Source organism: Glandiceps talaboti, chromosome 10, assembly GCF_964340395.1.
Source record: "Glandiceps talaboti chromosome 10, keGlaTala1.1, whole genome shotgun sequence".
NCBI lineage: Eukaryota > Metazoa > Hemichordata > Enteropneusta > Spengelidae > Glandiceps > Glandiceps talaboti.
Genome location: NC_135558.1, coordinates 25,017,104 through 25,083,287, shown reverse-complemented (window position 1 = coordinate 25,083,287; position 66,184 = coordinate 25,017,104). Strand labels below are relative to the sequence as shown.

Here is a 66,184-nt window from a genome sequence, read left to right as displayed (position 1 = left end):
CTCTAGTATATAGTGCAGTTTAGAATAGTATAGCATAGTAAAGTATAGCATAGTACAGTATAGTATAGTATATAGTACAGAATATAGTATATAGCATAGTATAGTATAGTATAGTATAGTATAGTATAGTATAGTATAATATATAGTACAGTATACAGCATAGTCTAGTATATAGTGCAGTATAGTATAGCATAGTATAGTATAGTATATATTATAGTATAGTCTAGTATAGTATAGCATAATAGAGTATAGCATAGTATAGTATAATATAGTATAGTATAATATAATATATAGTACAGAATATAGTATAGTCTAGTATATAGTAGAGTATAGTATTATATACTTTACCATATAGCATAGTATAGTACAGTATAATATAGTATAGTATAGTATAGTATAGTACAGTAGAGTACAGTACAGTATAGTATAGTATAGTATAATATATAGTACAGTATACAGCATAGTCTAGTATATAGTGCAGTATAGTATAGCATAGTATAGTTTAGTATATACTATAGTATAGTCTAGTATAGTATAGCATAATAGAGTATAGCATAGTATAGTATAATATAGTATAGTATATTATAATATATAGTACAGAATATAGTAGTCTAGTATATAGTAGAGTATAGTATTTTATACTTTACCATATAGTATAGTATAGTACAGTATAATATAGTATAGTATAGTATAGTATAGTACAGTAGAGTGGAGTACAGTATAGTATAGTATAGTACAATGTGCAGTATATAGTATATAGCATAGTATAGTATATAGTGTAGTCTAGTATATAGTATAGTATAGTATATAGTATAGTATAGCATAGTATAGTATAGCAAAGAACAGTATAGTATAGTATATAGTACAGAATATAGTATATAGCATAGTCTATTATATAGCATTGTATAGTATAGAGTATAGTATAATATAGTTTATAATATATAGTATAGTATAATATATAGTACAGTATACAGTATGTAGCATAGTCTAGTATATAGTGCAGTATAGTATAGTATAGTATAGTATATAGTATATAGTATAGTATAGTATAATATAGTATAATATATAGTACAGAATATAGTATAGTCTACTATATAGTATAGTACATTATAGTATTGTATACTATACGATATGATAAAGTATAGTATAGTACAGTATAATATAGTATAGTAGGGTATAGTACAGTAGAGTACAGTACAGTATAGTATAGTATAATACAATGTATAGTATATAGTATATAGCATAGTATAGTATATAGTGTAGTCTAGTATATAGCATAGTATAGTATAGCAAAGTACAGTATAGTATGTAGCATAGTCTAGTATATAGCATTGTATAGTATGGTGTATAGTATAATATAGTTTATAGTATATAGTATAGTATAATATATAGTACAGTATACAGTATATAGCATAGTCTAGTATATAGTAGAGAATAGTATGGTATAGTATAGTATAGTATAGTATAGTGTAGTTTAAAGTACAGTATATAGCATAGTCTAGTATATAGTATAGTATAGAATAGTATAGTATATTAGGATAGAGTATATAGTATAGTGTAGTGTAGTATATAGTATAGTATAGTATAGCATATTATATAGTACAATAGATAGCATAGTCTAGTATATAGTCTAGTATATAGTATATAGCGTAGTCTAGTATAGTGTACAATGTAGTATAGTCTAGTATATAGTACAGTATAGTGTATAGTACAGTATAGTATAGTATAGTATAGTATAGTACATGTATAGTACAGTATAATATAGTATAGTGTAATATAGTATAGTATAGTAATAGATAGTATAGTATATTGTATAGTATAGTATAGCATAGTAAAGTATAGCATAGTACAGTATAGTATAGTATATAGTACAGAATATAGTATATAGTATAGTATAGTACAGTATATAGAATAGTATAGTATAGTGCATAGTATAATATAGTATATAGTATAGTATAATATATAGTACAGTATACAGTAGATAGCATAGTCTAGTTTAAGGTGCAGTATAGTATATAGTAGAGTACAGTACAGTATAGTATAGTATAGTACAATGTATAGTATATAGTATATAGCATAGTATAGTATATAGTGTAGTCTAGTATAGCATAGTATAGTATAGCAAAGTACAGTATAGTATAGTATATAGTACAGAATACAGTATATAGCATAGTCTAGTATGTAGCATTGTATAGTATAGTGTATAGTATAATATAGTTTATAGTATATAGTATAGTATAATATATAGTACAGTATACAGTATATAGCATAGTCTAGTATATAGTAGAGTATAGTATGGTATAGTATAGTATAGTATAGTATAGTGTAGTATATAGTACAGTATATAGCATAGTCTAGTATATAGTATAGGATAGAATAGTAAATTATATTAGAGTAGAGTATATAGTATAGTGTAGTGTAGTGTAGTGTAGTATATAGTATAGTATAGTATAGTATAGTATAGTATAGTATAGTATAGTATATAGTACAATAGATAGTATAGTATAATATATAGTACAGTATACAGTAGATAGCATAGTCTAGTTTAAGGTGCAGTATAGTATATAGTAGAGTACAGTACAGTATAGTATAGTATAGTACAATGTATAGTATATAGTATATAGCATAGTATAGTATATAGTGTAGTCTAGTATATAGCATAGTATAGTATAGCAAAGTACAGTATAGTATAGTATATAGTACAGAATACAGAATATAGCATAGTCTAGTATATAGCATAGTCTAGTATATAGTGCAGTATAGTATAGTATAGTATAGTATAGTACATGTATAGTACAGTATAATATAGTATAGTGTAATATAGTATAGTATAGTAATAGATAGTATAGTATATTGTATAGTATAGTATAGCATAGTAAAGTATAGCATAGTACAGTATAGTATAGTATATAGTACAGAATATAGTATATAGTATAGTATAGTACAGTATATAGAATAGAATAGTATAGTGCATAGTATAATATAGTATATAGTATAGTATAATATATAGTACAGTATACAGTAGATAGCATAGTCTAGTTTAAGGTGCAGTATAGTATATAGTAGAGTACAGTACAGTATAGTATAGTATAGTACAATGTATAGTATATAGTATATAGCATAGTATAGTATATAGTGTAGTCTAGTATATAGCATAGTATAGTATAGCAAAGTACAGTATAGTATAGTATATAGTACAGAATACAGTATATAGCATAGTCTAGTATGTAGCATTGTATAGTATAGTGTATAGTATAATATAGTTTATAGTATATAGTATAGTATAATATATAGTACAGTATACAGTATATAGCATAGTCTAGTATATAGTAGAGTATAGTATGGTATAGTATAGTATAGTATAGTGTAGTTTAAAGTACAGTATATAGCATAGTCTAGTATATAGTATAGTATAGAATAGTATAGTATATTAGGATAGAGTATATAGTATAGTGTAGTGTAGTATATAGTATAGTATAGTATAGCATAGTATATAGTACAATAGATAGCATAGTCTAGTATATAGTACAGTATATAGTATATAGCGTAGTCTAGTATAGTGTACAATGTAGTATAGTCTAGTATATAGTATAGAATAGTATATAGGACAGTATATAGTATATAGCATAGTCTAGTATATAGTGCAGTATAGTATAGTATGGTATAGTATAGTATAGTATATTACATGTATAGTACAGTATAATATAGTATAGTGTAATATAGTATAGTACAGTATTAGATAGTATAGTATAGTGTATAGTATAGTACAGCATAGTAAAGTATAGCATAGTACAGTATAGTATATAGTACAGAATATAGTATATAGCATAGTCTAGTATATAGTATAGTATAGTATAGTACAGTATATAGAATAGTAAAGTATAGTGCATAGTATAATATAGTATATAGTATAGTATAATATATAGTACAGTATACAGTATATAGCATAGTCTAGTATATAGTGCAGTATAGTATAGCATAGTATAGTATAGTATATAGTATATATTATAGTATAGTCTAGTATACTACAATATAATATAGTATAGCATAGTATAATATAATACAGTATAGTATATTATACAGTACAGAATATAGTATAGTCTAGTATATAGTATAGTACAGTATAGTATTGTATACTATACTATACTATATAGTATAGCATAGTATAGTACAGTATAATATAGTATAGTATAGTATTGGATAGTATAGTATATTATAGTGTATAGTATAGTATAGAATATAGTACTAGTTTATAGTAAAGACAAGTATATAGTACAGTATATAGTACAGTATATAGCATAGTCTAGTATATAGTATAGTATAGTATAGAATAGTATAGTGTAGTATATAGTACAGTATATAGCATAGTCTAGTATATAGTATAGTATAGTATAGAATAGTATAGTATAGTGTAGTATATAGTACAGTATATAGCATAGTCTAGTATATAGTATAGTATAGAATAGTATAGTATAGTATATTAGAGTAGAGTATATAGTATAGTATAGTGTAGTGTAGTATATAGTATAGTCTAGTATAGTATAGTCTAGTATAGTACATAGTACAGTCTAGTATAGTATATAGTATAGCATAGTCTAGTTTAGTATATTATAGTATATAGTATATAGCATAGCAAAATACATAGTATATAGCATAGTGTAGTATATAGTTCAGTACGGTATAGTTTAATATATAGTATATAGCATAGTATAATATATAGTATAGTATACTATAGTATATAATATAGTATAGTATATAATATAGTATAATATAGTGTTGTATACTATATAGTACAATATATAGTATATATCATAGTCTACTATATAGTACAGTATAGTATAATATACCATATACTATACAATACTATCCTATGCTATATTATATACCATACACTGTACTATACTATATACTCTACTATATAATATACTATATTATACTATATACTACACTTGCCTATATACTATACAATACAATACTACACTACACTATGCTATATTCAATATACTCTACGATACACTACTATATTATACCATACTATACTATACTAGAATATACTATCCTATACTATTCTATACTACACTATACTATACTATACTAATTTTATATGATACTACACTATGCTATGATATACTATATACCATATACTATACTATATACCATATACTATACTATACTATATAATATACTATATACTATACTTGACTATATACTATATACAATAGTATAGGTATAGAATAATATTATAGTATAGTATTGTACAGTATATAGTATAGTATATTATATAGTACGGTATGCTATAGTATGCTATACTATAACCTACACTATACTATATTCCATATACTAGTATATTATACCATACCATACTATACTATACTATACTATACTATACTATACTATACTATACTATACTATACTATACTATACTATACTATACTATACTATACTATACTATACTATACTACACGACACTATACCATATACTCTACTATACTCTATTACACTATAAAGCAATAAACCACACCCTGGGGATGGTATACCAAGAGGTTTTGACCAGTGAACGAAATATATTGAGTTCACTGGTCAAACCGAGTGGTATACCATTCCCAGGGGTGATTTATCGCTATTATATTATACCAGTATATTGAAACTGTCGGAAACAAGATAAGACGCAACATTTTCTGGTTTCATTTGCGCCCCCCATCCCTGCGCAGACTATAACGTTCATAGACGAACAGTGAGAGAACATCAAAATTTGGACACGTGCCAACTGTGCATTACCGCTCATTTTAGACGCACTAGTTCGATGCCCAGACCAATCAGATCTCTCGATTTGCGCCATCAATATACTGGACTATATACTATACTATATACCACATACTCTACTATACTATAATCTACTATACTATACTATACTATACTAGACTATTCAAGACTATACTAGACTCTATACTATATACGATAGTGTAGGTATAGAATAATATTATAGTATATTATTGTACAGTATATAGTAGAGTATATTATATAGTACTGTATGGTATAGTATGCTATACTATACACTACACTATAATATACACTATACACTATATTCCATATACTCTACTATACTCTAGTATATTATACCATACCATACTATACAATACTATACTATACTATACTTTGCTATGCTATACTATATACCATATACTCTACGTATTGTACGGTTGGTATAGTATGCTATACTATACACTAAACTATACTATATTCCACATACTCTAATATACTCTAGTATATTATACCATACTATACTATACTATACTATTATATACTATAATATACAATACTATACTATGCTATGCCATACTATATACCATATACTATACTTTACTATATACCATACTATATGATATATATAGTATCCTATACTATACTACACTACACTATACTATATACTCTACTATATTATACTATACTATACTATACTATATAATATACTATATTATATTATATACTACACTATACTATTTACTACACTATATAATATACTATATTAAACTTTATAATATAGTAGACTATGTACTATACTATACTACACTATATAACATATACTCTACTATACTATACTATGTATTATTCTATACTATACCAGTATACTATACTATATATTATTTATTTATTTATTTATTTATTTATTTAGGTAAACCAACGGGCATAAAGCCCATTTACAGGCACCTTTAAAAACAAATAAGGAAAAACAAGCACTAAAAAGAAAAAACAAGGGGTAGCAATAACAGAAGTGACATGACATAAAAGGCAAACACAGAAATAAAAACAACAAAACAGGACAAATTATTAAAAACACGCAGCCTGAAGCACACGGAAACAGGACTAAATAAATCTATGTTTGGATTTGCTTTAAAAACGTCATTACAAGTGGTTAAACATCTTAAAATTGGGGAATATTTTCTCAGATTTACTCTGGAGGCACTGATGCGAAAGATATGGTTATTACGTAACTGTCTGCTCTGTACATTAAAACAAACCTTGTACAAAATGGATGGACAATTATAGCATGAATTGACCAGTTTGTAAACAAAAATAGCAAATAAAAACTTTCGCCTCCTCACCAGTGGGGGAAGCTTAAACCTAGCACATAGTGAATCGTAATCTATTGAAGTATATTGCACATTTGATTTAAAACATAAAAATTTAATAAATTTCTGCTGTACACGTTCGATTTTATCAATTTGAGTTACTTGCCATGGTGACCAAATTACACTGCAGTACTCAAGATGGCTTCTAACATGGGTCACATATAAAGATCTTAATGTAGAAATGTTGGAAAAATTGGCACATGTACGTTTGATAAAACCCATCATTCTAAAAGCTTTCCTGACAATACTTAAAAGCTTAAACCTAGCACATAGTGAATCGTAATCTATTGAAGTATATTGCACATTTGATTTAAAACATAAAAATTTAATAAATTTCTGCTGTACACGTTCGATTTTATCAATTTGAGTTACTTGCCATGGTGACCAAATTACACTGCAGTACTCAAGATGGCTTCTAACATGGGTCACATATAAAGATCTTAATGTAGAAATGTTGGAAAAATTGGCACATGTACGTTTGATAAAACCCATCATTCTAAAAGCTTTCCTGACAATACTATCAATATGGGTGCTAAAAGACATCTGTGAAGAAAGTAGAATACCAAGATCTTTGATACTATGAACACGAACAAGGGGACCATCAGCAATACTGTAACTGTATGTAATCAGTTTCTTTTTGTTACTAAATGTAATTACATTACACTTCCCCACATTGAGCTTCAATTTCCATGTATTACACCATTTGTAGACATTGTTAATGTCTGTTTGTTTATACTACATAATGTACTATACTAGACTATATATAATATATAATATATACTATATATTATAGTATAGGTATCGAATAATATAGTATAGTATTGTACAGTATATAGCATACTATACTATATAGTATGGTATATAGTATATGTATATAGTATACTAGTAGTATAGTATAGTATAGCATAGTATAGTATGGTATAGTATAGTATACAGTATAATATAATATAGTATAGTATATACCGGTAGTACAGTATATAGCATAGTCTAGTATATAGTATAGTATAGAATAGTATAGTTTATGGTATATAGCATAGCATAGTATAGTATAGTATAATATAGTATAGTACATTGTACAGTACACTAGTGTAGTATATTATAGTATAGAATAATACAGTATAGTATAGTGCAGAATAGTAAAGTATAGTATACTAGACATCCAATATAACATACTGTATACAGCATAATAAAATACATAGTATATAATATAGTATAATATATAGTAAAGTACATAGCATTATAGCAATATAGCATTATAGTCTGGTATATAGTACAGTATAGTATAGTATAGTTTAGTATAGTATAGTTTAGTATATACATGTAGTATAGTATAGTATACCATATAGTATAGTATAATATAGTATTATAATAGTATACTATATAGTACAGTATATAGTATAGTCTGGTATATAGTATACTATACTATATAGTAGAGTATACTATACTATATACCATATACTATACTATACACTATAATTTACTATATACTATACTATATGATATACTATACTATACTTGTCTTAATACTATACTATACTACACTACACTATACTATATTCCATATACTCTACTCGACTATATTATACCACACTATACTATATTATATTATACTATGCTATGCTATACACCATATACTATACTATACTATACTATACTATACTACACTATACTATATACCATATACTATACTCTACTATACTACATGATACTATATACCATATACTATACATTACTATACTATACTCTACTATACTATACTATACTAGACTATATACTATATACTATAGTATAGGTATAGAATATCATAGTATAGTATTGTACAGTATATAGTATAGTAAATTTCATATTGCATTAATTCTTCGATTTTTTGTCTGTTTTCCAATTCTTTTTTTCTATCATACAAATCTTCTAAACTCTTGACTGCTGTATCAATTTCTTTACGCATGATTGTATATTCAGGGTTGAGTTCGTTCCATTCTTCAATTTTGTTTTCAACCTTACTGATTTCATCTTTATTACCTACAGTGTCTCTTCTGAGGTAGGCTTGATAGTCCCTTAATTGTCCAACCATTGATGGTGTTAAATCTATAGCTTCAACTGCTTCAACTTCATCCACATTTAATGGTAACAACGGACCGATAGTCGCAGCAGCAGTGTTAACAGCAGTATCCTCGAAAAGTCTATTAGCAGCTGCAGTACCAATTTTATTTTTTATTGTACTTTTAGCTAAAAGTTTACCGTTTCTTGTAATCCGTTGGTTTCTTATGTTATCATACAACTCTCCATCCTTTCCTACATATGTATTTAATTGTAATTCAGTTCGATTAACTGGCACACCACTTTTTTTGATAACTGCATCAATAGTATCCAATAATACTTTATTTTTTAATTCAGTTAATTTAGCTCCAGCATCAACGGGATCTGTTGCGGGACCAACGGGGTCAACTGTAGGGTCTGTGAATGATGTTTCCTGCTCCATTAATTCAAAATCTAACGAATCTTGTTCGTAGTCTCTCATTTCCAAGTCTACTCCAGGGTCTCCAGGGTCTCCAAGGTCATCTACATTTTCATCTTCAAAAGGATTAATATCGAAAGGATCAAAGTCAGCCATCTTACTAATACTATAATATTATATAAATAAGTAACATAAAAATATTATCCCAACTATTATTCCCATCGTTGAATATTCATGAACAATTTCATGCTCGCCATGCGCTGCTACCGCTTCGACTGCTGGCGCTGCTACCACTTCTGGTGTTACTGCTGCTTCAGCTGCTTGCTCTGCTACACCTGTTGTCGCATCTAGTCGTTCTACTGGATCATCATGACCTTCCATTTCTTTTAATGCTGATTCTTTTACGTCATTATTTATGTTGTTATAACCGAACTTCATATCTTCTGTCGCTTGTTGTAAGAAATTGTTATAACCCGCCACATTCGTATTCAAATTTATAATAATTTTACTCGGGATTAACCATAAAGAAGGAGAAATGGCTAGATCTAACTTTAACCTCGTTGCATTAATTACATTTTGATAACGTGGTATACTATCATCCTCATTAATGCCTCTCGTCTCATCCTCGAGTAATGAAATCATTTTTTGTCTCGTTTCTTGACCAGCACCACCAGAGTTTGCTATACTTACTCGCGTGTCTGCTTGACTTCCTAACACGCAATATACATAAGATTCGATCGATCGATTTAATCGTCCTAAACCTGCTTGCGTAAAACCTGTGCTGTTTGGTAAAACAAAATAATTATATTGTTTATAATCAGGATTTTGAAATTTATACCAATGACAACTTCTGCGCGCCTCATCTGGAGCATCAGGGTTTTCAACCATTGTATTTTGATATTTATATTGGATATCTTTTATATATGCTTTTTTCCACCACTCATAACCGAAACCTATAACATTGTTTCCTGATGTGTCATATGTGAATCTGAAATCTGTATTATAATCTAATCCGAATTCATCGCATATTCTATGATAAGACGATACATCATATAAATTATCGACTTTATTAAAAGTGTCGGGGTCATCAGGTAGTGGGCAAGAAAGTTCATTCAATATTCTTCTTATAGTAAAGTACACGTGAAATCTAAAAAATGATTCAATCTGTTTTGGAATATCATTATTATACAGATGATCGTGAATACTAACACCGCATCCGGTCGTAGCTAACCAAACAGCAAAATTCAATTGTTGATCCCAGTAATGCATATTTGGACCTTTCAACCATTTGTTGGCACTGTCTGCATTATAATGAATTAATATGTAGTTTTTGAATATATCTCTCAATTTTATATTGAATCGATCAGTTTCACTTACATAAACAACCATGTTGACAAGTATGTTTTGTATATCCACGGACATTATACTATCAAATGGTTGATGTAGTGCATAGTTAGTATTTTGTGCTAAAGTAAATGGTTTTGGAAAGTTAACCGAATGCAGCAAGTGCGGTTCCTGCGGTTCCTGCGACTGCTGCGACTCCAATGATTCTGAAGGTGGCTGTTTTAGTTTTGTTTTTTTCATTAACTTCGAGTATGGTAATCCTAATGACCACATTTTTCAAGTAACTCTATATAAAAAACTATATAAATTTCCATAATTATCTTGAAATATACGTCTGTTCCTAGTATCTTGTATTAATTTAAGAACCCAGTATTCATTCAAATATTTAACTTCTTGATTGTCCTCTGAGTCAGGAAATAAACTTAAGAATTCAATACGTTTAAAAAAAATCTTTTTTTCGACTTCTTTACAAAAAGCTAAAATAATCTGGTATAAATTTTGATCTTTCAAGTTTACCCCTGTATTTATAATTAATACATGCATATTTTTCCTTCTCAAGTTGTTCCATTCTAGCTCTACATTAAAACCAAGGACTTCTTTGTACTTGTTTAAAAATTTTGTGATGTTATGTTCTCCAAACATGATGTACTATACATTATATTCTTTTAATATTTTCAATCGGTTCCCAAGAATTAAATTTATCGTCATATCCTAACCATTTTACCAATGCGTATTCATGGCCTTTAATTTTTTAGCTCTGCTGTCAGCGAAAGCTGAAAGCGTAGCTTTAGGTATAGGTTGTATAGAGTATAGAGAGTAGAGTGAATCATAGGTGTCCGTCAAACTTTTATATTTTCATTATTTTCTCCGAAAGTGACAGTCAGTATTCTTAGATATTTGGTGTGCATGTTCCCTGGGGGGAGGCTATTCAGATTTGTTCATGCCAAGTTGATCTATGCCATTTTCAATTTTTTATGATTTTTTTTCATAAAATGTCATTTTCATCATCTCCGTGAAAACTTATTGTCAGATTGCTTTGATATCTGGTGTGTTGATGCGCAGGGGGTAGCTTACTCAGGTTTGTTAATTTCAAGTCAGCACATCTTCATTTTTATTTTTTATGATTTTTTTTTGTAATTTGAAAAAAAAATGAATATGTTAATGAGCATAATGACCGACGCCATATTGGAAATCAGTCGACGAGACTTAAAGTAAACTGCCACTTTTCAAAAGACACTATTGACGTCAAACAAGCAATGTAATATGTGCTATAGTCATAATTCTACGCATTGGGCGCCCAAATGCATGAAGTGACAAGCGTTTATTCGAAACAGGGTTGTAAACTTAAAATCCAAATTCTGCACCCCTTCTACATAATCAGCCAGTCCGCAACGTCATTATTTGCATACTCTATCCTGATTCGACCAGAAGCTGAAGCTGACCTCATTTGACCGGGCGATTTTCCACAGCAAGTAACAACACAGGATGTTCTTGGTACTCACTAAAATCTCACTTCAGACCCACTATAAAAATGTGATGTTTTCAGATAACATGTAACTTGTGATTAATTCTATATTGTCGTGCAATTTGGAGTGACAGTGAACCAGAATTAAGACAACTTGCGTAAGGAAGGCATGCGGTTGAAGTTATGCAAGAGCAGTCTAACTGCGGACTGTGAATCAACCAAATTTTGTTTATTGGCCGACAGTTCACATGTCAAGTTAAACGACATGAACGTGTCTTGCCATTTCCAAAATGCAAATATTTGGCAAGTAAAAATAATTAAAATAATCACAACTTTAATTTGGCTTCAGACTTTGCATTATGTTTTGCGTATCTTTCCCCGTTTTACATGTAAATCCGAAAAGGTTCTCTCGTCATGTCATCAGTGATCATACCGCACCGCGGGGGGCTGCTTTGAGTACGTACGAGCGAAGTGTAGTGAGGCATGTTGAGGTATTTTGTTGAGAATTATAAATATTGCGAAATGTCAAGTACAAGGTTTAAATACAATGGAATGATGAAAAAAATGGCCGAGTCTGCTGACAGGCGCCGCGCCGGTCACAAGAAACACTGTAAATTCCATCTTTCTTAGTTTCCGTACGGCGACAACCCCAGGTACCCGGATGCACGAGGGACTAACCCGGAAGCAAGTCGTTGTCAGCCATACGTTACAGTGGTAACATCGTCCGAGAAATTGCTGCGTTCAGATCAGAGTGTCATTATTCACAGAATTGTTGTTTTCGAGTGAAAACGCGTCTTGAATTGTATAAATCTAACAAATGAAGACATGTCAAGTTATATTTTGAAAGTTGTATCGCTAGTTTGAGACGATTTTCTCGCGTACTATCGAGGCTTACTTGGACCTTACTCCAGTTCATCGGGAAGTTTAGCCAGTCCGATAATTCTTTCTGGTTTAGTTTACAACACTTTTGATCACGCAGATTTTGTTGTTGTGATGAAAAGAAATTAAAAAAAAAGATCACTTCAACCATTTCGTTGTGTTTTCTTTATGAAAGGTAATAGAACATGAACGAGTGTTACCACTGTAACGTATGGCTGCCAGAATGACTCTCTTTCGGGTACTTGGCGGGGATTGTCGCCGTCCGGAAACTAAGATGGCGATTAATACATTTCTTCCCTATATATATCTACTACAACTTGTACAAGTTGAATGTTGTTGACTTGGTAAATTTGTTAGAAAATTGAAATTCAAATTGCCTCAACATTATTTTAGATCCCTAGTTTATTTCATTCATCATTAAAATTTCCCAGGGTTAAAGCTGTAAGACAATGGAATTATTTATAGCCAACCTCAAAATCCTCCTTTTTTTTCCTTTTTCTTGTGTGCATTTCCCAGTCATTTTTTTTCTGAGATTTTGTGCAATTTTTCATAACAGTAGATTTTTGTTATAAAATGGTGACTATGGTATAAAAGTACAATACATTACCAACTTCTGTGTAAAATGTGTTTTACAGTGAGACATCATATGAACCACTAACCACTTTATTGCATCGCTAAAACAAAACTGCATAGTGAAGAGCTGAAGAACTGAACCACTTCTACGTGTCACCAAAATAAAAAATTAAATTAAAAAAAAAAAACAGCGGAGCTATTCTGACCGATAGGTCGCTTGTTTCTTACGTAATATTTTTTCAATTTTATATTCCTTTGGATGGTGTTTCGATTCCTTAGTCATAATATGCATGCGCTCAATTGATAATTCTTGTTCATAAAACATGCCTTCAATGTCTTCACCTGATAAATCTTCCAGAGTGCAAACAATAACGGGACCAAAGATAATTTGTTTGATTTTGAAAAGTTCACGCGTATAGTTTGGTAGATATCCTTTGGCAAACACGTTCTTGTATTTGGAAATTCTCACGGTATCACCGATATTAAACTTCGGAGTTCCATATTCAACAGTGAGATAAGCACCGTACAAATTATACCAAACGATATTTTCATTCTTTGGTAATGATGCTTCCTTCGGAGTCATGTGGATTGAATTGTGGTAGGTATTGTTATAACCATCCACTAATCGATCTAGTACGTCGATCCAATTTCTAGTTTGTTTATCAGTAAAATATTTATACATACGTGATTTAAGTGTCCTGTTAAAACGCTCGACAACAGATGCCTTTTTATCTGACCATGTACTAAACCACTCAATTTCATGATTTTCAAAGAGATCTTTAACATGCTTATTGTATAATTCCCGTCCTTCATCAAACTGTATTTTATTCGGTTCACGGTCTTTAAAAATTAACTCAAAGGAGTCAGCCATTTCAATACCACGTTTTGACTTGAGTGGTATCGCCCAGGCATACTTCGATAACACATCGATAACAGTCAGGATGTAACGATAATCTTTGTTACCCTGATTCTTACTCTGGTCATTGGGCATAGTATTCATCTCTACAATGTCAGCTTGCCACTGGTCATCAATTCCAGAAACAATTACTTTGCGGTAAGGGAATTTTTTAATCGCTGGTTTGTGCAGAGTGTAAACTTCTTGTTCTTCTAACCATTGTTTCAATTCCTTATATTTTATTTTTTTGTTGTCTGCTTTGATTTTACGCCACAATTTTGTGATGCTGCTGTATGCTAAATCAGAATTATAATACAAGTCTCGCAAATACTGGTCCATAGTATAGTATAGTATATATATATATATTATATTAGTAAACATTATTAGTAAATTTATAAATATATTATTTATTTATTATTTCATTATTTCATTATTTATTATTTCATTATTTATTTTTTTATTTTTTTATTTTTTTATTATTTAACTATTATTTCATTGACTTCGTATCTGAATAACCATTCAGTTTATAATACTTTAAATAACGTTCTAATGGTGGAGTATAATTGGCAGCTTTTTGCATTTTGAGAGACTTCATGAATACTTCCTGAATAAATTCCTGAGGTGCTTGAGAGTAAATATTTGCTTGCGTATATGTTAGTAATTCTTTGAAATTCTTATATTGTACTTTTAATCGTGATACTTTATCCGATAATTTTAAATTTTGGTTGACAACTGTAACAACTATTGGAACAGCTGCTAATAAACTAATAAAAACTGGAATCGCTGGAACAGCAGCTAATGCACCAACTCCTGAAATAATCCCACTAGTAATAAGTATTCCTTTATTAACACGACTTATTAATTTATAAGAACGTCTATACGCACTACATACTCGTGTAAGATAATCGAGTAGGTCTTGTATCATTTTAATATTTGTGGTAACTTGGTCAATCATTTTGTGGTATTACTATATATGTAAACATATAAAATAGTAAACATATAAAATAGTAAACATATTTACTATATTTACTATTATTTTTTGATAATTAAATCGAACAAACGATATAACCAGCTAGAAGAGAATCAGTGTATTATCAGTTTACAAAAGTAACAATATTATTTTTAAGAGGTTTGATAATCAAAGTGGATTTCCAGGTAGAATAGTGTTGATAGTCCCATAAATATTTAAAAGAAGTATAGATTCTAGACCTTTTTTTAACATTAAGTAACCAAGTCCTAGATGATGATATCATATGTTTATTTACAGCATATGTTGAATAAACTAGTTTATGATTTTCGAATTCTATCTCAATTTTATATATTTTGATATAATCATCATTTTTTTTAAAATTATCATTGGATGCTAGAAAATGTTGAATGTGATAACTTCCTGGTAGAATGTGATAACTTTTTCCTCGTTGACTAAAAGTTACTTTATCTGTATTTATTGAATAAAAACTTTCAAGTACAAATAGTCTAACAATTTCTTTACGGTTTAATACAATTATTGCAATTTCTTCTCCTCTTTCTTCTGTTTTAGGTTTTGGAGGAGGAATCGGCTTTAATTTAAACATATTATTTTCATATTCTAAGTAATATTTAACACCTGTGATTGGTTTCTTAAATTTAATATCTCTAAGATCATTGAGAGATAAGCTGCGAGAGTTTAATGTTGTGGTCATTATTATGTTTATATATAATTAATCTATTTAAAATACTTTAAAATCTATAAGAATCATACGTTTCAAAGTTATTGTTTTGATATCTAGAAACTTTAACCCTTGTGTTAATGCATATAACACTTCATTTTCTTGTAATGCTTCTGCTAATTTAGATGACACTTTATTTTCTGTAAAAGTAACATTAATATTCTCGTTCTCAATATGAATTTCAATAGTTAATAATGTACGTCGGTCACACTTTATTGCAAATCAATCTAAAAGAGTATCGTATTCATCCTCAGTATTTAATTTAATACATTTAATAATAATAGTACCACTGGTTACTTTCTTCATATCATCCGTCATCGCATCATTAACAGTAAACATTTTTAGTTTAGCCTCATCATCAATAGGTTTTAAACCTAATGTTTTAAACTGCGCATCATAAAAAAAACTGAATAGTTCCTTCGTTAATGTTATAATTACAATACCATTCCCCTGAATTCATAATTCTACTAAAAATATTGTCATTATTTACTATTGTTGTTGTCTCATTCATTTTTAAATGCAGCTTGGGATTCAACAGGTCTAGTCTAGGATCTGGTTCTGGTAAATAGTGTCTGATATCAGCTAAATTAAATGTCTTATTATTATCATTATAAACCAACACATAAGGAACTCGATCAGTTAAACCATGATCAATAGTTAATGGCTTTTCAAGCATTTCAATAAAATCTCGTGGTAATTCAAAAGCATAGAACGTAGCAGCTCTGTTGCTATACGCAAAACCAAATGGTACATGATGTTTTGATACGCTACATTCTTCGATTGTCTCATCTACATCATTTAGGTCTACTAAATTATTGGTATGTTCGTGTGATTGAACTGCCGCTGGTTCTATATTATATATTTTCTTTTCATTTTTCCATCTTAAAATAAAATCTTTATTATTATGTCGTCCGGATAAATTTGATACGTTAACATCTCTGAGATCATTAAGTGCATATCCTTGTGGTGTTATCATACCTAGTCCAAAATTTGATGGCATATTATAATATTTATATATTATATATACTATACTATTAAAAACAATGAAGTTGTATATAAACGAAAAATCTAATGATATTACTATCAGTTTTACAGAAACGTTGATTGGTTATTCACAGATACGATTGTTGGAGTGTAAACTATATAGTTCTTGGTATAATATTACGAAAGAAAACAATGAAATTGCTTTTACCGTTGATAAAAAAACGTCAGTTAAAAAAGTAGAACCAGGTAATTACAATGTAGAAACATTATCGCAAGCGATTGGTAGATCAAAATTGATTAATTTTAAGAAAATTTTACCAACAGGAAAAACACAGATGAAAACGTTAAAGTAGACTTTTCAAAGCCAAAGAATTTTTTGAAAATACTTGGTTTTGAAGAGAAAGAATATATTTCACTGGGTATTAGTCCAAACAAAGCAGATTGTCTTCCTGTGACTGAATACGTAATCTACTGTGATATTATAGATACACCTACTAATTACATCAATGGGAAAAGGTCTAATTATTTACAAATTTTAACGATACAGGAAAATAAGGGTGAAATAGGAGAACCTGCGACTTATTCATTTCCTGCTAATGTTCCAGTACCCATCAAGAAAATGAATATAACTAATCTTCGAATTTGGATAACTAATCAAAATAACGAACCAATAGATTTTAATGGTTGGCCAATTTCATTTCAACTCGAGCTAACTTAAAAGTTTACTTAAAAGTACTAAATTACTTACAGTTACTAACGTTTACCTAAATCAACATGACCATATGCTAACGTGTTATGATGATCGAGAACATAACATTTATCATTGAAGCAACTCAAAGAAGTCTTATTGATTGTATAACTACCGATCTGATGATTTATTGATCGTATAGTATTCATGGAATGTTTTATTTGTAAATTTTCAAAAAGGACAGTCTTATATTCTTCGTGAATAATATTCTTTTTAACAACTATCTTTTTCATTCCTTTTGCTTTTCGAGTTGATGAAGTTTCTGTGATATAAGAATACATTTTACTTCGAAGTCCAATAAATTCAGTGATTGGTAAACCAGCACATTCATCTTTCATTTTACCGATTATCTTTTTATTATAATCAAAATAGTATGGACTTTCAGATGAGTAATCACTATTATCGAACAGGTCTTTGTCTTGATAAAAATCTTTGTAGGGATCAACAGCGTGAATTTCATACATTAATGAGTCGGTATCTGTGAATAACAACTTTGCTAATGAACCATATTTTTCTTTGGTATAGTTGTAATGAAAGTCATACATTAAAGTTTTGGACAAATCAAGAACACTCATCCCAACATATAAAGGTTGATTTAAAGTTAATCTTTCCTTTTTATTTTCAACAGCAACCAATCCTTTAGTTATAATTTTTTGTGTAACAAACGTTGGTTTAGATACTAATTTTTTTATTTCTTTTTCTGTTGTACATAATTTTATATTACGATGCTTACATACATTCATCATGGTTCGTCCAAATACAGAGTTATTCATTAGTTTGAAGAAATCTTTTTCGAAGGCATTTTTAGCTTTTTTTCTTTTTTCCGTGTTAAATAAGATGTATTGCGACATCCACTTTGATTGGTTAAACTCAATAGCTCTATGGATTTTAGTGACTTTTAAACCGAGTGATAAATATTGTTTTAAGTTTTGGAAATGAAGTACGTAATTCCTTTTTGGTTTCAAAGTTGTAGTTAATTTCTCTATATTTCCGCATTTGATATTAAATAAGTCACGTATCTTTTTATTATGTGGTGATAACATGTCTTCAGTAATACATAATTTCTCAGGTGCTAAAGGATAATCATTGTGGAGATCATGCAACTCGCTAGGATATTCAAGATCAACTTCAAGGATTAATCCACGATCACTTTCATTGGTGTACTTACTTAAGTCAAGCTCATTTACATCAACCCATTTAAATCCATCCATTGGTAAAGCTTGAACCATTGCCCAACCATATAGATTATTTGCATCTAAATACATGATATATTTTGATTCTTGAGTAGGATCATAATCTTTCATGTATGGATTGTTTGCCTTTGCATGACCAGCGGATATATAAGAGATACCACCATGAAGACCTTTTTCTATGAAGAGATGCATATCTATATCCGTTAATAGTTCGAGATTAATTTTAGTCATTTTTAAGCAGGCATCCCAAGATAATCCTGGAGCACTGAAGTAATGACAGGGATCGAGATTATAATATAAATTGCATGTCTTTTGGAAATTTTCAAATACATCCGTTAATAATAATACATCAGTTTTAAGATATAAGTCATGATAATCACCCATGGTTTGCATATAAAAATGCTTCCAAATATCATGCGCATGCTTATAATCTTCATCGGTAATACCAGTCTCATTTAGAATAGAATAGAATGTTTCCTTTAGTGGAAGACTAATATCATTGAATTTTTTGGTGGAATCCATATAATCATAAGGATATACACCCTTTCTCGTTAATAATTTTAAAGTATTAGGAAATTCCTGTTCTGTGTATTTGAAATCAAAACTATTAAACTATCTATGAAGACTAAATGAGTACCAACCATTATAGCCATGAACTTTTCCATAGAATGTGGGATAATATTAATCTTTTCATCAAAATTTTCAAGGGTTTGTACGATGAAATGACTGTCATATCCTTTTAAATTGAGAAATATAACGGGTATTTTCTTCGTTACTTGAACATTAATATTACAGGATTCATGTGCTGAACCACGATATTTACCAGTAATATGGCAATGGTCACGGACTCGTATACAATCTTTTGTACCATCTTCGTATGATTTTTCACAAATATGACATTGCGTCGCTTTTTGGAAACAGTTTTCATCATTTTTACTCATACACAGGGGTTTGTTAAAATGTTGTTGTTTAATATTATTACAATAATCAACTTCCGATAACATCATTTCCATAAATTTCTTAGATGCATCTGGTCCTCTATAAATAACACTTTTTTTACTGAATGTGTCATCGTAACAACAAACAAGTTTATATCCGAAACTGCATACTTCATGTTTTTGATAATGTTGTGTGAATACCGTATTATTGTTAATAGTATTCACTTTTTCAGTTATCGATTCGAAATCTGCGTAAATAACAAATGGTGCATTTAATTGTTTTGGGTAATTTTTAAATGATAACCATTTATATTCCTCAGTTGGCATTCGTATAGCTTGCGTCTTATTTATTTCAAAACAAATGGGAATGTGTTGATTTAAAATCTCTGCAGTTGTAAAGTGCTGTAAATAATATCTACAGAAGTGCTTTCTTTCATTATGATTTGTTATACCATACATGAATCGATTAAAGTCTTTAATCCAAACATAATGTTTTTGACCATCACCACGAGTTATTAGTAGTAAATCAAGATGATCTGCACAAGTTTGTTTACTAACATAAATTGGATATACTTTTTTATTGTTATAACCAAATACGGAAATAGATATATTATTTTGGTTTTCAATTTTAGGTATTTGTTTTGTAGTGACTGGGAATGTTATTCCTTTATAATCTACATCATCGATATGGTGTTTGTATTTAGATGGCCTATATTTATCAATTTCAACTGGAAACTTATATGCTAAATGACACCATCTAAAACATTCATTGTCATTATTTTGGATGTTAATGAGGCCTTTCATTGGGTGTTGTAGTTCTTTTGGTAATTTGATATATGAGTTACCTTGTAAAGGCTCGTATCTTACAATATTTACATAAAAATTGAGAAGTGTTTTTATATGCCAACCAGAACCTTCACGTAACCATTTAGCGACGTGTTCAAGAATTCTTTCGAAACTTACATTAATTTGTTCATATATTTGGTCAGTATTTGTAATTACTAATGGACTACTATTAAAATAACCATCATTTGTTATCTCTGTATCCATATTGTTTACATTTGAGTTGTACTTAGCAAATTTTATCTTCAAGGTTAATATTGCTTTTATTCCACCTTGATCTTCTAAATTTTGTTTTAAAATTTGTTTTATTAAATATTTATTTTCATTTAACTGTGAATGAGGTTCGTTCTCAGTAATAACAATTTCATACGACTTCACATATCCTCTAAAAGCTCTCTCAAGTTCATGATATTTAGGTGGTATTAGAACACCACAAACATGACGATAGCCTCTATTAATAAGAGTTTGATATGTATCATTACCTATTTTAATCATACGTTTGGTAATAGGATTAATGATATATTGTTCCGTTAATGGTCGAGGAAGGTTATCAGGTACCGACCAATCTAAGATATTCTTAGGCAAAGGTTGTAGATTACCATTCCGTATAAGCTTATTATATACACGTCCACCAACTGTTATCATTCGCTTAGTGAGTGGGTTCAAAATCTTTGTCATATAAACCTTAGGTAAATGTTGTAGATTACCATTCTGTATAAGCTTATTGTATACATGTCCACCAACTGTTATCATTCACTTAGTGCGTGGGTTCAAAATCTTTGTCATATTGTATAATGAAAATTTTGAATATTCATATATAAATTTATTAGTTCAATTGATTTTTTCTTCTTAACTTGTAAAACTTGTAAACCTTGTAAACTTGTTAAACTTACAACTTTTCTTTTTATGTATATATAACGAAGGATAACTACCTAATTCTTTACCACATTCACAAATATAATCTCTCTTAAGTTGTTTAACGCAAGGTGTACTTCTCTTTAAATGTATCTTTAAATGACATTTGTATTTATATGCAAATCCACATTTATCACAAGTAAACTCAGGAAAAACACGTTCGCATGTTAGACATTCATCAGGATATTCACATTTACTAGTCTCACAGGAGTGTTTCATATTTATATGTTTGATAAAATTATGTTTATGAATAAAATGTTTATTGCATTTGTCACATTTGAATTCTGGTGCCGACCTATCACAAGTGGGGCAATTCTCTCATATTGTAATGTATCTCTGTATATTAGGATCCATTAATATTCATATATACCATCTCTTTGTATCTGTCTAAATAGGCGCATTGACCTTGGTAACCTTGGTAACCTGACCTTGAAACAGTATGTAACAAGTTGTAAACAGTTGTAACAAGTTAAACCGTTGTAAAGTGCATTAACCTAGTCAACTGACCTTGGTAACCTTGGTAACCTGAGTGACCTTGTAACCTAGACATTCCAGTGGTTGCCTGCATCACTGAGTCATTGACAATGTTCAATTAGACAGATACAATGACTACTATATGGGTCATGGCAGCGTGACAGGGGAAGTCAAGCATAGCAGTGAGGCTACTAAGGTTTTAATTTACTTATATTAAGTTTAAACAGACATTGTCAATTTTACTATAGCAGCAAGACTTAATTTACTTATAATGAGTTTAAAACAGAATATGTCATTTTTAGTCAATTTTTACTTATAAGGTTTAATTTACCTTATAACAGGTTATATATATATATATATATATATATATATATATATATATATATATATATATATATATATATATGTATGTATGTATAAATTTGATTTAATACAGATATAAGACTTAATTTACCTTATAACAGGTGAAAAATGAGACTGCCCCAAAACCCCCATATTCTATACTACTTATAAAACTAAAAAGATTACAAATTTATTTAGAAAACATGCATAAATACTGGCTAAGATCATAATTATAAATTCTTACAGTTTCAACAATGACGGAATGCTAAATCATTGTCTGTCAATTTGAAATACACAAGCCTATTGAAATAGGAGCGAGTGAAAGACTGTGTGAAAAAAACCCTGTAGGTGTCAAAGTTAGATGATAATTCAAAGACCTGGCATTGTGATAGCCTAGTTGAGATGTATTGAAATGAACGAACATTTTCTAAGACTGTCCCCAGCCTTGAGATACTTATAATACGATATAAGACTAGCACAATAACATAATTTGGGACAGTCCCCAGCCAGGAGATACTTACAATACGATATTAGACTAGTACAAAACCATGTTCTGAACATGCTGAAGAGAACTATACCATGGCCAGGCATGTCTTACAGTGTGAGTTTTTTGACGTGGGAGAGTGACGTGTTGAGTGTCCATTTGAATCTGTGCAGCTGTGTTTGGCATGTACTAGTAATTTTCACTAATCAATTTTTCACTATTAATATCGTACTTTTGTCAAAAATGTCACACAAATCTTTAATCACCTATGAAAACTACGTCATTTCCAGGCAAAAAGTCGGAAACTTTGGAAACCTATTTACATACACTTTAAACTTTATGATTTTGCTAGCTGAAAATTTTAATTCTGTTTTTATCTACAATACTTTTCCATTTTATTTTCTTACAGGGTTTGCAAAGTTCTATTAACAACGCTGGTCAATCTAATATTTTTCAACAATTAGTTCTATGGTTTTCTCATTAAAAAAAATAGTCAATTCCCTCGCTTTAATACTCAAAATTCACTACTGGTATGCAAGTACGCAAATAAATTTATTTTCTCATCATAATGGCAACAAATACTCCTACTCTGCAGCCTATTGAAAGATATTGTTCTAGTACATGTAACATGTGAAGTACTAGTAACATGTCAGCCAAATTTGAAAAAGTTATCTGAAACATCGAAAATATAGTACTATTTCCTCTTGAAAATAACAGAAAAGAACATTACATTTACACACCGGTGACAGACAGACAGACAGACAGACAGACAGACAGACAGACAGACAGACAGACAGACAGACAGACAGACAGACAGACAGACAGACACTTTTCCATTTCTATAGCACTAATGACCCTAAGAAGTTCAGTTGTTCTAATTCTAAAAATGAGTTACATATTGTGCAGCATGATACTTACCCTTCTGTTTTCTTCTTTTCAAAAAAAAGTTTACTATCTTCATAAGAAACATCTGTGTAGACATAAATAAATAAATGATTAAAAGTGTTACACATGTCGCCTTGTCACATCGCTTGTCAAACGAGTTTACTTTCAAACTTGGGTCAAATCACTCTCTCTCTCTCTCCCGATCAAGAAAACATTTGGTTGTTGTCCTTTTCTTATGACAGCCATTTAAAAAACAAGATTCCATCTATTTTGTAAATTTTGAGCGAAAAACCGGCCGAAATTTACAACATAAGTGTCAAATATGCGTCAGAAAATCGCCGAAAAATCATCATTCCTTTCAATAATTCCAAAATTGATAAAAATATCACGGAGGAAATGTCAGTCGAGATTTTCGCGTTTATTGTATCTAAAACTTGTGAAAGTTACAGCGAGTTGAAAGGACCCAAAACACGCACGGCTGGTGAACACTTTCGTTTCTGTGTCTTCCTATCAGATGTATAGCCATTATAGATTGGAAGAACAGTTTACATGTGATGTCAGTATATCCACATCCACTATTTCTCGTGAGACTTCACAATTTTTACTATTATATTTTTTTTCTCGAAAACGTAAATGTTTAGAGTCAGCAGTGGTAAACCTCAGAACACTAAAAATTAGTGGTCTGATAGTAAAAGGAACCAAACAATTATTTGTTTGGCCTAATCGTGATGAGATTCATGAATATGCAAATATATGTCATTACCGCCACTGAGTATTTTCCGAATACCTCCGACAGGTGTACGTATGTTTTACTTGTCGAACTCATGACGAATTCGAAGTCGCTATCACATTTCCAAAACAAATTATAAATGAACATACCTAATATTCACGTCAATTCTAGTCAGTGTTGTGGTGAAAAAGAGTCAACGGTGATCAAATGAACCAGATAACTAATTTTAGGGCATTTTGTTTAATCTCATCATGGTAGTATAACATACTTCCATGATTTCATGTAAATTGTGACAGCCAAAAACGTGTCTCGTGGTCTGAGCCAACACGAAACTTTTTTTTGTAAAAAACATGAAAAAGCAAGGTATTTTTTTCGCATTTGGTGACTTGGCGAATGTATCGAGTAGTATGAGAAACCCCACACACGTCTATTTTTGTATATATAAAAGTTATTTTATCATATCACAAGCAAGAAAAGTTACCTTGTCGTTCTGCAGCTCAGTACAATCACTCTCTGGAACGAATGTCTTTCGACTGGAAGGTGTTAATGTTGTCACGTGATTATTACCAATACTCTACAAAAGTTATTTCATTGACATGTTAATGAGGGTGACACTGAGCACGCAATTGGGATGTTGAATCACACATGGACCATATCTGTTTACTAATTGTTGTTTTTGTTATTGTTTTTATGTTCTCTCTTTACAGTTCTGAAATTAGTTTTTTGTTTGGTTACATTTTTTTCGCTCTTTAAAAATATATTTTCCCTACGAGGTGCCATGTACAATGAATATACACTTTGGGACAGCGTGTCTGCCCGACATCATCCGAGTCTTCGAGAAGTGCAAAGAGCAGGATACATGTGTTGCATACATAAGCGATTTTCTCATATATCTAACGTTCAACCGCGCTTCAAGGCTGTCTTGTACAAAAATGTGCTTACCGTGGGAGGGGTGTCATAGAGTAGTTCAAGGTCAAACTTCCAATCGATCGATCAATCGATCGTTCAATCAATTACATGCTCGATGAGCCCTGTGTGCTCGTAAACTCTGTTTAATCTCTCTAATGTAGGGAGTCTTTTAGCGCTACTCTTATAAAAATAAAAATACGGACAAACTCAGGGGGCGTCATACATCCCAAGACTGTATCTTGCCGCGCCATACTGTGTGACAGATTCGTTCCATTGCATAAAAGTGACCCCCCTCCCCCCCCCAAAAAAAAATGAATGAAAAATGATCACTCTGCAGCCAAATAACAACAGTCTCCCAAGCCCCGTAATACAGCACGTGTCCAGTCCATAGATGCAAAGTTTTACATGTCGCAACTTGAATAAATAAAATGTAATTTGTAAAGACAAACGTTGACACCCATATTAAATGTAACCGTTAGTGGCCATTGTGCACAATGGAAACAGACTATTTCATCGACTAGTTAGCAATTCGTACGAGGTTGTTTATTGGAAGTTTATTAATTTAGTTTTTTGAATGCTTTTAACGATACATCTTATAATATTGATGAGCTGGAGTGCCCCTCTATCATAGTCTATCAAGTTGTCAGTGACTGCGTTCGACGAAGTTTGTTTTGTTTTTTAGTGGAGAAAAGTAAATACACACAACAAACTTATTCAACATGTCGGCAAAGGAGCGCTTGAACACGATAGTTCGTCATATTAATTCACCCACGGGAGAGAGCAGTAACGCATGCAGTCGAAATGTACCATCCCATTTATCAAGTGAAGATGGAAGTATCGATTCCCGTCTGGTTATGTCCCAATGCGCTGCAGATCAACAAAAAACTGGGCGTATTCCCAAGAGGAGGTAAGTGTACACTCGTACGCGTGCAATATCACTTCACGTCCATCTCTCTTTTTATCTCGAGATGTACGTGCATGTTTGGCAGGGCGGATTGAATGTTTTGAACAACACGTGTAGTAATGACACACAGAATGACTGAAGGGGGTTTATTTTTTGATTAATAATACATAATTTCGTAGTAGCCTATCTGACCTTTGACCTCATAAAGTGATGTGATCTACCGGTGGCGCGAGGTCACTGCACCGACTGGCAGATAGAGGCAGTACGCGCGTTGTCGAGTTTGCAGACATGAGAGTTGCCAGTAACGCATGTGACTGGTAAACAACGCCTGTGTCTGGTTTAATACATATTCGGGTTTACGCCTGCACATTTTGCACACGTTACAATTTGTTTGTGTATATAGTTATTCACATCATGCACATGTGTCACTTGTACTTCACGTGCAGTGCTCCTTCAAGTCACAGAATTGTCTGTGTTCCAGTCTAGATGTATACATCGCGAGAGCGTAGTGCAAGTGCGAACCAGAGGTGCGAACTTTCACGGTAAGTTGACCCCTGTTCTTTCATCGACAAAAATGTACATGTGTCACTATTATTAGAAAAACTATGCGTGTGTCTGGATCACAACAACTTGTGTGCTAATAAGTATACACTATTCCATGATGGCAATATTCTACTCTATTTCGACCGTAATACAAAACAATCAATATTGGCAGCTGAATATTCCGGAGCAATCGCCGGCAACGATAACTTTGAATATTGTATATACCCAAATAACGTCATTATTTTGTATGATCATCATAGATAGCATTCTTGAATAGAATCTTAGCTCACGTCACAAGGGACTGATTCTCCATTGTCAGAAACGTTTCCCGTAATATCAAGCAGGACATGCAGTTTAGAAAGTAGTGTGTTTGTCGCTAGTATAGACCCATCACTATGCATTGTCTCACTCTGAGTTGTAACACATAAACACAGATATAAGATAAGATAACGAGGTGTAACATTTATTATGCGTACATGATTATGAATGCATCTTTATGCTCAAAATACAATGTACAAAGCAATAGACCATTACCCGTCTCGCGGGAGACGCCATTGAGTGCATAGCAACCACATTCGGGTGGTCAAGCTGAAGTGTCAACCGCTTAGCAACACCATTGTTCTCGACGTCACGTACAGTGCAATACGTATGATCATGGAAGTATACTTCCATGGTATGATAGATCAAGGGAAGCAAACTTTTAAAGTATGGTTGTAAAAACGATGTGCGTATGTGAAATTCATAACTAGCCGTCAGACGTGATGGTGATTTTTGGCCGTCTGGGCGCAGATGAAGAGCGGTTGAGATTGACAGTTTCAACATGAACTTGAACATATTACTAGAGTTGGATCCACTCGAGGATCGCAGGCCCTATGGTTGAAAACTTGCATGTCAGGTCGCGAATATTGTATTCCTATTTTTAAACAACGTCTAAAATTTGATACAATGTCATAACTTTTCCATAGACTTTTTATACGTCGCGTAGCGTCGTCTAAAAACCAACACAACAACGTGTACGCGATCACTTTACTGTATAACGTGATGTTAATAGTTGGCAATGATGTAATTCTTAGTCCGTAATTCGTCAGCTAAATTCGTCAGGGTCCGCTAAAAACTTTGAAATCGGTTTAGAATTTTTTTCGCTGTCTTTGATTTTATCATATACATTTATAAATGAGCTATATATATGCATTTAAAATTAAAATTTAGAGATACTATGTCGTTTTATTTTACGAATTTGGACTATGAGTTCTACAACATGTTCATCGAACTCAAGTATAAACATGGCTGACACGTACACGTGTTTCACGCATCGCCGGTGATTCCCAATTCTAGTTCCTGACGATTGTATTCCGATTTTACTCTAAGTTATCTTCATACAGTACTAGTCTAGTTCATGACGACCGTATTCCGATTTTACTCTACGTTATTAAGGTAGGGTAAAATTGGAATACGGTCATTGGGAACTAGACTGGTAGATATTGTTGTATGAAGATAACATGTGGTAAAATCGGAATACGATTGTCAGGAACTGACTATGATTTCCCGATCTGTGACGATAATTAAGAACTTTTCAATTCTGAACTCTAGGACCGAAACGGGACATTGGCACTCTAAAAATGTGTAAGACTTTTAGCTTTCGTCCGTATTTGTCAACAGCGTAAATGTCAACGGTTCATAAGGGCTTACGGCTGGTGGATGTGTAGTAGTACTACGCCACACTTCATGTGCATTGCATTCTAATATACTTATATTGAATATTGGTGACGGGAAATGTTTCCACCATGTACATGTGTACTAATAATCAAAACTACTCGATTTTGCTTGTCATTAATTACCATTTCTCAAGATTGAAATATTACAGCCATATAGTATGCTGCATAAGTTTGGCACTGACAACGTATTCCCAGAAATGACAGTCAGTTCGGAAATATAATGACAGTGTGACACTGGCGTATTTTTCTTTTAACTTGATGTTGACACGCTATATTTTCGCAACATGCTCTTTAGTTCGTGTACTTTCAATTTTTCAATGTCTTCCATGATGACTTAGGATTGTAGATGGTCACAAACGGTAGTATTTTTTTCAGACTAATGCATTGACTTTCATATGAACAACATGGCCACTCCGCAAAGCTTGACCTCCGTAGCAACCGTTGCTAGGTTATTTGCATATCTCGCAAGATCTGCCGCGAGACGGAAAATACTCTATTGACACAAGTACAATTAACATTCTGTGGGTTTAAAATGGGCCATATAATGAGTTTTGAATAAACACAGCTGTTGGAATGAACGATGTTTTGAAGAGAACCATGCAAGATTGTGTATACATAGACAGTTTTCTGAGCTTTCCTAGTGACTAGCATGAAGTGTAACAACAGGCATTGATACTGGTAGTAGTACTGTATTCTCAGCTGTGTCTACAGTCAGTCAATCTTTACATGCATGGTAAAGCATACAAAAATAACATGCAGAAATAAAATGATTAAAATATATTCTTTTAACCATGGAAGTATAACCCACTTCCATGTTTTAACCAACTGATGGAGCACTGTTTACATCGACTAGAAAGTTTCCAAGAGGATGTCTATCATCTGAGGTCAAAATATGCAGAAACTGAATGAAAATTTGAATTATCTAATGAAAAAGAAGAAGAATAAGTGCCTTTCTTTAATTTGTATAATGAGAACAAAGAATGAAATGATGAAATTCATCTTCTACCGCATAATTTGACAAAATTTAAAGATTCTTTCATCATGTACAGGAATCTTAGGAGTACACCATCTCCCCAACTCAATATAAATATTATAATCCAAAATTCTAAATTTAGTCACTAGTCTTCTACCAACTGGATTTTTAATTTGCAGAAGATGTTTCTCAAAACCAAAAGCTGTTTTAAATAATCTAAATGTTCTCATTTTGTTTTTATTAGTACTTTTTTCTTAACTTCTAATGTCATTATGTAATTCCCTGTACCATGATTACAAAATTCTAGACATAAGTCATAAAATTATGATGAACCTTCCTAGTATAATTAAACCTGCAAAGATTTGACCACACACTGTTCTCATTATATTTAACAAGTAAGTTTCTAATAATAAAATATAAATACCCCATGTTGAATAACACATAGAACAAATGTAGGCTGCTCACAATAAATTGTCCATCGACAATTAATCTATACCAATACTTTAACAGAAGTTTAATGACAGTGAAATTAGTGGGACCACATTTTGATACCTTATAAGAAACCCAAAGTAGAAATCTATAAAAAGAAAAAAAAACATCAACAAGAATCTGAAAATTTCTCAATTTCATAACCCCAAACTTCACATCTGTATGTCACAATAGCAACAATTAAACAATCAAAGAGATCTAAAGCCACATCAATAGAAATACTCTAGTTAGAAGAAATAGTTATACATGAACTTAAGAGAGCTCTCGTGGATTTAAACTTCAAGTTATTGAGGTTTTGTTTAAATTTACTGTTAGAAGAAATAATGATACCAAGAAAACAGTATTCTCTTAGGCTTACATTGTCGAGAGTAAAATTATAAAAAATAAAATTTGGATTTCCTGTATTTACATATGACCTTGATTTCTTAATGTTGATTATTATTTTCTACTTTGTACAAAATAATGTAATTTAAATAAACAACTTTGCAACTCAACTTTAATTTCTAGTGGTAGAGACTCATCAGCATATAAAAGACAATTCAGAGACACACTTGTAAGTTTCACAGGGCTATCATTCTTGACAAAACAAGCTCTTTCCAAACTGGTGGATTCTAAATCAACTCTTTCCTTGTTTTTGACCTTCCTTCACCAATCTTAGACTAAAGTACTAAAATTTATTACAAAAATGTTCGCAATTTTCGTTTTAAACATGTACAAATGTAACTACATTTTTGTATGAGGCCAGACACCAGAGTTATACCTAGCCTTACAAACTATGCTCTATTCCAAATTCATTCATGCTACAACAACACTGTCACTGTTTTTCACCTACTTCTATCCATCTTAGACTAAACTACTAAAATTTGTTAGAAAAATGTCCGCCCAGTGTTCTCCACGAGGGGTTTTTGAGGGGCGCCCCTCTGTTTTCATGGACCACCCCTCTGTTTACAGAACCGCCCCTCAGTTTGCGTTCAGCGCCCCTTTGTTTTGGTGTGAACGTCTTCAAGAGATTCTATTCAATGCCGTTAATGAAGGAAGTGAACAGCGACACTGTGTCTATCATCATTTATGAACTTATTTATCGCCTTGATTATAACAATGGTAGCCGAAACAAAAACAGTAAATGTAGTACCATCGTAAAGTAGAAGACGGTACGTTGGTAGTTTCTATGGCCTGGTATATCAAGCCGGTAATTTCCAAGCCTTCCCGTATACGCAATACAGTACGCATACGATGTACGATGTCACGACAATTTTCGCATTGTATCGATAAATACGAACAAAATCCTAAAATTTATACATGTTCTTTAGAAATAACTACTCCGGTACGGTTCCACCATGGTAAAATTTATGTCCTAAATGATCACGTTTGGATGTGAATCGCGATCGTAGTACCACGAGGTAGCTCCGATGTGGCAGCCATGTTTGTTACTGTACATTTGCACTGAACGTATACGGTTATTCTTAGCCCAAATTCGTCACATTAAAAATGTACGTATTTCCGGCAAATTTGGATGAAAAATCATTTTCCATTCATGAAAATTAAAAGGATATCAAATTTTAGAGAAATAAAGGGAAATGAATTGTTTTCAATTAATTTTTATGAATGACATGCACATTTACAAGGTGAAACCAACAACTCAAAACTAAGTGATAGCTAGCCTAGAGGTGCATACATGTACATCAACAATGCCATGTGTTGTCACTCCTGTGTGTAAAACATGCTTGCCAACATTACTATAACATCGTTTGTGTAACTGTCAACCTCCTTCCTGAAATTTTTACATTGTGAATTATGTTAAAGGTTTGGAAATTGGTGATCTCAATACATTTCAGTGCATTTTAGTTTGCTGAATGAATAAAATAGGAGTTTTTGATTTTGGAAACTTTTTTCACTTCCTAATATTATGATCTGGAAATATGCTAATGATATGCAAATAAATATGCAAATTAGGGCGCCCCTGTATTTTACAAAATTGTGGAGAACCCTGCCGCCATTTTGATTTTTAGCATGTAACTAGGAGACCAGACACCAGAGTTACCTAGCCTTACAAACTATACTCTTTTCCAAATTCATTCATGCTACAACAACACTGTCACTGTTTTTCACCTATTTCTATCCATCTTAGATAAAACTACTAAAATTTGTTAGAAAAATGTCAGCCATTTTGATTTTTAGCATGTAACTAGGAGACCAGACACCAGAGTTACCTAGCCTTACAAACTATACTCTTTTCCAAATTCATTCATGCTACAACAACACTGTCACTGTTTTTCACCTATTTCTATCCATCTTAGACTAAACTACTAAAATTTGTTAGAAAAATGTCAGCCATTTTGATTTTTAGCATGTAACTAGGAGACCAGACACCAGAGTTACCTAGCCTTACAAACTATACTCTTTTCCAAATTGATTCATGCTACAATAACACTGTCACTGTTTTTCACCTATTTCTATCCATCTTAGACTAAACTACTAAAATTTGATAGAAAAATGTCAGCCATTTTGATTTTTAGCATGTAACTAGGAGACCAGACACCAGAGTTACCTAGCCTTACAAACTATACTCTTTTCCAAATTGATTCATGCTACACTGTCACTGTTTTTCACCTATTTCTATCCATCTTAGACTAAACTACTAAAATTTGATAGAAAAATGTCAGCCATTTTGATTTTTAGCATGTACATATAACTGTGAGACCGGACACCAGAGTTACATGTACCTAGCCTTGCAAACTTTGCTCTTTTCCAAATCTCATTTAACAGAAACATAACTAGCAAAAGAAATCATGATCAAATACTACACCAATACTTTGACCATAAATATTTGCAAGTTTTAGAGTTTAACAATAAATGTATTAATCCTTTGTTAACTTTCTTATCTCTTACAGGTTTGTTACACAGTACATAACAGATGTCCTATTCAAAGAAGCTGTTGTTTTGCTCGTCTCTAAGAGAAAAAAAATAACTTCAGACTCTATGTGTAGTAAAACAGAAATTTAGATCTTAAATCAATTAGTTGTGCACAAGGACATGAGCTCTATTTTGAACATTTTTAATACAATTGAAATGAAGAGTGTGTGTGTGTGTGTGTAAACAACTTAGTCGAATACTGCAGTCCGATTTCTTTGATACTTGGTGGTCATGTTATATTGGATGTCTAGTAGTGAAATTGTTCAAATGAAAATGATCACATCAGATATATGGGTTTTGGGTCAAAAATGTGATTTTTGTCAAAGAATTTAAACTACAAAACTACTGGGCAGATTGGCCTGAAATTTGGTGGGAACATTCTCAGGGGTGTGTAAATTAAGATTTGTTCATGACATGATGTTTCCATGTGTAATATGCAAAGTAGGGCTTTTTGGTTAAAAACCTACAATTCCAAAACTACTCAGTAGATTGGGATGAACTTTTAACAGGGATGTATCTGCCGGTGTATAGATGAAGAAATATTAAGCATATAATGATCTCATCAGTAACATCCAAATTAGGTGTAAACATGTAAATTGGTCAAAAATTTATATCTCAAAAAGTACTTGGTCAGGGAAACTGAAATTTGGTGAGATGGTTCTAGAAGTGTTGTTCTGCAGATTTCCTTTAGAATAGTTTGACACAATTGGCCCTAGCAACCATGACCATGGCCTTAGCAACAACCAAATGGCAGTATATTTTGGTTAAATAAGAACACCATCTGGTAGGCAGTTAGTAAACATTCAAAAAATGTATGCAAATATCCCTAGCAACAGTGGCCCCGCCCATGGCAACAGCCCAATAATCACATATGTGACAAACATAACATGGTTGGATAGGCAACTGGATAGTCATTCAACAAATGAACACCTATTTTTAGAATGGACTAGCATATGGATAAATATTTTAAAAAACTACAGTTGTGCTACATCGCCATTGGCAGTATTTTGGAAAACAATAGTTGTGCTACAATGCCATTTTATATTTCTTTTTTTCTAAATATTTTTTTTCATATCTGAGGTAGTTATGTTTTTCATTGTTCTCCATATGCTATCTGTTTTTGGTTTCTTCTCATCAGATGTACAGTCATTACATTTTGGAAGAAAAGTTTTATATTGTCTTTTTAAATTGATGTCAGTTTGTGCATCCACCAATTCTTGCGAGACTTCATAATTTTTGTGATGTTACAATTTTTTTCTTGAACTTGTTAATAAAAAGGTTAGGGTCGGCAGTGAAAAACTAGGCAGGGTCAGATAACCGGAATCAAACAATTATTTTTTTTTATTGCTTTAAGAATTATTCAGAACATGATGATTCCATTATTGATATGCAAATTATGGCTAAAATGTGTCTTTTTGGTAAAATAATCTTTAATTCCAAAAGTAATGAGCTGGAAATTAATTTGAATGGCTCTTGGGGTGCATAGATGAAGAAGTGTTAAGCATATGATGATCTCATCAGTGACATGAAAATTAGGTATAAAAATGTGAATTTTGTTTAATCTTGTCTCTTGGCTCTCTTCGTTGGTGTAAACACACATGTGTTTTTGTAATTTGTACTTCAAGCACTTGTTAAATGAGAATGTTAAAAGACACAATCTTTTGTCATTAGAAAAATTTTGGATATTGCAAAGAGATATAGTCATATAACTTAAATCATGGATAATATTAATAAGTAATAAAATGTAAAATGAACAGAAAACTAGTGTGGACTTCTATATATCTGACAATTTTACATGTTTTACACAGAGTGAAGCTAGCATGTAAGTGGTGAATGATTTCATTTTATTTGATTTATTTTTATTTTTTGTTGTTGAATGAGACTGATTTTAGGGAGCGATCAGATTTTACGCTGACTTCTTGTTCACCCCACCCCTGCTGACAAATAAAAAAACACTGCCCCCCCCCCCCCCCCCCACATCTGTTGACAAGAAATATTCTTCTTGTTCTTTCTTGTAATATATAAAGCTCTTTAGGCAGGAACCCTATGATAAGTATGATTGTCTGTTCATAGCTGTGCAAAATATTCATGGTTTTAGTAACCAAAAGTTCTAGGATATCTCTTAGATTGAGTGAACTATTATCATTATAGATTAATTCAGCTAATTATAAAGTACATTATTAGAAATGAAATTAACATAATTGTAAACCTAGGGGTTTCAGTAAGTTTCAAAGTAGGGAGAGAACTTGAAAAAGTGTCGGGAGAAGTGCATGCTATGCCCATGCGTGCATGCTATACAAATGGGAGGGGGTGTCCCCCTCCCATGGTAAGATCTTTTGAAAAATGAACACCTTTTGGAGGCCATTTAGAGCACCGTTCATAAGTAAAACACAACTTAGTTATATCATAAAAGTATCACTAATTTTAGGGTGTCAAAAGTTTAAATCATTTCAAGTCATATTGACACAAATGATAATGAAAAAGAGATCAAGTACAAAGTATAGTATAGTTTGTTTTATTTATTTACTTGCCCTATGTGGGCTTACCAAGTGAACATTTTGTTCAATACAAATACATCCACTGGGCTTATAATAGTGTATGGTACTATACTATAAACTATACAAGACTATATACTATATACTATGCTATGCTATATACTATATACTATATTATACTATACTATATACTGTACAATACTATACTATAATATTCTATACCTATACTATAGTATATAGTATATAGTCTAGTATGGTAGTCTAGTATAGTATAGTATAGTAGAGTATAGTATATGGTATATAGTCGTGTAGTATAGTAGAGTAAAGTATAGTATATGGTATATAGTGTAGTATAGTAGAGTATAGTATAGTATATGGTATATAGCATAGTGTAGTATAGTATCGTATATAGTCAAGTATAGTATATAGTATAATATAGTATATTATATAATATAGTATAGTATATGGTGTATAGCATGATAGCATAGTATAATATAATATAGTATAGTGTGGTATAATATAGTAGAGTAGAGTATATGGAATATAGTATAGTGTAGTATAGTATAGTATTAAGTCAAGTATAGTATAGTATATCATATAGTATGGTATATAGTAAATTATAGTGTATAGTATAGTATAGTATATGGTATATAGTATAGTATACTCTACTATATAGTATAGTATACTATATACCAGACTATACTATATACTGTACTATATAGTATACTATACTATATTATACTATACTATATAGTATACTATACTATACTGCATGTATATACTAAACTATACTATACTAAACTATACTATACTATACTGTACTATATACCAGACTATAATGCTATAATGCTATGTACTGTACTATATATTATACTATACTATATACTATGTATTTTATTATGCTATGTACTATATTCTATACTTTACTATTCTGCACTATACTATACTGTACTATACTACACTATACTATAATATACTACACTGTACTGTACAATGTACTATACTATATTATACTATACTATACTATGCTATGCTATATACCATAAACTATACTATTCTATACTATACTATATACTAGACTATGCTATATACTGTACTATATACTATACTATATTATATTATACTGTATACTATACTATACCATACTATACTATACTATTCTATACTACTAGTATACTATATACTGTACAATACCTTGCTATATTATTCGATACCTATACTATAATATATAGTATATATTATATATAGTCTAGTATAGTACATTATGTAGTATAATATATAGTATAGTATACTGGTAGTATAGAATAGTACATAGTATAGTATAGTAGAGTATATGTTATTTTGTGTAGTATAGTATAGTACATAGTATAGTGTAGTATATAATATAATATAGTATATTATATAGTATAGAATAGTATAGTATAGTATAATATAGTAGAGTATATAGTATAGTGTAGTGTAGTATAGTATAGCATAGTATATCATATAGTATGGTATATAGTAAAGTATAGTATATGGTATATAGTATAGCATATCATAGTATAGTATTGTATATTATAGTATATAATAGTATAGTATAGTATAGTATAGTATAGTATATTATGGTATAATATACTAGAGTATAGTAGAGTATGTGGAATATAGTATAGTGTAGTGTAGTATAGTATAGCATAGTATATCATATAGTATGGTATATAGTAAAGTATAGTATATGGTATATAGTATAGCATTGCATAGTATAGTATTGTATATTGTAGTATATAATAGTATAGTATAGTATAGTATAGTATAGTATATTATGGTATAATATACTAGAGTATAGTAGAGTATGTGGAATATAGTATAGTTTAGTGTATAGTATAGCATACTATACCATACCGTACTATACTATATACTGTACAATACAATACTATAATATTATTCTATACCTATACTATCATATATAGTCTAGTATAGTATAGTATAGTAGAGTATAGTAGAGCATATGGTATATAGTATAGCATAGCAAAGCATAGTATAGTCTAGTATAGTATAGTATAGTATAATATACTAGAGTATAGTAGAGTATATGGAATATAGTGTATAGTGTATATTATAGTGTAGTGTATAGTATAGCATACTATACCATACAGTACTATATAATATACTCTACTATATACTGTACAATAATATACTATAATATTATTCTATACCTACACTATTGTATATAGTATAGAGTCTAGTATAGTGCATAGTATAGTATAGTATAGTATAGTGTAGTAGATTATAGTATAGTAGAGTATGTGGTATATAGTATCGTATACAGTCCAGTATATTGATGGCACAAATCGAGAGATCTGATTGATCTAGGCATCGAACTAGCGCGTCTAAAATGAGCGATAATGCGCAGTTGGCATGTGTCCAAATTTTGATGTTCTCTCACTGTTCGTCTACGAACGTTATAGTCCGCGCAGGGATGGGGGCACAAATGAAACCAGAAAATGTTGCGTCTTATCTTGTTTCCGACAGTTTCAATATACTGGTATAATATAATAGCGATAAACCACCCCTGGGAATGGTATACCACTCGGTTTTGACCAGTGAACGAAATATATTGAGTTCACTGCTCAAAACCGAGTGGTATACCATCCCCAGGGTGTGGTTTATTGCTTAAGTATACTATAGTATAATAGAGTATAGTAGAGTATATGGTATATGGTATAGTGTCGTGTAGTATAGTATAGTATAGTATGGTATAATATACTAGTATATGGAATATAGTATAGTGTAGGTTATAGTATAGTATACTATAGCATACCGTACTATATAATATACTATACTATATACTGTACAATACTATACTATAATATTATTGTATACCTATACTATTGTATATAGTATATAGTCAAGTATAGTATCATATAAAATTAGTATAGTATAGTATAGTATAGTATAGTATAGTCAAGTATAGTATCGTATAAAATTAGTATAGTATAGTATAGTATAGTATAGTATAGTATAGTATAGTATAGGATAGTATATTCTAGTATAGTATAGTATAGTATGGTATAATATAGTAGTGTATAGTAGAGTATATTGAATATAGCATAGTGTAGTGTTGTATAGTATAGTATATAGGCAAGTGTAGTATATAGTATAATATAGTATATTATATAGTAGAGTATATAGTATAGTATAGTGTATGGTATATATTATAGCATAGGATAGTATTGTATAGTATATGGTATATTATACTATACTGTACTATATAGTAGACTATGATATATACTATATATTGTACTATATAGTATACTACACTATATTATACTATATTATATACTATACTATACTATATACTATAGTATACTATACTATACTATATATTATACTATGCTATATACTATATATTAAACTATACCGTACTGTACTATATACTACACTATGCTAATAACTATGTATTTTACTATGCTATATACTATATACTATAATATACTAAACTAGACTATGCTATACTATATGCTATACTAGACTGTACTATATACTAGACTAGACTTTACTATACTATACTATGCTATACTATACTATACTATATACTACACTACACTATACTATATACTCTAATATACTATACTATTCTATACTATACTATATACTAGACTATGCTATATACTGTACTATATACTACACTATACTATACTATTCTATACTATACACTACACTATGCTATATACTCGTGTACTATATACTATACTATATACTGTACTATATACTTGTCTTTACTTTAAACTATATACTATACTATACTATACTATACTATATACTAGACTATACTATACTATACTGTACTATATACTAGACTATATACTGTACTATATACTTGTCTTTACTATATACTATATACTATATACTAGACTATACTATACTATACTGTACTATATACTATACTATATACTATACTATACTATACTATATACTAGACTGTGCTATATACTATATATTGTACTATATACTATACTATACTATACTATATTATACTATTATCTCGTTCTATTTCCGCTAGATTTTTAAATTCGGAATGCTGCAATTGAGTGTTGACCTATTTGTCTTTTAAGTTTATGTTTCGCTTCTGTGCTATGATTGGTCTTTTTGGATATAATTGATTTCATATTATCTCATTCAATTGTCTGCTATTACGTCCCAGTGTTTAGTTATTGCATCTCGTAGATGCGATCCGTTAATATAGAGACTGTATGTTGTGTTGAAGACCAATGGGATCTCATGTGTGGGTGTCCAGCGAGATATGTCTCACACTTGCACAAAGTGTATCATCACATGGCATCAGAAGCTACTGTATGTAGTTCCTGAAAATTGGATACTACTCACTTTAAATGTGGTATGTACACACATTCTTTGCAGTCTGGCGCAATGCAGTCAGTTGTTGAAGCACTTGACTCACCAGTTACACAAACAATCGACTATATCATTCCAAAACCACCACCTGTGTATCTCCTAAAACTATTATGTGATTCTCAAGAAAAACACATTTAAATTTAAAGGAGAATTCTACAAACAAACATGCATGTGCATTGGCTCTTGGGCATCACCCGAAATAGCCGACATTCCATGAACTGGAAAGTCGCATTATTGAAATCTACACGGATAAAATATCACTCTGGACACATTTCAGGGGTGGCGTTTTCATGATATTTTGTGGCACCCAAGTTGAACTAAATAATCTGAGTGAAAAAATAAACCAAATACATCCAACTTTCAAATTTTCGTTGGAAAGCTCAGATACGGAAGCAACATCACAATCCACAAATGCCACCAATAACACAAAGTATTGGATATCAAAACTCATTCCAATATTTACACAGGTAATACTGCCGCCCGAACTCAGTCTTCAAAGGGTCCATTAAGGGTCAAACGATCAGATACATACGAACAAGTAGTAACGAAAAAGAATTTCAAAAGAAAATTAAATTCTTCACCGGGAAACTGGCGAAAAGAGGCTATAATGAAACAGAAATAAATACTAGTAACCTGAGTCTACTATCATAATACTGGCATCTCTATTTGATGAACAATACAAGTAAACTCTGGGCAAACAAATACGGAAATACAACACTCCTCAATACTACACTACACTACACTACACTACACTACACTACACTACACTACACTACCCTACACTACACTATAATGTAGTATAGTATATACTATTGTATATACTATAGTATAGTATAGTATAGTATAGTATAGTATAGTATACTAGTAGTATAGTATAGTATAGTATAGTATAGTATAGTATAGTATAGTATAGTATAGTATAGTATACTAGTAGTATAGTATAGTATAGTATAGTATACTAGTAGTATAGTATAGTATAGTATAGTATAGTATAGTATAGTATAGTATAGTATATAGTATAGTATGATATAGTATAGTATAGTAGAGTATACTATAGTATAGTATAGCATAATACATGTATATATAAAAAGCATAGTATAATATATAGTATATATTGTATAGTATAGTATACAGTATAGTATACTATATAGTATAGCATGGTATATAGTATATAGCATAGTATAGTATATAGTATATATTGTATAGTATGGTATATAGTATAGTATAATGTAGTGTATAGTATACAATACCATTCTGTATAATATAGTATAGTATAGTATAGTATAGTATAGTATAGTATAGTATAGTATAGTATAGGAGACCGATTTTTGAATTAGAAGACCGACACTTGAATTAGAAGACCAACACTTGAATTAGAACACCCACACTTGAACTAGAAGACCAATTTTTGAATTAGAAAAATACGATCGGGTCGACAAAAACTCACTGACCTCTTTGACCTCTGGCGCTGAGGAAGTCCTTGGGGGTTGTCGTCCTGACAGATCTGGAGTGTTTTTTGTTTCTATTAAGGCAACTTTTAGGTTATTCATAACCTTTGAGGTAATATTTCCCAGCTTTGAAAAGCTAACGTAAATGTAAGTTTTAAATGAGTTTCCCATGTCACATAAAAATGGGCCCGTAACATTGGTACAGGGACATTATTAATATTGCATGTATAGTAAAGTCACCGGTACGTCAGAGAACTTTAGGTGGTCATACCTAGGGTATAACAGAAACTGGAATCTCATGAGATGTGGTGATTTGTAGTGTCAATAACATGTAGTATCCGAAATAGAAAGTGTATTAATCCCTTCTGACAAGTTCATACTGACGATCGTGAGTAGAACAATTAGATTAACTTCTTTTATAAACTATTTCACTTTTCCCTCAAAGTGCAATATAAGTGAAGCATTGATTGTGAAACAGCCAGGCATTTACATGACATGTTCTGTAACTAGTGTGGTAGCTAGGTAAGACATGTGTGTGTGTATATATATATATATATATATATATATATATATATATATATATATATATATAAAAATGAAAGAAGACGAGTCTGATATTACATAGTGGAATTACACTACGGACCGTTGCACCCGAAGGATCGTCAGGTGTAATAGTGTGGTTTAATAGTATTCGTTAGCTATACATCCTGCATTATGTACATAACTTATGTGTGTTCACTGACGGCTGTGTGTACACAAAAAGATTGACAACAAAGGTTACGTATTATTAAGTAAGAACTTGTTAGCGTGCCAAGGTGATCGAGCACTCTACTTGGCGAAAGAAGAATGAAATTATATGTATATATATATATATATATATATATATATGTATAGTTATAGTTATGTTTGAACTAATAAGTAATATTAAAGAATGCATGTAAGATACAGGGACAAGAACAACTATTTACGTGTACCAAATTTCAGACAAGGCTATGCCATTATAGAAAAGGATTTTTTCTATCACAAGCCAAATAAAATGGCCCCAGTCATAATATTCAAAACAGCATGACCCTCGACCGCCAATTTCAAAAACAGGATGACCCAACCAATCCTCCCCCCTATATATATATATATATATGTTGAGGGTAGAAGAAAATCAAGTCGGGTTTTTCGTCTCTACAAGCCTGTTTCGTGAGTAAATCACTCGTCAGGAGATGTTGATGTACATATATATATATATAGTTATCTATTATTATCTATTATAATTGTTTTGGGGGGGTTTATGTAGTTGTTTTTGACTATAGAATGATGTACTTTTTACATTATTTCATGTCAAATAAAATATTGATACTGTAAAATTTTGAACAGTTTTATGGTAACCCTACTTTTTCTGTTTATCCTTACTCAACAGACCCAGCTTTTCAGTTCCAATATTAAAATACCTTTATGTTTTAATTTTCGTCCGCCCTCAATATGTTGTGAAAAAGCGTCCTCTCTGACAAGAAGGAATACGTTTCTGGACGTAGACACTGTGTCTATCGACATCATCTACAGTTATGGCATCGAAGAAACTTGTTCACGAAAAGTACATTTCCTTATATAATTATGGCAGTTATTCAAAATGGGGGGGGGGGGGGGGTGAGTGTAAGAAAAGCTGAGAAGGGCTTGTTTCTAGGAATCCAATGAAAAGATGATTGAAAGGAGGAAAAGGAGAGGCAAAGAAACATGAATTCAAAGATGATTTTTTATTTATATACTTTTTTAAATCGACCGATCGACCGACCGACCAAAATTTTCCATGGAAAAAAACAAAAACATTTTTAAACATTAGGATCACCCCTACACACCAACCTTGGTGACACCAGGTCGAATAAATAATAGTGGGTGTTTTTGCGATTACCTAGCTTTATAATGTTATTCATGTTTTTATCAGATAACATCTCTAGTTGATAAAGTTTTAAATCAAAACTATCGTCTTCTCTGTCTCTTTGTAGCTTACCAACTTTGAATTAATTAGTGCACAGCTAATCCTTGATCAAACTGGTAGGCTATTTGGCTAATTACTAGTGACATATTTCCATAACCAGTGTAAATATCTACTCACTGACAAATGGTAATACACCAACCGTTAGTCGGATTGGTAGGTGTCAGTTAGTGAACTAAAAGACTTTTTAAGTTAACGTGAATGTTGGTGGCGCTATACTACTGAGAACGCATGAACGTACGTATAAAACATCTTGGTAATATAGTTTTGTGTACAATGTATCTGGATGCGTAACCAAGTTGCAGCAAACATTGAACGCAAGACGCACATAAAGACCACCATGCAAATAAACAATAAACAGAGGATACATTGCATTTATTAATCAAACGTTAATACATGTCAACACAATATACTAGGAAATTCCCTTTCCCCGTCTATCTTTCTGTGTAAAGACTTTTTAAGTTTTACTGTTCGTCACCGTGGTCTCTGCATGGACGTACGAGTGGGGTGGGGTGCACGGGGTGGGGTGGCACAAACAATAATTACGTAATCAAACACTATATACATAATATATAACTGTCAGTCAGTCGACGTAGGAAGATTACGCAGTGGGGTTTGACCTTTACTTGCACACGACAGCGCATGACAGAACTGGTAACGCTCATGACTGTAGCAGACACAGGAGTTGCCAATGATACTCGCAACGCATAGATCTGGTACTCGAGTAGTACATGTCTGGCAGTTCGTGTATTGTTAGTCTTAAATTTAGACACTACCTCACGCAAGCACAGTGTCAATGACCTTTGAGTTGCTCAGACGTCAAAGAACAAGCAAGTATTGAAGTAAGTAGTTACGCTCCGTGTGATATTTATGTGTGGCAATTTTAGTGTGTAAATTGGTGTGACTAAATATATTGGTTGGGCTACAAGCCGTGCTGTTCAAAGTAACTTTACCCTAAAGGGAAATTACTTTACTGGCGCTGGCGACGTTTGTGTCGAATTGCTAATTGCTTCGGCGCTACGTCAATGCCGACTTGTTTCGATCTTTCTTCGTACTAGGGTACTCTCACTATGGTGGGAATCTCTTTGTTACAAATTGAGCATTGTTTCGCTAATTTGATTAGTACGAACTGCGTCGGAGAGTTCGGTTACAAGTCATAAAAAGGCGACGTTCATGTCAAATTGCAAAACTGCTTTGGCGCAACGTCATATGCCGATTTGTTCTGATATTTCTTTCGTACTACGGTACCTCAATTAGTAGAAATTGGTGTTCTTTGTTGACGAAGGACTTTCGCCGACATTGTATTTGAATTTCCAGCGACGAGTTTGTGTTCGCATAAATTAAATTGTGGTCTGATTGATATTGCGAACCAATTATACTCGTAGCAGTTTAGTTTATATTGATGCGTGTTAGGTTTGTAGTGTCATTTTTTCTCTAATTGTGTGAAAATTAATATTGGAGAAGTGTTTGTTCTACACTGAAAAATCGTCGCATTTGTAGGCTAAGCGTGCGTTGCCACGTACACACGGCGAAGTAATTTATTCGCTGTCAAATTCTTTTGCCTGGACAGTTTTCAACGATCCACCTTTCAGTTTTGGTTACAATTTATTTAAAAGCGTACACTAACCGTCTAGAAAGTTTCCGTTTCTAATTTATTAGTATTTCGATTGCTTTCCAAATTCTGCAAACTTTTTGTCTTTGAAAAGGCCTGAGTGCACTGATACTGCGAATTTATTTTTGCACATTTCAATAGCATCTAGCCGTCTTAGGCGATTCATTGCATTATTTGCTTACTCCTTCTTTTGATTTGAGCTACCACTAAATTCTCCGGGGTGATTATCAGTGTAGTCAACCTTTCTTATTCTTGTTTTTTTTTTGCTTTCTTAATTTTTTTGTCACTTGCTTTGGTATACTTTAGTAGCCTCAGTAAGGACAGTATTTTTACACATTCTAGATCTAAGGTATTCACGGTAATTGCCTGTTAAATTAATTTAACTTGTATATATATCTGGTACCTAGTATTTAGCAACTGTAATCAATTTTTTTAGGACGTCTACCTGTTGGGAACGCCCTAATCAAATATATCGGAGTTTGACGATTTACATACAGGCAGAGTCACTTACACTTACCTTGCTTCATTTCCATAGAGTTGTGTCGCCGGGGTGTGTGTATTTAACGTCAAATAACGGTAGTACTTTAATCTGACAATGGAACACAATCCCCTCTACATTAATATTTGTAGTCAGAGGGAACTGTTAACGGTTTCGAACATTGGTAGGAAAACTGCTGAAGCCATTATCAATCTTAGAGACGCTATTGGGGACTTGAAATTTGAAAATTTAAGGGAGTTGCCTCATTTTAAAGTCTCTAACAACTTTTTAAATAGGGTTGATTTTACGCCTGCTTTGGCATTACAAGCCACGCCAGAAGTTGATGAAAATCTAGGCTTAGATATGGCGGCAGCCCTAACTCCCTCGACAGATCAACCATACGATCTTTCAATAAGTTCCCACATGTCTGCTGTTTCCCCATTAACTGGTGGTGGAGGCTTAGTTGACACTCCTATTGCACCACCACCACCAACAACAACAACAACAACAACAACAACAACAACAACAACAACAACAACAACAACAGCAGCAACAACAACAACAACAACCACTATGCCAACTATGTCAATGACTTCAGTAGCTCCAACAACTACAGTAACAACGAATGTTTACCAACCGACAGGGGACCCGACAATAGATTCTGTTGTGAAAGTTATTGATTCAAGGGTTCACCCTCCGGAAGGCCAACCGGCTGTAAGGTCTAGGACAGGTAGTACTTATGGTAACCCTAGGGGTGGGTACAGTGTAGGGAGTAGGTTACCAAGCCCCCCACAATTAAATACATTTGCTACTCCAAATATACCATGGGGAAGGCCGGAACAACAATACATGTACCCACCGACCTATCCATATTTATCTTACCCCTACTACCAACCTATGCCAATGCAACAGCCGATGATGCCGTACATGGTACAGGCACAACCCCCTACCTACTACCCAGGGTACATGCCCCACTAATGTACAATCTACACCAATGAATCCGCTAACGTCATTTCATATGTCAGATTACACAGTCCCAGATTTCTCTGTATTCAAGCAGGACTAGGTATTTACATGTGCAAGACTCATTCAAAACATTGATGAGCATGTATCTTTGAAAAGAAAGCAAGACGTAGGAGAAGTAGACAACGCCCTGTATATTACCATTGTGTATCCATTCAGGCAAATCCATTGACTACTTATCAGTATCCAACTTTAGTCAACCGACTGAACCATCCTTTTTAGCTCCGCTGTCAGCGAAAGCTGAAAGCGTAGCTTTAGGTATAGGTTGTATAGAGTATAGAGAATAGAGTGAATCATAGGTGTCCGTCAAACTTTTATATTTTCATTATTTTCTCCGAAAGTGATAGTCAGTATTCTTAGCTATTTGGTGTGCATGTTCCCTGGGGGGAGGCTATTCAGATTTGTTCATGCCAAGTTGACCTGTGCCATTTTCAATTTTTTATGATTTTTTTTTCATAAAATGTCATTTTCATCATCTCCGTGAAAACTTATTGTCAGATTGCTTTGATATCTGGTGTGTTGATGCGCAGGGGGTAGCTTACTCAGGTTTGTTAATTTCAAGTCAGCACATCTTCATTTTTATTTTTTATGATTTTTTTTTTGTAATTTGAAAAAAAAATGAATATGTTAATGAGCATTATGACCGACGCCATATTGGAAATCAGTCGACGAGACTTTTAAGTAAACTGCCACTTTTCAAAAGACACTATTGACGTCAAACAAGCAATGTAATATGTGCTATAGTCATAATTCTACGCATTGGGCGCCCAAATGCATGAAGTGACAAGCGTTTATTCGAAACAGGGTTGTAAACTTAAAATCCAAATTCTGCACCCCTTCTACATAATCAGCCAGTCCGCAACGTCCTTATTTGCATACTCTATCCTGATTCGACCAGAAGCTGAAGCTGACCTCATTTCACCGGGCGATTTTCCACAGCAAGTATCAACACAGGACGTTCTTGGTACTCACTAAAATCTCACTTCAGACCCACTATAAAGATGTGATGTTTTCAGATAACATGTAACTTGTGATTAATTCTATATTGTCGTGCAATTTGAAGTGACAGTGAACCAGAATTAAGACAACTTGCGTAAGGAAGGCATGCGGTTGAAGTTATGCAAGAGCAGTCTAACTGCGGACTGTGAATCAACCAAATTTTGTTTATTGGCCGACAGTTCACATGTCAAGTTAAACGACATGAACGTGTCTTGCCATTTCCAAAATGCAAATATTTGGCAAGTAAAAATAATTAAAATAATCACAACTTTAATTTGGCTTCAGACTTTGCATTATGTTTTGCGTATCTTTCCCCGTTTTACATGTAAATCCGAAAAGGTTCTCTCTAGTCATGTCAGTGGTCATACTGGGGCTGCTTTGAGTACGAGCGAAGTGAGACATGTTGAGGTATTTTGTTGAGAATTATAAATATTGTGAAATGTCAAGTACAAGGTTTAAATACAATGGAATGATGAAAAAAAAATGGCCGAGTCTGCTGACAGGTGCCGCGCCGGTCACAAGAAACACTGTGAATTCCATCTTTCTTAGTTTCTGTACGGCAACAACCCCATGTACCCGGATGCACGAGGGACTAACCCGAAAGCAAGTCGTTGTCAGCCATATGTTACAGTGGTAACATCGTCCGAGAAATCGCTGCGTTCAGAGTGTCATTATTCACAGAATTGTTGTTTTTGAGTGAAAACGCGTCTTGAATTGTATAAATCTAACAAATGAAGACATGTCAAGTTATATTTTGAAAGTTGTATCGCTAGTTTGAGACGATTTTCTCACGTACTATCGAGGCTTACTTGGACTTGGACCTTACTCCAGTTCATCGGGAAGTTTAGCCAGTCCGATAATTCTTTCTGGTTTAGTTTACAACACTTTTGATCACGCAGATTTTGTTGTTGTGATGAAAAGAAATTAAAAAAAAAAGATCACTTCAACCATTTTGTTGTGTTTTCTTTATGAAAGGTAATAGAACATGAACGAGTGTTACCACTGTAACGTATGGCTGCCAGAATGACTCTCTTTTGGGTACTTGGCGGGGATTGTCGCCGTCCGGAAACTAAGATGGCGATTAATACATTTCTTCCCTATATATATCTACTACAACTTGTACAAGTTGAATGTTGTTGACTTGGTAAATTTGTTAGAAAATTGAAATTCAAATTGCCTCAACATTATTTTAGATCCCTAGTTTATTTCATTCATCATTAAAATTTCCCAGGGTTAAAGCTGTAAGACAATGGCATTATTTATAGCCAACCTCAAAATCCTCTTTTTTTTCTTTTTCTTGTGTGCAATTTTTCATAACAGTAGATTTTTGTTATAAAATGGTGACTATGGTATAAAAGTACAATACATTACCAACTTCTGTGTAAAATGTGTTTTACAGTGAGACATCATATGAACCACTAACCACTTTATTGCATCGCTAAAACAAAACTGCATAGTGAAGAGCTGAAGAACTGAACCACTTCTACGTGTCACCAAAATAAAAAATTAAATTAAAAAAAAACAGCGGAGCTATTCTGACCGATAGGTCGCTTGTTTAGGTGTTACAATGAGACATGAGTAAGGCCACCATTGCCTATTCTGGTAAAATCCTCAACAACACCATTAAAAGAGGTTTGAATAATTGATTTTATTGACAGATTATGGAGTCCATGGGTGAATTTGACGATGCTACACCAGTGTCAAGACAATATTGTGTACCGGTATCTGTGAAGGTTTTTGAAGAGCAAGGAACAGAGGAGACTGCCAAAGGTCTTGAAGTATGTAGTCTTAAACAAAAAGAATCTTTAATCAATTTACTCATTTCCTACATTTCTCTTATTAGTTCTGAACTTAGAACATAATTATTTACCTATGTATATTTTGCCAATTCAAGTAGACATCTGATAACATATGTACCAGTAATTACGTGCACCAGTGTGCACACATACTAGTGGTATTTGAATTGCAGTGCAATACCGAAAACATTATTGCATACTTGCATGCAAATGAGGGCACACCACCATTCCTTGTACATGAAAGCGCCTGATTGCACAGCATCATTTTTATGGAAATGTTGACAAACATATGTGGGTACTCAGGGGTATTTGTACTCATATTTGCAGTGTTTTATGCTGCACTTTCACTCACTAGCTCCTGACAGTATGGCCACAGAAAACACTGCAAACACTCAAACAAATACCCCCCCCCTCCCCCAAGTACTCCACACTTGAACTCACAAGGAGAATTCTCATAGAAATCCAAAGATAAGGTGGGTTCAATACATATATTTTAAGTTTACAAGGACAGCAACCTACTTTGGGTAGAAATATGAAGAATAGATTTCTTCATGAAAAGGCACTCACAAGTTTGCTTTTTTCATATCAGGATTTGATATTGTACATGGAAAAACATCCTGATATCTATCAAGAAATATTGAGGAAGAAGAAACAAGATGAAATGGAGAACAAAAGTATATTCTCATTTCTAAAGGTGAGGAACCTGAAATTAGAAAACAGATATTAGCCCAAACTTTCATCAGTTAGTTTTCCAAAGGTCAGAAGGTCAACTTCACAACCTGTTTTCGCCAGAACCCGACGTTGAATATTGGTCAGATTCCTCAAGCATAGAGCAATACACTCCAGCATTAACATCTGATGGTGTGATTTAGCCAAATTCATTCGAACCGACTGCTAGCAGTAACGATAGTTCCTCTGGTAGTGAGGAGTGAGGAAGGTGTGGTCAACCACAGACACTGAATGACACTGCTTTATAAGGTTTTTTTCCGATGTAAATTTCACAGACAAATGTAGTCATGGCTAGTACACATTATATGTAATAGTATACCTGTGTTTAAATATCCACCATGCAAGTTTAGTGCTTGTTTTCTGACTATGCCTTGCTGTCTTGTACCGCAACATGGACCATCCAGCTTATTGTTTATGTCCTAGTGAAGCCGTGTTGTTTACATAAAGTGAAGGCTGTTATCAGCATCCTTTGTTGACATAACTATTCAATGGGTGGAAAACAGCTCCCGCAGACAATCTAATCAAAATGAAAATTTTCTAATATTTCCGTACCCATCGAACATACAGAGATAGGATGAGAATGGCTTCAAGAGTTCTCCATAATATTCTCTCAAGTTGTTCAGATGTATTGTAGCATGTGTCGTAACAGTACATTTGATCTATGACCATTCAAAATCTTCGCGAAAGTAGACCCACAAATTCGTTAGAGCAGAACGTTTTGTTGGATAACCATCCCTCTTGAAAGCTATGTGTACACGCACTTTATTTCATTTTTTACTGCTTTCATTACCATCCACACAGTGACATGAAGTGGTGTCATCTTCTTTCAAAGCACGGCCCGTGTTCACTGAAGCCAGCCGTACTGTGGTGTATTGTGTATTGTCTCCGACCATTTTTGTTTGAGTTTTGATGGATAGACATGTCTTATGTTGTGGAAGTTATTTGACCTGGGAGCGTGACGCTTAGTGCTGACTGTACTTTGCTGTGTCCATCCACTTTTGACATGTGATTGGCATGACACAGTAATTGTTCAGGTAGACAAAACAACGGAAACAAACATAGCAACATTATAATGAGCATTTCGTCTTTTTACTTTGAAGTTTGATATGATTGCGACTGTATGTACATGTGATGTATCACAATGAAAATGATCGACTTCCAGCAACATGGAAAACAAAACATACAATCGAACTACGCATTGTTTCCAAAAAATTGCTATCGTACTGAAATATTTTATGAAGCTAACTTGCTTTCTTGAAAACATTATTTCAAATTATTTTATTTGTTTGTTTTTTTTCGCTTTGATCATGGCTACACCAGTGGCGTGGAGAACCCCGACCCCGGTAACATTTGTCTTTCACTGTATGGTGTCACTGTCCAGTTTTTACGTGATTTCAACTGCCTTCACCCATTATTATCTACTCAGTTATATCACTCGGAAATGTGTGTAGGGTGATTGTTTCACTGCGGTTGCTGCCGACAAAACACCAAGGAACCATAATTGTTGTCGGAAGACTAAACTGGTAGACCACAATATGTACAGTTACAGATACTAGTAATACAATATGGCAAACGTAATTAGTAATTCATAAGTAAACATTATACAAAGGCTTAGAAGGCTTTTGTAACACGTGGGACCTCAACACCTTTCGTGAGCTGGTCTAGGTGCCGAAGTTAGTCGAAGCACAGGGGATTAAGGGGGCAAATATTTTTGCGACTTTCTTGCCAATGCGCATAATATTTAGAGGTATGAATGTAATTTCATTTATTTTTATGGCAAAATAAACATAATTACGAAAAAAATTATCAACCTTTGCATGTACACTGTAACTAGTTTTAATATAGAAAATACAGTTCCCCAAAATAGAAAAATTAAACGAGACTTACCTGGAAGTTGAAGTTTGATTGAAATTCTACCGAATTATCTCGAGCACTGAGTGATTACGTGAGATAGTGTTGTGGTGATGCAATCTTCAGCCTTCAAAGTATATTCTGTGCACATCAGGATTGATGTGCATGATAATTATGGGTGGGTTATTTCCATCCGGGCTTTGGGCACGTAATCACTCAGTGCTCAAGATAATTCGGTAGAATTTCAATCAAACTTCAACTTCCAGGTAAGTCTCGTTTAATTTCTCTATTCTACCTCATTATCATGCACTTCCTGATCACGTGAGATTTCAAAGCCAACTGATGGGCACAGAATGAAACACCATTTATCAAGTCAAATTCTTTTATTTAACTCAGTGACCCAATCTACCTAATAGTCATCAAAGGTTTATCTGGTTCATAACATCAACATTTTAACACTCCATGTGGAAACTTGTCATCATTAGTTACAGGTTTGTCATAAAACCTAGCAAAAGTACAACTAGAATTCCAGCCCGCAACATTCATGATTTCATGAATAGGCACATCATTTCTCTTTGCTGTGGACACTGAAGCTGCTCTTGTACTGTGAGGCTTAAAAGTTGTTATATCTATACCCGCCTTTATTAATACAATTTTAAGCCATCGACTGATGGTATCTCTTGAAACTGCATTGAATGGGTGAATGTAACTGATAAATAATTGTTTATCATTTCCTCTCAACTCAGAGGTTCTACTCAAGTACTCTCTTAGAGTTGTCACTACACAGAGCCTCTTATCAGGTGGATATGCAGATAGTTTGACAAGTGGCACTTTGTAGTTTGGTCGGCTTTGTTTCAAGAGTGCTGCTATTTGAAATGTATATGATGATTTGCCATTGGACATATCATTTAAGTTCAATAAGTACAAAGACTGTCCTCTTTGTGCAGAAACTAAAGCAATTAACATTATAGTCTTCAATGTCAGATCTTTTAATGTTAAGTTTTTAACTGGTGACAGTGACTGTAGGTACTTCAACACCATTCTAACATCCCATATTTTGGTGTATCTTGGTTGTGTTGGACGGACTTGGAATACTCCTCTAAGAAACCGACTCACTAAAGGATGTGATGATAGTGTATTGTATCCATCAATTGTGACTACTGTAGCTAGTGCACATCGAGCTGTATTCATTGCACTATAGCCAAGTCCATTCTCATATAGTTCTGTTAGAAAGTCTAATACCACATTTACAGGCGGTCGAAAAACATCAGTCTCTGTCTTACAACAGAATATTTGCCATTTCCTAATATATGCTGCATATTCTTTCTTTGTCCCTTTCCGCCATGATAACATGATAATGTCGGCTGCCTTGTCAGAAAGGTGTTGCTGTCTGAGAGATTGCCTGACAACTTGCAGGCTATCAGTTGTAACTTCTGTCGAAGTGGATGCAGTGCTGTTGGCTTGTGTACAAGTTGAAGAGTTCTGTTTGTCACTGGCAACAACTTGGGTTTGTCTACCAACAACTGTAACATCTTGGAGTACCATGCCTGGGTTGGCCATAGAGGAGCTATCAGTATTCCATGTGCTTTGTCTTCCTCTATTTTCTGTACACACTGCATCAGCATACTGAAGGGGGGAAATGCATAGAAGAAATAATTAGCCCAGTCTAGAGACATTGCATCAATATGTTCTGCCCCTGGGTCTGGCTTCCATGCAATATATGTAGGCAGCTGTTTGTTTAGCCTTGATGCAAATAAGTCAATGTCGGTATTCCCCCAAATATCAACTATCTTGTTGAATATAGTTGGCTGCAACATCCATTCTATATTGTCATTAAACTGCTGTGATGCTGTATCTGCCTCTATGTTTTCAGCACCAGGTAAGTATGTTGCACTTATCCAAATTTGTCTAGCAATACACCATTCCCACATTTTGACAACTATATTATTGCATGCTGTTGACTTAGTACCTCCCATTGCATTTACATAAGCAACAGCTGTAGTATTATCCATTTGCAACTGTATATGAATATTCTGTTCTTTAGAACAAAGGGATTGCAGTGTATATAATGCTGCCAATATTTCTAGGTAATTGATATGGTGTCGACTTTCTTCTAAAGTCCATCGACCACCTGTTGACTTGTGAGATCTACATGCACCCCAACCTTTTAGAGATGCATCAGATTGCATTACTATGTTTGGAAGTCGATGAGACACTGGGCAATTAGCAGTGTCTATATTTTCAATCCACCATTGAAGGTCTTTCTTAGATAAATCAGATAATGCCATTCTAGCATCAAAATTTCCAGCCTTTGCTTTTAATGCCTCTGTTTTTTCTATTTCTAATGATCGATAGTGGAGTGGGCCATATTGAGCTCCTGGAAAATTTGAGACTATAAGCCCTATGACTTCAGCAACATCTCTAATAGTTGGCCAGTGTTTTGCCATAAGAGATGTGCATGCTTGTTTTAACTTTACTGTCTTTACTGCTGTGGGTGTCACAAGCATAAGAACAGAGTTTAGTTTGAACCCCAAGAAAGTCACTGTTTGTGATGGTTCAAATACTGATTTCTCCAAATTGACTAAAAAGCCAAGTTTTAGAAATAATTCATTTGTGTCTGAGACATTAGTCTTACATTCATTATATGTGTCTCCTTGTAAGTAGGAGTCATCAATGTAACCTACATTTAGGTGTCCCATTTCACGTAATGTTGCATACACTGGTTTTAACAATTTAGTAAACAATCTGGGTGCAGATGCTAACCCATTAGGAAGACATGTATATTGATACATTTTGTCTCTCCATCTGAATTTCAAAAACTTCTGGTGCTCCCTTGCAATAGGTACCATATAATATGCATCTTTTAAATCGATTGATGCCATATAGCAGTTAGGTCTCATCAACCGTACTGCAGATTTCAATGTGTCCATCTTAAAATGATGGTACTCTACTGATTGATTTAATGGTCGCAAGTTCAGTATTAATCTGTACTTTCCAGTTTTCTTATGCCTTACAAATATATTAGAGATATAACCATCATGACTTGTTTCTTGTGCTTCTTTAAGCACTCCTTTTGAAATCAATTGGTCTATTTCACCATTGATTATTTCTCTCTCTATTTGAGTAAACTTAATTTCCCTTGGAATATATGTCTGTGATGGTGGTTTGTCGTCATAAAATTCAATATGACAATGAGAAACAATATCCAGAATTATAGCATCAGAAGTAATATCTTCCCATTGAGAGACAAAATGTTTCAATCTACCACCTATGGGTATTGCTGTATTTCTCACCTGGTCTATTTCTGTGACAGTCCTCTCCCCTCCCCTTTCTTCTTGGGGTTGGAGTATGAGCGCCACTGGGAAAAAGGCTTGAAACCTCTGTTTCCATAGCCCCTTCCTCTACTTGTGTATCTTCCACCACCTCTGTAATTTCCTCTGCTACGTCCTCTGAAGTTAGCAATTCTTTTACCAACTTGGTTGGCTTCTGAAATGTCCTTTAAATGTTTAGAGATGTCATCTCCAAACAAATGTGTGGTAAAGCTAACAGTTGGTGAACACAGGTGCCTGTAACTGTCATTCAGTTCTGGCTTAATATAGTCTCTCCTTCTCATATTCAGCATGAAATTTGCATGAGCTGACAATGCAATACTGTCAATACCTTTTGTTATTAGCTCAGATGTGTTGATGCCGTCAATTGTGCCAGCATTTCTTGCTTCTAACACAGTGTTCACTATCGACAAAGTCCCAATTATGGACTTCACTATTGCCGTTTGTATTTTTTGTAGACGTATGTCACCAGACCGAGTTTCTGAAGTCAACTGGTCCCATATATATCAGCTGATTAACTCTGGTGGTTTGAAGTATTTCACAGTTCTCTGGCCTTACGTTTGCTTCATATTTCTCGGCCAGTTTATCGTCATTTGTGATTCCTTCCTTGAACACTGTATTAACAATGTCCGCAAGCTGTGAATTTATTGCACCCGCGCATTGGTCTTGCAGTTGCAAGTCTTGAGCGATACCAGTTAATAAACCATCTTTGTCAATGTCCTCCGAATTATCGGAAACTTGGACATCTGCCGGTGCAAGCAGTTGTTCAACTGCTGTATCAGTGTCATTACTATTAGACGTCTTGGAACGTTTTCGTCTTGGCTCATCAGTGAGTTCATCAGGAGGTGTATACCCATTAGGGTTATCCTCAAAGCCCCCATATTGACCACATGTTACGTTCGTAATTGTATTGTTAATTTGAGCAAACAAGTTTGCCATTGTCTCTTGCATACTCATCATTGACTGTGTCATGAGGTCAGTTAGAGTTCTCATTTCTTTGAGCATAGGCATTTCTACGGTTTCGCTTGAACGCTGACTTACCCGCTGTGCCTGTTTGCCTGAACTTGTACTTGGAGTCGGGTTAGGGGTAGGGTTTGGGTTCTTGTCCGTAGATTTTGAAGACGACAAGGTCTTAACCTTATGCTGTTTACCCGAGTTTGTCCTTTTTTCGGGAAGAGGGTTAGGACCACTCAACTCAAGTAGGTCAAATTCGTCTTTGTCTTCCGCCATGCTGAGACGGCTCCGAAGATGAATCATCAGTCTTACAGAGCCCAACACGCTTACGTGTTCATGCGTCGAAAATTCGCAACACACTGAAGATTGCGTCATCACAACACTATCTCACGTGATCAGGAAGTGCATGATAATGAGGTAGAACTCCAATTTGCGATACTCCTTCAACCTGCACTACCTGTAAGCCTGTAACTGGAATAATAATTTTTTGATCAGACAACCAATATCATATTCAATGAATATTGTGAAAATACCAATAATTAGACATTGTACATTAATTAGATTGTCAATTTTATCCAGAAGTAGTCCAGTAATAGGTTGAAATTGTAATTGCATTTGGTCTCTCTCAATTTTGGGTGTGGACCCAAAAATCAATGTGGTTGGATTTATTTTATAATATTACCGGTATGTTTAGTTTTCAAGATATGCTTGTTATAAAATATAGCATGGACAAATTCACATGGCAGAACTGACGCAACTTGTAAATTCATCAAAATTAGGTACAGTTACTGTACATGTATATTCAATTTCTAGTTTATACAACAGTTTAGTATATAACATAGACCTTGGTTCATTTTACTTTCCAGACTAGGTTTCTTGTTAATATCATGGGACAACAAGCTGTTGAAGTGGATGACACTGAATGTAATGAAAAAATGCAAGAACTGATAGATAATATGGCCAAAGCATTTAATTACAATCAAGGTATGTATTAGTCTGTAAGGTACCCCATGACAGGATGCCCTCACACATCAGTTAACCCCTCCTATGGTGAGAGGAGGCCAGTGAGGGCAGAACGACATGATGTATTTTACAGTCTAGGTTAGTATGACAAATGAGGATATAGAAATACAGAATACAAATCTATTTGAATTTTGTAAATATACTTTTTGCAAAATACTTTAAAATAAAATCCTACTTGTCAACTTGACTCCTCAGATCATCAGAGAGACGTGAAGTCATGATTTTTATTTCAAAATGTTGTTCCAGGCAGGTTTCCTATACATAATAGAAATATTCTTCATGTCAATTCTTGCCCTAGACAGCCGTAATATGCAGGGTTTGGATTTGAATTCCTACTTTAGTCCTAGTGGACAAAGTACAAATGTATACGATCTTTTGTCTTTACAACAGGAGACATGCAAGCAGTAACAGTTGATGTGTCTCTTTACTTCATAGCTTCATTCACAAATTAATTTCAGTTCCATTTTGTGTGTTTAGCTACAGTATCATGTAAAGGAGCCATAACATTTTTTATCAAATGATGCAACAATTTCTACAATAGATGTGTTGTTTTTTCTATCTTTTTTTTTTTTTTTAGAAATTAAGGATACGCCACTCAGATTCTCTAAAAGAATAGCATTGAAAAGAGCTAAACAACAACATCATCAACAACAAAAAGACAATGAAAAAAACAACAGAAGAAAACTGAAAACAACAATGGAGCATCAAGCTATCCCCCTCCACCACCACCACCCCCACTTCCAACAATTATGACACCTGATGTCAAAACAAAGAAAACAAAGTCCAACCCACCAGGAAAACCACTAAATCAACAAAATGATACAAAGTCAACACCACTTCAAGAAAAGACAAACACAGTGAGTGATCGAGCTACTCTCAAGGAAAACAAATACAGAATAGCGTCCATCCATGATTAGTGAAAGACAAACAAGTTTAAGTTAGGGGGTCTAATCTGATTCTATTCCTAACCCTGTCTGAAGAAAAAACAAGTTTAAGTTAGGGGGTCTAATCTGATTCTATTCCTAACCTTATCTGAAGAAAAAACAAGTTTAAGTTAGGGGGTCTAATCTGATTCTATTCCTAACCCTGTCTAAAGAAAAAACAAGTTTAAGTTAGGGGGTCTCGTCTGATTCTATTCCTAACCCTATCTGACGAAAAAACAAGTTTAAGTTAGGGGGTCTAATCTGATTCTCAGTTTAAGTTAGGGGGACTAATCTGATTCCTATTAACATTAAACATCTAGGAATCCAACCATATTAACATTGGGGCATTCACCTTATTAACATCCTACAGGCTTGATACTGCCAGATCATCTATAAAAATTAAACCATGCTCAAGTTGTACATGTTCAAACAGCAAATATGGAATTTATACCCTGGCTGTATTACATCACAACAGTCCGTGCCTGTCTACATCATTGGTTCTGAGGTACTGTAAATATGAGACAAGACATTCAGAATCAGCATTATTTTCCCCACACATGCAAAGATATGATTATATTATACTTGTGACTAACAAATTTGTAACTACTTGTCTAGCAACTCATAATGACAAGGCCCCATGGGTCACTCGTATTTTCCTTGGTTGAACAAAGAAAAACATTGATTAACAATATCAGATTTTATCGATTGATATTCTGTTCTTTTTAGATTTCATCACCCCAAATAAAGAGGAAAAGTAGTGAAGGATTAAAGAAAGGAAGTGAGAAGTCAAAACTTGAGTCATCTCAAAGGTTTGTATAGTCTTCATATACACATGTTCTTGCGATATGCAATAACTTTGAAGAAAAACAGGGTGTCTTTCTGGCTGGTGAACTTTATTTGATTGTATGGTTTTTGAAAAATCAATTGGAGATTATATACAATCTATAAATGGGTTTTCATGTATTAAAATATAGAGAAATAGAAATTAGAGAATACAACACCTGGTAGGGGAATCTAACCCCTGAAGTGGCTTGGGAACTGTAAAGATGGCATTTCATGCAACAACAAACCTATGGATACTCCAGATCAGTGTGCCCTCGAAGCCATTTGACACTCACCACTGATGCACACAGTTTCTAGTGACGCACCAAAGTTTGGTGTTCCCCTATCTCTTACTATGTGGTGACTGATAAAAAATGCAGCGTAGTGATGATGACGTGATTGTAGAGGTGATTGAATTGGTATGCCTCGTCGTCCCTTATTCATAGTGTTACCCCTTGTCTTCTGATGTGGAGAGATCATCTAATTTACCATGATAACCTGCCCTGTTCTCTGACAATGATATTTGCAAAATACTACCTGTAAGTAATGAGAACCTTTCGTCATGGTGCACAAACTAATTATTGCTACATCCATGTTTATCTCACTTTCTTTCTGATATTTTCTTCTTTCTTTTTTGTTGATTCAGTCAAAGTGAATCTGTGGCAAGCTTTCATGATGAGTTGCTGAAATTCAGCCATCACAACCTGAGGTCAACAGGACAAACTAGGTAAGAACCTAAACCCTATATCAAACTGGTAAATAGTTGATCCTTTTCATTCCTAATTGTCAAATGTGATGATGGCAGTGATTTATGATTATTATTTAACGTTTAACATTTATTTCATTTCTAAAGTGCTTCCTCTGTTTTAAAAATATTCAAAAGCACTGCACAATAAATTAAAAGAGACTTTAAAAAACACCATACAAAAACTTGTATCTGTGTGTCCATACCAGTGGTATTTACCCTGCAGTGCATACCAAAAATATTATAGCCAACCTGTATGCAAATGAGTACACAATCATTCCAAGTACACTAAAGCATGTGAACACAAAGTAGTATCTCGTATGAAATTTGATGTCGTGGATAAACTTACATGTATGTAAAAATAACTGTACCCCATGATGTATGAGTGGATGTGTGACATATACTGCAGAAGTGCTTTTGGTGTTTGGTGTTGTAAGAGTGGCAGAAAGCACTGAAAGTGTGAGTGGAATTATTCCCTCCCTTTTCAATACCCACACTAATACCTTAAACCTAGTGAGATCTATCACAAACAGAAAATCCCCACCTCCTTGCGAGCAATCCAGAAAATGAAGTTTAGAACATTTATTGGAACAAGTGTTACAACAATTGCTTTTTTGTATTTTGGAATCTCCGGCTCATGTGAAAAATTCATTAGAGTAAAGGGTAATATACAACCCATAATACCAAAGTAAAGCATTTTCTGTATGTACCACAAATATTTATAGCATCCATATCAAGTGTAAAAGTATACTGTTTCATTTGCTAATTGACCACATTAGAAAGGCCACATGCTAGGCTTGTAAATAAATCAATTGAAACAGTACACTTTTACACCTGATGTAAATGCTATAAACAAGTGTAACACACAGAGAAAGTGCTTTACTTCAGTGTTACTCTTTGTATATTGAAATATGATTTTCTCCATATTTGTTTCAGAATACCTGGGGGAACTCCATACATTAACAGCAACAGCAGAAGGAAATTCTCTGCCCCAAAAGAAATTCTGTAACACAAGAAGTCCACTTTACAGCATTGCTAGTCCTAGTAGTGAATTCAATAGTCCAAACGACAGTGCCTTTACCTCTCCTTGAAAGAGAAGTCGGCTTTCAGTCTTTTCAAACTTTGTACATATTAGTCATTTTTGATGGCTTCAGTTCAGAGTGATTGCAGTCAGTTGGTTGATAGTCAACTAGTTAATCATTACCTGTGTATATACTTCTGTTTTGTCACTTTACAAGAATCGTGTTTAAAAAAAAAAAATAAATAAAAAAATCATGTAATAGTCTTAAACCTTCTCTAGCTGCAACTGGCGTGTTTTTTTTTTATCAAATAACCAAAGGTATATTTACTAAAATTGATAAATTACTTATAAAAAACATTGTATCTGTTAATTAGTGGTCAATATTATCTGTAGGTAGTGTAGTGACCATTTTATAGTACAAATTTAGTGAAATTATCCCTCTTACTGCTATCTCTATTGATAATGGGACATCAAGTCAGCAGTAGTCTTGAACCCCTGATGTGTCTGACACTTTTTTAGCTCCGCTGTCAGCGAAAGCTGAAAGCGTAGCTTTAGGTATAGGTTGTAGAGAGTAGAGTGAATCATAGGTGTCCATCAAACTTTTATATTTTCATTATCTTCTCCGAAAGTGACACTCAGAATTCTTCGATATTTGGTGTGCATGTTTCCTGGGGGGGAGGCTATTCAGATTTGTTCATGCCAAGTTGATCTGTGCCATTTTCAATTTTTTAGGATTTTTTTCATAAAATGACATTTTCATCATCTCCTCACGTACTTCTTGTCAGATTGCTTTGATATCTGATGTGTTGATGCGCAGGGGGTAGCTTACTTAGATTTGTTAATTTCAAGTCAGCACATCTTCTTTTCTATTTTTTGTGATTTTTTTTTTTGTAATTTAAAAAAAAAATGAATATGTTAATGAGTATTATGACCGACACCATATTGGAAATCAGTCCGCGAGACTTTAGGTAAACTGCAACTTTTCAAAAGACACTATTGATGTCAAACAAGCAATGTAATATGTGCTGTAGTCTTAATTCTACACATTGTGCGCCCAAATGACAAATATTTGTTCGAAACAGGGTTGTAAACTTCAAATCAAATTCTCCACCCCTCCTACAGAATGGTTCATTCCAGTATACGCACCTCACGATCAAGTGAGAAGTCGTGCATGCCTGAACTGAAGTGTATGGGACGATTTTTGACAGAGTCAGTCGTCAATAAAAACGATAATACTCTTTCTAAAATTATCACATTTTGAAAGGGAAAGTACTTTGTGGTTCATTTATGGAGTTTTGTTTTTGTACGATCAATATTGGTGGCAAAATTACAGTGTCAAAATTACTGATGTGGTAATGCACGACAAGTGAGTTTCCGTACGGCGACAATCCCAAGTACCCGGATGCACGAGGGACTAACCCGGAAGCAAGTCGTTGCCAGCCATACGTTACAGTGGTAACATCGTCCGAGAAATCGCTGCGTTCAGAGTGTCATTATTCACAGAATTGTTTTTTTTCGAGTGAAAACCTGTCTTGAATTGTATAACTCTAACAAATGAAGACATGTCAAGTTATATTTTGAAAGTTGTATCGCTAGTTTGAGACGATTTCCTCACGTACTATCGAGGCTTGGACCTTACTCCAGTTCAGCGGGAAGTTTAGCCAGTTCGATAATTCTTTCTGTCTAAAACAGATTTTGTTTTTGTGATGAAAAGAAATTTAAAAAAAAGATCACTTCAACCATTTCGTTGTGTTTTCTTTATGAAAGGTAATCGAACATGAACGAGTGTTACCGCTGTAACGTATGGCTGAGAATGACTCTCTTCCGGGTACTTGTCGCCGTACGGAAACTACGATGGCGATTAATACATTTCTTCCCTATATATATCTACTACAACTAGTACAAGTTGAATGTTGTTGACTTGGTAAATTTGTTAGAAAATTGAAATTCAAATTGCCTCAAAATTATTTTAGATCCCTAGTTTATTTCATTCATCATTAACATTTTCCAGGGTTAAAGCTGTAAGACACTGGAATTATTTATAGCCAACCTCAAAATCCTCTTTTTTTCTTTTTCTTGTGTGCATTAAATTTCCCAGTCATTTTTTTTTTTTTAAAGATTTTGTGTAATTTTTCATAACAGTAGATTTATGTTATAAAATGGTGACTATGGTATCAAAGTACAATACATTACCAACTTCTGTGTAAAATGTGTTTTATAGTGAGACATCATATGAAACCAGTAACCACTTTATTACATCGCTAAAACAAAACTGCATAGTGAAGAACTGAACCACTTCTACATGTCACCAAAATACAAAAAAAAACAACAACAAAAAAACAGCGGAGCTATTCTGACCGATAGGTCGCTTGTTAGTCCCCGCGGACGAAGTCCGGAACGGGAACTTATGGATTGGGTTCCGTCTGTCCGTCCGTCCGTCCGTCCGTCCGTCCGCAGCCGTTTCTTGGAGATGCCTGGACCGATTTTTTTCAAACTTGGTACAGGGGCAACATGCTATGGCATACATATGCACGTCAATTTGTTTTATGATACGATCCAATATGGCCGCCTAGCAACCATTTTGTTTGCGAATTTTCCCTGTCTGAAGCCATAACTCAGACATGCTTTAACAGATCTCATTCAAAGTTGGTATTAGGACAGTGTTCTATGACATACATGTGCATATTCATTGTTGTCATGATACGATCCAATATGGCCGCCTAGCAGCCATTTTGTTTGTGAATTTTCATGTCCAAAGCCATAACTCAGACATGCTTAAACAGATCTCATTCAAAGTTGACATTAGGACAGTGTTCTATGACATACATGTGCATATCCATTTTCGTCGTGATATGATCCAATATGGCTGCCTGGCAGCCATTTTGTTTGCGAATTTTCATGTCCAAAGCCATAACTCAGACATGCTTTAACAGATCTCATTCAAAGTTGGTATTAGGACAGTGTTCTATGACATACATGTGCATATCCATTTTCGTCGTGATACGATCCAATATGGCTGCCTGGCAGCCATTTTGTTTGTGAATTTTCCAAAAAGCCATAACTCAGACTCCATTTTCATCGTGATATGATCCCCCATACCCAACCAATCCTTTATTGTTGTAGGCATGTTACATGTCCAACAAGCACACACAACATATCTAAGTCTGTTTGTTTTAGGTTCACAAATGTTGTTGCGTGATCACAGTAGTGATAATTCCTTAAAACCCAATTATAGCGGGGACTATGTCATTCTCCATGACTTGTTTTATATTGTATTGTATGGTGAAATAAATTTTGTATTAAACTATGAGATGATCACATAGTTTTCATAAGAATGTTTAATTTCAATATATTTAATGCTATTGCCTGTAAAAGCGCCCTCTACCGATATCAGTAAGTATAAAACTCAGTGATCACCTATACTGTGAAGCTTTGATGTAACTCAGCATAAATTGATAGTTATAATAATTATCATATAGTTTTAATTGTAAGAATATTAATTATTCTGACGAAACAATTTTAGTTTGGTTTGAGGTACAGTTTCAGGAAAACAAAATATTGCTGCAGATGCTAGACTGCCATCATATCATCATTGAGTGGGCGAGTTTGTGGTGTGTGTGTGTAAACATGTATTGCATATGTGTGCTGCAGCGCTGAGCACGTGGTGTGTGTGGGCGTAAGAGTGCAAACATACCATCTTCAGTTTATTAGGACTATTCGAGTCATATTGTATCATTTCATATGGATCTTCCTTCTAATAAAACGTAGATAGTACAACAGGTTATCCTATGGAAAGCTACAACTGACTTAAGTGTGCAATTACTATTATTGTATGTGCAAATACTATGTTATTATGTGCATTCAATAGTTTATTATGTGCTTACCTTATAAGCTTAAGTTATTATGTGCATACTGTATTATTCTATGTACAGTTACTATTATTGTATGTGCAAAAACTATGTTATTATGTGCATTTAATAGTTTATTATGTACTTACCTTAAGTTATTATGTGCATACTGTATTATTCTATGTACAGTTACTATTATTGTATGTGCAAACACTATGTTAGTATGTGCATTTAATAGTTTATTATGTACAGTTACTATTATTGTATGTGCAAACACTATGTTATTATGTGCATTTAATAGTTTATTATGTACAGTTACTATTATTGTATGTGCAAACACTATGTTATTATGTGCATTGAATAGTTTATTATGTACAGTTACTATTATTGTATGTGCAAACACTGTTATTATGTGCATTAAATAGTTTATTATGTACAGTTACTATTATTGTATGTGCAAACACTATGTTATTATGTGCATTGAATAGTTTATTATGTACAGTTACTATTACTGTATGTGCAAACACTGTTATTATGTGCATTTAATAGTTTATTATGTACAGTTACTATTATTGTATGTGCTAACACTATGTTATTATGTGCATTAAATAGTTTATTATGTACTAACATTAAGTTATTATGTGCATACTGTATTATTCAATGTACAGTTACTATTATTGTATATGCTAACGCTATGTTATTATGTGCATTAAATAGTTTATTATGTACTAACCTTAAGTTATTATGTGCATACTATATTATTAAATGTACAGTTACTATTATTGTATGTGCAACCGCTGTTATTATGTGCATTAAATAGTTTATTATTCACTGTTACTACTATTGTATGTGCTAACACTATGTTATTATGTGCATTAAATAGTTTATTATGTACCAACCTTAGGTTATTATGTGCATACTGTGTTATTCAATGTACAGTTACTATTATTGTATGTGCTAACATTATATTATTATGTGCATTAAATAGTTTATTATGTACTAACCCTAAGTTATTATGTGCATACTGTATTATTCAATGTACAGTTACTATTATTGTATGTGCTAACGCTATGTTCATGGACAGACTTTAGGACATTATGTGCATACTCAACATAGTACTATCATTGTTCTGTATGGAGGATTTTGAGAGAGAAAAAATTTGTTTCCAGGTGAACCAGAAAAAAAAATTTGATCCTGTAATGGCTTGAGAAAAAAAAATTGTTATAACAGACAGAAGTGAAAAAAAAATTGTCACAATGCACCAGAAATGAGCAAATTTGGAA

The 66,184-nt window shown here is 33.0% G+C and overlaps 1 protein-coding gene across 1 annotated transcript; it reads left to right on the top strand.

Annotated features, from left to right (window-relative positions):
• Positions 1 to 26,623: 26,623 nt before the first annotated feature.
• LOC144441207 (uncharacterized) lies at positions 26,624 to 60,014 on the top strand. Its single transcript, XM_078130767.1, has 7 exons — positions 26,624 to 26,802; positions 49,519 to 49,638; positions 50,246 to 50,350; positions 57,386 to 57,503; positions 58,120 to 58,399; positions 59,192 to 59,274; positions 59,934 to 60,014. The coding sequence occupies exons 1-5, from the start codon at positions 26,758 to 26,760 to the stop codon at positions 58,293 to 58,295; spliced, it is 564 nt and encodes a 187-aa protein (XP_077986893.1). The 5' UTR covers positions 26,624 to 26,757; the 3' UTR covers positions 58,296 to 58,399; positions 59,192 to 59,274; positions 59,934 to 60,014.
• The last annotated feature ends 6,170 nt before the right edge of the window (positions 60,015 to 66,184 follow it).

Excerpts from the sequence above, each read along its gene's own strand:
- LOC144441207 (XM_078130767.1), top strand. The coding sequence starts at position 26,758 with ATGCGCTGCAGATCAACAAAAAACTGGGCGTATTCCCAAGAGGAG. Across the intron at positions 26,803-49,518 it reads GGGCGTATTCCCAAGAGGAG|ATTATGGAGTCCATGGGTGA; the intron begins GTAAGTGTACAC and ends TTTTATTGACAG. Across the intron at positions 50,351-57,385 it reads GTATATTCTCATTTCTAAAG|ACTAGGTTTCTTGTTAATAT; the intron begins GTGAGGAACCTG and ends TTTACTTTCCAG.